Consider the following 61,485-nt stretch of genomic DNA (forward strand, 5'->3'; position numbering starts at 1 on the left):
TAAGTGGTAGCTGGAACCACTCTTGGAGGGCTGCTTTATCATTTTTAATTGTAATTGGGTGTAGGACTGTAGTGTTCTTGGGTGTATTGCATGGGCTGCATTATCTACAGCATTGTACAATAACAACTCTAGAAAAGGCAGTAAACTTCACTGGCGCTTGTCTGGTAATATCACTTCTGTGTTATAATGGAAGGTTTTTTGTGATGTATGAAACTTGTGTTTTTTTATATAAGCAAGTACGGTTTAGACTAGTGTTGTGGTAATGCCTGTTGTCATCTGTAAATAGCTATGTATGTACACAAGGCGCTACTTCTGATTTTTTCTGCAGTGTTCAGTCTTAGTTTTTACTTCACTATTAAAAGCATCATGTTTTTGCTTTAACTTTGTTCTCTCAATTGAGTTATTAGATATGCAAACATGTACAGATAGTTCATATTTATGTATTGCACATAATCATGCTACCCAGCAACAATGCTATATTGTATTATGTAAATAATAAAAATCATGTACAGAGGGGAATACTTCCTTTTGTGATAGTTCATTGGTTTTAGTTATTGCTGTAACTTGAAGTTGGCCTTGTGAGATTGGGCTGCAGAGCTAAGCACTAGTTTTGCATAGATGTTGTCTTTTTGCTTCAACCTGCCTGTTTCTCGTCTTTGTTTCTTGTTGTGACATACCATCTTGTCTAAGGTGGCCTGTTGAGGTCAGAGAAGCATGAACAGCTGGAATACAGATATCCACTTGATGACCAGACAAAAAGGTCAGGAGCAACAACATGTTCAGAGGGAATACAGGAAAGCACGAGCAGTGGACTTTAAAAGGCTTTTTTTTTCCTCCTTTTGYCTACAAACGTTGTTTCCAGAGGATCTGTTATGATAGAGTGACTGCGTTGCTCTGTGCAGATCTTCATCAGCAGATGGCCAGAGTTCTTGTTGGGGTCTGTATCTAAATTTGGATGTTAAATATGCCAGACCTACCTTCCCAATGGCAAAGAAAAGTACAGAGCACACAGCGTATGTTCACTTGGAAGAAGCTATCTTCACTGCTGGATAAAATATCCATTTCTGGTAAAAGAGGCTTTTATGAAGTGCATCCCACCAGTCAGCTGAAACGAATACTCAAGTAGTAATTTACTGCTCCTACTGCTACATATACTTCCAATAAAGGGAAGAAGGGATGCTCTGGGCCTTCATTTGACAGAATAAATTTTATGACTTTTAAGAGGGACTGCTTCGAAGCACTGTGTCTTTTCACGCTTAGTGCTAAAGCAAGATGAACTGCTCAACTGCAGGATAAAAGGCTTTTCTCTTTTGGATCTGAGAATGCTTTGGACCAGGATATTTAAGGAAATGTTTCCATATTCATGATATTGTTACGGCTAGTGTACTTGAGGAGCTCTGCTGGTACCAGTGATTCTGATGTGCTCTTTTGTTAATCTGCTTTTGCATCTAAAAGTCTGTTCTTGAGAAACCTTGTTGAAGCAGCTGAACTCAGTAGATCTGTGGAGGAGAACGTGGAATGAGAAATTCCTGCTTGGTCTGTGTGACCCTAAGTTTTGTCTCATGTGCGAGTTGCTCACAGCTGGGATATGAGCTTGTAGCCCCAACCAGGTGTCTAAGCTCTGCTGTGCTCTGTGTTTGTGATTCGGGTAGGCTGTGCAGCCATTCAGGAGCCCTACSTGGGGCTCATTGAGAATTCAAGGAGAAAGGAGGATTTTTGATAAGAGCAGGAAATGAAAACATGTGATAAATGATGTGATAAATTAACCCTGGTGCAAACACTGCAGTGCATCTTTGTTGGCAAAGGGGGTAAGAATATAGGTGCAGAGCTCTTAATTCTCTCCACCGCTACCTAATTATAACCTTGGAGGTGGATATAGACTCTTAAATGACTGATGCCCACTGTACTGCCAGTCACAGTCAGTCTGGGTGCATTATCAGAAGTAGCATTGAAATGCTCTGAGGAAAAGAGGATTACAAAGTTTGTCTTCTGTAACGTTTAAGCACAAGCCATTCATAAAGCTGCTGTGGAGGGGCTGTCCTTGGCCTCTTGATGTGAAGTGACAAATGGCTCCAGACAGTATGCTGTTTTCTTTTCCAGGAAAGAAACGTGATCACTTCACATGACACTAAGCCCTTATTTAACATTTGGCTGTTACACTGAGATGATATTAACTTATACATAAACATGCTATTTTGGAAAGTTTCTTCCTATGCCCTAGGGCAAGTTCATCAGATGATAGGGGCTCTTTTTCAGTGAGAGAATTTAAAAATAACAAATAAGTGAAAGCAGCTTTGGTCAGTCTTTAGTTTTCTAGATGCTTAACTTAGTGTTACAGTTGTACAGTAGGATAGTTCATAGCATTCTGTGCAAACTGATTCCTAGCTGTTAGGCCCCAATTCTGGAGGATGAATGACAAGCTTCCTATGGTGTTTCCAACCTGTCACTGTAAGGTTGATGAATTGCCAGATGACTTGGCTGGTTGTCGTAAAGCTGAGAATGTGACGGGGTTGAGAAGTCCTGTGATCCTGCTGTTATTTGGCCCATTTGATATTTGTGATGATCTGTTATTCTGAACTTAAATATCACAGATTCATAGGCATGTGTTTTTTCAGCCATAATGCCTCGTTTGTGTTTAAAATGACTCAGAATCAGGTTTGTCATCCTAGACCAACATACAAAGCACTTTTTTGTCTTTATGGGGATAATGGATGAATTTTCTTCCAGTATTTCATGTATCTGCTATCCAACTGGGGATATATTTAACATTAAATCAATTAAATAACAGGATAGCTGATTTAAACCTTTATTCTTTCTTAATGCAACCGCATGACACATTATGGAATAGCATAATAAAGTATAAGTTGTTGTGTTTCTTTACATGGATCTCTTAAAATAAAGATAATGCATAATAATAGCTTTTAAATGTTGTTCACTTTCTGTTAATTGTTTTTGATGACAATTCTTGATTTGGAGTTAACACGCTAACTGTAACTGATTATCTCCTTAATGTTATAATTGATTTGCTTAACAAATATAATCAGACTTTTGCTTGCATGTGTGATGTTTCATATTTTATAAGAAAAAATGCAGAAGATTAAAAATTTTCAGTATAACATATTTGTGAGGTGCTGGCAAGTCCTCCAAAGTTTCTCTCTTCAGTGTCACTATCTCCTATTGCATTGGGATACCATTTTTTATTTATTTATTTATTTTTTATTTTTATTTTATTTTATTTTATTTTTTTTTTAGGATGGCTTTTGATGTCCTGAAACAATTAAGGAATGATTTTAAACTATCAGGTGTTCTAGTTTTTTTGCTTTTTTTTGAAATTTGTATCTGTCTTACTTTATTGCCCTCACCCTTCTTTCCATAATAGAGGGGGAAAAAAACGTAAAGTGAGGTAGGCAGGAAACTTTCCAGGGTAGCTGGAGAATTTACTGGTGCTCCTTATTATTCAGTACTGTAGGTACAGCCAGAGACGCAGTTGAATGTGGGACCTTGTGTTGCTGAAGCCAAGGTCCTGTAAGGATACTGGGAAGGCACAAGCCCTCCCTGACTATTAATAACTGTTATTTGGGATAAGTATTTCCACACGGTCTTTCTTCTTCCCTCTTCCTTCCACCTTCCAATAGCTGCCTTAATAAAAGGATTATTGTTGATGCAGGTACAGCTAAGAAACGTTTTTCTCTAATACATACATATATTTTTACATCCTGTACTCACTCTCCTGAATAGTATGAGCATGCTTGCTCTACAGTAGTTCCCCTGCACGAAACACCAGCAGTAGAGCTCTGTAGAATTCACACAAATTCACGTGGCGCAGGTCTGAGGTAATGGTTTTCAAAGTCAGGGAGAGTTATCAGTAGGCTCTAGTCCAGCTGCATCCCATGGTGTTGTGCAGGAGGTTGTTTAAAGCAGCTTGTCCTCCCCTGATGGTTGCATCTCACTTTGAGCTGAATGGCACATCAAAACTGAAAAGTCCGTTTTTCTGCCCCTTTCCCAAGAATTAGGCTATCTTAATTCCTATGATGAAATAAGAATACTTCCAGAGTTTACTAACGCAACCAGTGATCACCAGTGACACAAACTAATCTGTATGGAAATATGCTGATGGAGTCTTGCTGAAATCAGCAGAGCTGCACAAGCTGGTCTGAAGGAATGAGGCCATATGCTCACCTTCCTTCCACTAGCACCTTCCTCAACTATTTTAGCTGGAGATTTTCATTTGTGATGCCACATCATAGAGATAGTATCATATGTTTTATATTCTGCTACTTCTGCTAGGGRATTTTTTTTGAGGGTGTAGCAGGGCAAAAGATCATATTGGAGAACTCAAAATCCAGGCATAAAGGATGTTTCTAACTATTTGGAAAGCTGGTACACAGCAGACTATCCAAACTGAGTACTCCAAGATTCTCTTCATGTGTTACGTAGCAGACTGATGCCATGTAATGCCAAACCTAATGACTTTTCARTCATATTTGAGATGAAACTTGCCCACTTAAGATGATTTTAATAATACTATACARTCCTTGCTCCAAAATCTATTTTCCTGTTACTCGATGCTACAAAACATTACTAGACAGTACTACTAGACTCAACTTTTACTGTTCATTTGAGAGATTTCAATTTCAGAAGGTTATTTTTTCACAAGTGTAACGACCTGTTTGACACACCTGCCTGTATTTGTCATGTCTGTTAGTCTGCATCAGTCCAAGCTTAATATGAATTGGACTTTTATCCTTTGTCATTAATGAGCAAAACATGGAAGTTGTTCAGCATTCCCTAGCAGCTCTGCCATGACAACCTGCTATATGCGCTAGAGGAAGGAGGTAACATGTACCAATTACGGAAATTGATTTGTTTCAAGTATCCAAATGTGTTAAGAAACAATGTAAAGCTACAGGAAAAAAAAAGTTTTGAAGTCCGTATAGATGTGATTTTAATATTAGCTGTCACAGACCTGCTGTAATCCCTGACAATTAGCTTATATTAATTCTAGTTTCACAGCCAACCAAATGGTGTATTTTCCCACAAATAACCTTTGCAACTCTATGTTCTTTGTATGTAAAGGCTCTGGACTGTGCTCTCAGCCTCATTGCACGGATTTACTTCTGAAAGCACATGAATAATACTGGTATTCATAAATGTCAAATCTGAACAGAAGGAACCAGCCTATAAGAAAATCTGAGCTGGAGAAAGAGAAACTGCATGCAGAAATGCTAAACCATAGTCCAAGAGCAAAGTTTGCCCTGTGAGGGCAGTAAGAAGTAGTTATTGCCACAGTGAGATCAATGACCAAGAGAAGACGACCCTTACAGTATACCATAAATACCCAGCAAGATATACCTTAGCTTTTAAATTACCCATGCTAGCATTAACTTAGCAATGGACAAGTAAGAAACAGGTTTTATTTGCTGTATCAGAAGAAATTTGCTGAAGCACAGAAGTGCYGAAGTACTTGTGTATCAGAAGTATTTGCTGAAGAAAATACTGAGACAGTTTGCACTTAAAGTTGAGAGCAAAGCTATCAAAGGGCACATCAACATGGGGAAACAGAACCAAGCACCAGATTCTTAACTCTRATAAAGAACTGAATATGATAGAAGACGCAAGCACTGGCATTTAGATGCTTTGGATTGGCACTGGATGCTAAACAGCAGAAAAAAAGCAGCAATTTTTAATTCAAATGAAACAAAAACAGAAGTGTAAAACTARTATGTCACTTTTAAAATAAAAGCAAGAATCAACACCTATCAAACCATTATGGTTTACATACTTATTTGCGATAGATACAAATCTGTACCAGTTAAATATATATATTAATAGCACACAGATGAAATAGAAAATAACATTTAAATGCTATTTTCTTTTCAATGCATATTTATCTATTCCTTATTGGCTTGTGGCTGGTATTTCAGTAACGCTCATTGTTAGGCTCCTCATATCAAGGCTCCTTTTAGCCCGGGTCCTGCACGAAAGACACCTTTTTGAAGTTTCTTTGTACCCCCAGTTAGTTTCTCCTTGTCTCTAAAATCAGCATTAATTCTGGAGTATCATTAAGCCACATTATCACAAATAGGGGTTTATTTAATTTAGAGGGAAAATTGGGGCTAAGTGGTGTAGTTGCCCGCGGGCTRCTGTGTGAGCAGGGCCGGCAGGGCTGGGCTGTGCAGTCAGCGCTAACCYGAGGGAGATCAAATCCTGCATTAACAGCACTTATGGCACTCGAGAACAGGCCGGTGTCCCTTCCTCTCGGCTTGCGTCCTGTGGCAAGGTGAACCACAACCTGGGCCAATGCAAAGCACTTCGACATCTTCTCTCATTAAAGCATGGCTCGTAGGCTCTGGATGTCCAAGTGTTCTCATATTAAATGAATTAAATGACTATCCTTGGTCTGCAATGTCGTTATTAATGCATATGTAGATGACAGTATTTCACACTGCCCAAGCTTTTACTTTGTCTGCTCTCTGTATGCTTTTGTAACTGTCACACGTATTGTTTTGTTTTGTTTTGAATCTGTATGTGTGTGTGTGCGTATGTGCTTGTAAATTACTATTTTAGAACTTATTTTATTTGGTGGTTTGTTATTTTTGGGGGGAAGGAAAGGGTAGGAGGGTTTTACTGTTGTTTTACAAGGCTATCAGAGCTCTTCACAGTAGAGTTCTTCACAGAACTCTTCACTCTTCTCTCCTGATGGTTCACTCTCCTGTTGTTTTCAGGCTCTTCATATAACTCTTTTTATTGTCTCAATAATAAAAGCAATATAAATGAAGGCCCATGTAACTTGTAGGGTAAAATGAGGTCAGAAGTTCAGAATGGGGCTGCTTTCTTGGCATATAATTCCCCTTTTTTCAGATTCATTTTCCCACTGTAACAAYAGAAATGATGAGACCTGTTATCAAAAGTATAGCCAGCTCCTGAAAGGTGTAAAATGCAGAACACACATTTTTATATGCATATTATTCTCCTTTTTATTAGTTGATTTTACTTTTCTATTTTCTTGATACTTGTTTGTGCATGTACAAACAATTGAGGAAACTTCATTTCCTCACAGCATTTTGGTGGTGGTGTGATTAGCTTGTTGGTGAACCCTTTTGTGAAATAGACATTTTAAGCATGAACTGAGCTGCTGCAGGACACACATAAGTGGAAAGAGGCTTTTCATAGCCCAAACTACTCAAATTCTGGGACTTGCAGCACCTCCTTTTATTTTTTTGACAGATAATTCAGTGATTTTGTAGTATCGAGAAACAGGATGATGCCCCACTGTGAATTTTCCCGTGAATTTTCCCGTGCAATATCCCTGAGGTCAGAACATGGCTCTGAGTAGAAGAAAGAAAAGCGATTTCATTCATTGTCCATAATCCCCACTTATCCACTCTTTACTGTGACCATGTTGTCTTTATATTAGCACTGCTTAAAAAAATGCTAAGTCCACTCAACCTGCCTGTGCACTTCTAGCATCAACCCTTCTCACAGACTCACAGATGGAAATGACCCCTAGGGATCATCCAGTCCAACCCCCCTGCTCCAGCAGGGACACCCGGAGCACGGGGCACAGGGCGGCATCCAGACGGGTTGGGAAGATCTCCACAGAAGGAGACTCCACAGCCTCCCTGGGCAGCCTGTGCCAGGGCTCTGTGTGTATATCCTAGATGGATAGCATTTACATTAGCCAGTCAGCAGGACGTTCTGCACCTTAGGAACACGTAAGAAGTTACCAGAAGGGCCTGTCAGACAGTTTGTACCCAGATCTCTGATAATACTTCTTGGAGTACTTCTTGGAGCTCCAACCAGGGTGCAACAGGACTAGGTCAAAGTAGCTTTTCTTTAGTTGTATTTAAAGTATTGTAACTTGGAAAGCTGTCTTTTTTTTTTTTTTTTTCAATGAGCCAAAGGAGGGGGTTATGCCACAAAAATTTATTTACAGAACTTATTAGTACTGAAGAAAAAAAGCTAATACACATGCAGACAGTTTCTGCATATGAGTAATATGCTGGTTTGGGCTGAAAACTGAGGGTTATTTTTAAAAACAGCTGACACCAGGATATTGTTATTGACTGCAAATTCGAAGTGGTCAGGGCAACTTCCTCCCTTTTTCTGCTAAGTATGCCTTTCTTAAGGCTTGTTTCACTATCCTAAGTTAAGCTACAGAGTTGCATTTATTTTTTGAGCAAATGCAATTTTGGTAAAGCACAACACAAGCAGAAGGGTTGTATAAAATCACTGTGTTTTAGCTTTTTTTTTTTTTCAGTTTTAGGAGTCTGGTAGGCACTTGGAGCCTCCGCTGTTCAAGCACATCTTTCTTTACTCGTGCCTGTGTCCTAGCTGAGTCAGGCCCTGAAAATCCCTTCCTTTCCTCTCCCACTTGAGCCAAGTCCTGCATCAAGAACCAGATCCTTGTGTTTATCTGTTGTTATTTTGGGAGGTTTTGTTTGTTTGTTTGTTTGCTTRTTTTCCTGGGATCAAATGCTTGATGCTTTTGCATTTCTAAAACCTTCCCTGTTGCCTGTGTCGTGGCCACAAACGCGTACAGCRGTGAGCGAATTACCCCCCTCTGCCAGGCCGAGCACCGAGCTGCTCCGTGTGTTTATTTAAAGAAGCCCTGGGCAACATCAGCTCTCCTCGGAGCAGAGTTTCAAGGCCGAGCAAACACTTGGGCAGGCGGATTTATTGTGTCTGTGTGGCAGCGCAGCGCTCCGGCATCGCAGTGTCTGAACATCTCCRCCGTATCTGCCGCCCCGCCGGCACAGACTGCTCCAAGGACAGCGTTATTCAAGGTGCCCACAGTCTGTTTGCCCCTCTGTTTGTTTGCTTTGTTTCACTGTATTATGGTTTTGTTGAGTTTGCAACCTTCAGTTATGTGCCAGGCTATGGGGTCTGACATGCAAGAAACCTTAAATAATAGCATTTGTTCTGTTTTTATAATAACAGAGAGAAAATGTTAAAACAAGAGGCTCAAAATTCAGAGGGCAGACATCTTAATCCCAGGCCTTATGCTCCCTGGTGAGTTTAGCACCAAACAGGTGCCTGGATCCAACATGTGCAAGGACCCTCTGCCAGGCACCGTGCCACGGAGAGGCAGAGGGCAGCAGAGGAGATGCTTATCCAGGAGGGACACACACAAATCACACTTGTGCTTAATTTTGCCTCATTATTAGTATGTGGGCAGCAGAGGAATCCACCCATTAAATGTCTCCTGGAAATCCTCTAGCTCAGCCCCAGCTTTCAGAGCTAAGCATGCAGAGCCCAGCGTGAAATCCCCAAGTGCCATCAGGTGCAGCACCCTGGCTGAACATCAAAATTTCCTTATAAACAYCTCTCAGCTGAAAGTGGACTGATTTTGCAGCAGATCACAGTTGCAAAAAGCCTCATCCATGATGCACTGATGTGCATCATGATGTCTTCTAGAAAAGTGGGCTGCAATATTACCATTTGCAGCCACGTGGCCCAAGAAGGTCAAGGACAGAGAGTGATCTTRTGTGTGAGCTTCAGGGTAAAAGGACATCTACATCCTTAGCAAAGTGCTGCAGTGGTTACTGCAAAGTAGTTCAGATATTACCCACCACCTTATTTTGCAGCCTCTTTCCGCAAGAAAACTCCATCTGAAATCTTCAGATTCTTCAGGGGTCTCTGAGGGCACATGGGAAGTTCAAGGTCACACTGCAAGGCTAGTCGAGAGCTCCCATCTCTGCTGGATACCATCCCAATACTTGCCTACCCATCCATCCACCCATGCGTCCCACGCTTCCCACCTCAGYGTCTGTGTTTTCACCCGGTCACCCTGTGAGGACAGGGGAGACTAAAAAGCACAACCTGTCTGGGGGCTCCAAGCAGGCAATGGCAGCGAGCTTGAACAGCTGTGAAAAAAGCACTTTGCACTTTGTGTGTGTGTTTGTGATCCAGCCTCAGTACCTCTCAAGCTCAGGGGCTCATRTCTCCAGCACTGCCTGGGCTTTGTGCCTGTTCCTGAGCTGCTCCCAGAACATGAAGTTCTGGTGCTGCACAGGACTTCCGAGAACAGCTACAGGAGCACTTGTGAGGAGCAAAATAATGAATTACAAAATAAATGAATGAAAACACACCTTTTTTTTCCCAGTGAATCCAAACCCAAACAGTGATCAGGCGCCTCTGAGGGYCACAGGCCACAGGAGGACACTCTCACCGCGCCAGCCAAGGCACGCRCAGAGGCAGACACCATCAACAGCTCTTGGGTTACTGAGCTGCCTCCCCTTTGCCATAGTTTCCTTAGGACACGGTGTTTTTTTTTCTTTTAAATGGACGATTGTTTACTGCCCTGGGGATGGACGGGCCACAGCAGGAGGAAGCTACCTCCACTTGCAACGGGTGGCTTTTATTTATTTTGGGGATCCACTTTCCTTTTTCTGTTTGTTTGTATTTGGGCTAGCGGAGGCTGCCAAAGAGCCAGTTGCTTGCAGGAGCACTTTTGCTGGCCAACTAAGCTGGATTTAGCTGATACTGTCAGAGTGACAGGCCCTGTTCTAATTATAGCAACAGCTGTTTCCAGCATCCTGGAAAAGTGATCCCAGACAGGCCCCTGGATACCGGAAACCACTGCTCCTGTGATCCCTGAGCTGAGTGCCTGCCTCACTTCTTGCTCAAAATAGGAATTATTTCCTTTGAAGCCCATGCTGGATGCATTTTGATCTTGAAAGAATGAGATAATACTGATTCAGGCAAGCACATCTGATAGAAATCGGCTTTAAATCAAACCAAAAAAGTAAGCAATATATTAACAGATTTTTTCAGCTTTCCTACCTTGTCCTGTTGTTGCATTGCCCATAAAACTGGGCCGCTGCAGGGCACAGGGTGCTGCAGAGGGGAGGATGCGGGTGCACAAGGGGCTAATGTAGGAATTGTCCAGGGTGTCCAAGGAGGCACCGTGAGCAAGAGGTGTACCATCCGCTGCTTCTGTCTCTGGGCCTTGGGATGCCCAGGGATTAAAATACATCACTAACCAGGGATTAAATATGCTTGTGAAAGCACATGTAAATAAATGTCATTGTAAAACACTCTTTCCTTTGGACTTTCCTGCTGGGGTTAAAAGGGGTGTCAACACAGGACTCGCTGCTGCAAGGGCATTCCTGCATGGAGGTGCGGGGATGAGGATCGTGTAGGACGCAGGGGCTGTGGTAGGACCAGCTCTGACCCGACACTGCCTGACTTTGGTTTTAACAGTAATTAATGCATAAAGCACTTCAAGGTAAATTTTATGCCTGGTAGTGTCTCCACACTCTTGTGCRGAAAAGAAAAATCAAGAATAACTCGAACCTGGGTTGAGCTCACTCTTGGTTTCCTCTTTGACATCAGTTGCCTCGATGATTCCAGCAATGGGCCTCACTGAGCTCACCAGACATGACTAAGCAGTTTACTGTGAGAAAAATAATCCGCAATTAAAAAAATCCCAAGGCTGTTTGAAAGGCAGACTGCACTCATGGTGTATACAGATAAAAGGGAGGAGGCAGAAAGGCAGAAATGGGCTCTGCTAGCCTTTCTCCCACTCCTCAGGCTCTTGCTCATTTGCTCCTCTTTCTATCAACTTAAAATCACATCTACTTTCTCCTTGCCCAGCAGAATCTCTCTCCATGGGAAACGATCAATATCACCAAACTAGTTCAAAGACATCATGATATTWTTGGAGGAAATATACAGAAAATCATAGAGAGGGTCAGCATAAGGCACAGACACACCTGAGAGCTCTGCTAAGTGTCCTACGCAGAAGCCCAGCACTCAAATGTAGCACCAGGRCACATATATGAGCAGCGCACCGAAGTCTGCATACTCACCAGTTCAGCTCATCCTAGCTTGGACCAGCACTACTGCCCTGGAGCGTTTGCTTTTTGCACCCTTTTTTTTTCTCTATTTTTTTCTTTTTAATTCTTTCCCCCCCCCCCTTTTTTTTTAATATAAATGTAGTTTTCAGGGCCTAAAGTGATGTTTTCTTTGAGCATTTGCAGCATCTTCTACAATGCAGAGCACTGTATGAAGACTGTTCAAAGCAGCACAGCAATTTTTTATCAATACAATTCCTAAAATCACAGAATCACAGAGCCACAGAATCACAGAATGGTTAAGGTTGGAAGGGASCTCTAGCGATCATCTAGCCCAACCATCCTGCTCAAGCAGGGACACCTAGAGCATGTCCTTACACTTTTCCTACCCTGAGTTATAGTTATTACTCCAGCTGTAACTAACCTGCAGCTGAGATTTTTAATAGAATGTCTTGAGGGGAAAAAAAAAAAAAAAAAAAAAAAAAAAGGACATTAAATGGTGGTAAAAGTGCAGAGCAGTAGCTGAGCAAGCATTGCTTGCAAGCATTTTACCTTTCTTTTCCCTTCCCTTTCCCTTCTTATTCCTTCCTTCATCTTCTTTTTCCTTTCTTCCCTTCTCTCCCTACCCCACTTTCCTTTCTCTTCCCTTTTTTTCTCTCTTCTGTTTGCCTTGCCTTTCCCACTGYCTCTCCTCTCCCTGCTTACTTGCTSTATTTCTTTCTCCCTCTCTCTTCCACGGCCTCCCTCCACGCTCCCTGCAGCCATGGCCCAGTCCAGCTCCCACAGCGGKAGCAGCCCCACAGCAGCATTCAGTGCACCTGGTGTTCGTTTTATGAAATTACTACTTTTATAAAATTATTATTAGGGCTGTGATAAATGGGGCCAAGTCCAGYTGGAGGCCTGTGGCCAGTGGTGTCCCCCAGGGGTCAGTACTGGGCCCGGTGCTRTTCAATTTGTTCATCAATGACCTGGACGMGGGCACTGAGGCACCCTGAGCAGCTTGCAGACACCAAGCTGGGTGGAGYGGCCGACACTCCGGAGGGCTGTGCTGCCATCCAGAGGAACCTGGACAGGCTGGAGAGTTGGGCAGAGAGGAACCTCCTGAGGTTCAATAAGGACAAGTGCAKGGTCCTGCCCCTGGGCAGGAATAACCCCAGGCACCAGSACAGATTAGGGGCTGACCTGCTGGARAGCAGCTCYRCAGAGAGGGACCTGGGAGTCCTGGTGGACACCAAGTTAKCCATGMGGCAGCAGKRCCCTCGTGGCCAAGAAGGCCAATGGGCTCCTGGCTGCATGAGGAGGATGTTGGCAGCAGGGGCAGGGAGGGGATCCTGCCCCTCTGCTCAGCTCTGGGGAGGCCAAACCTGGAGCACTGGGGRCAGCTCTGGGCTCCCCWGGACAAGAGGGACGTGGAGCTTCTAGAGAGGGTCCAGCGGAGAGCGACAAAGATGATTAAGAGACTGAATATCTGTTATATCTATGGTATAAAGTAATACGAAGCGAGCTGGGCCTGGTTWGCCTGGAGAAGACTGAGGGGGGATCTGATTAATATGTCTRAGTACCTGAGGGGAGAGCTGCYACCACYGCCAGAGGGAAAACATAAATTGTGTGCCAGGGGGAGTGGCAGAAGTGCTGTTAATTTGTCCAAACTAAAAAGCTGCTTACGTGTTTCTCGTTTATTTTTGCAGTTTATTTTTATGGCTTTTCAGCTGCACCGCTGTCATGTAARTGTGGCCAGGCAGCCATCCCCCCCGCAGTGCTATGGGGGCTATTGGGGTCAGTGTCCCTGATCATCTGCGCTGGGGCAGACCCTGACCCTACAAACTCTGTGTCTTCTTCATATAAACTCAGAGGAACCTGAGCGAGTCCACGAAATACAACAGTTACTTACAGTGCACATTATTTTTTTCATATCTGAGGAACAGTCCATTGATCAAGACCAGCAGGAGAGAGGAATTTTTGTCTTAATACTGTGGTTCTCAACTCTGCTGGCTAAAATATAAAAATGAAGTTGCTAATGCATTAAACAGAAAACTGGGAAATGAATTCTTTGCAGGAGTCAGGAATTAATTCTGTCTTTTCATGAAAATCTAGTAATATTTGCCACCCTTTCCCTGAAAGCAGTGGTTAGGTGCTGGGGTTTTTTTTTTTTTTTTTTTTTTTTTTTTCCTGCTTAAACACTCCTATGTACATAAAAGAAAGGAAAACATATGTGGCAAAATTTTCAGAGATTCTTGTTAGAACCTTCAAAATGGAAGCACACCTCCCCATGACAGGACAGTAAGTGCTATTTCTTGAATATGGAGTGGACTTTTCACGAAGTCTCCATAGAGACAATGGGCTCTACACTAGCAATGAGGAAAAATGGACAAGCCTTTTCCATTTTCCTTTCCCTTAGCTTATCTTACCTTTTCCTTAGCTTTTCATTTCCCGATGGGTTCAACCTGAGCAAAAGCAAAGCTCTTCTTGGAGTTATATAGGAAATCACAGTCAAAGGCTTGRCCAAGCAGTGGGACAACACACCAGACCCCATAAAACAGGGCTAAACTTGGAGTGCCCTTTTGAAAATAAATGTGCTCATCGTAAATCTTGTTTCTACAGCACCTGCAAATTTGTCACTAAGGAATGAGCTTGGTGTCCTAGGGTGCTTGTTCCCAGAGCAAAGTGAGAAGRGATGGGTACCAGGGGTTGTCCTGCCAGGGTTGGAATGTGTGGGCAGCAAGAGGTTTAGCCTGCRCTCTTGGGCAGGATTAGTGATAAGAGTCACCTCTTATCGTGTACATCTCCACGACTGCACTTATTGGTAGATGTTTGGGAAGAGTGCCAGATTTAATTTTTTTTTTAATTAAGCTATTTGTACTGGATATATCTCTTGAGGGACCTTTAATAAGTCAAAAGAGTCTGACTTCCTTCATGCCATGAAATATCAAGTGCAGAACAGCCAAACTTGAGCACAAAACACCTGCTCTGTGAACTGCCCCTCAGCTAAGAGCAAGGGACAGCTCTGCCATTCCAGCGAACCCACTTGCCAGTTAAATGTCTCTGGCCATAGTTAATCGTAGGCTCACTGGGCCATCTAGTGTAATTAGTGTATGAGATACAGAGCTGGGGAATCCTCTACTGCTCTGCTGCACTAAGGGATCATTATGGACACCTCTTTTTCATGTACAAGAGTGAGTAAAGGAGTGCAGGCCTTGCTCCAGAGCCTGGTATCTATTGTTTAGTCTATGGTGAAGAGAGCACACTGTCCTGAGCTTCTCTTTCCTTTAGTTTATGCAGTGCTTTATCTCCACTCTCAGGGACAGTCTTTAACTAAACCTCTACAACATCTGCTCTGCCAGTAACTTCTCAGTTTTCCAGATCACGAAGAATTTACTGCTTAGAARAATGTCAAGGAGGAATCAGCATGTTATCTTTTTAAGGAGAACAAGAACATAAACCAAAATGCAATAACAAATTGCTACAAGAGAACTGATTGAAGGAACAGGCTTTATAATTCAGCAATTACAAGCATTTATGCTACATTCAAGCTTTCTAACAAAAATGCATTTTGGCAGCACTACATTAAAAAGTTGTAGAGTACAGAGGGAGGTACAGTTGAACAGATGGTGTTGAGGACTAGACCTTCACATTACCCATTTTGGATATTTCTTATGGACTAGTTCTGGTCCCAAGGATCCACTGCATGTCGTAGGTGCATAACATAAACACATATTCCTTCCCACTTAGAAGCAGTGCATGTGTGCACTCCTACCTACTCCATGATGCAAAGCAAAACACGGAAAGCAGAGATGACTTGGAGACTCCAATGCTCTCATCTAAAATGCAAATGTAAATGCACCCGCTGGCTTTTAAAATAGAGCATTTATTAAAAGACATCTTTGTATACACACAGGTAGGTCTGTTTGAGGACTCCTCCTGAATTAATCAATTCAGAGCAATATGAAAAGAAGTCTTGAATAATGTCACAATATTTTCACAAGCTTACTTATTCAAACACCTTTGTATGTATTTTGTATATTTAAATCATCAAATTAACCAGCAGAGCATTCTGGTACATATTCTCACACAAAAGCATTTATCCAAAGTTTTGTAATGTATATATTTGAAACATTGATGGTGCAGAAACCAAGACCTGTAATCTGTGCACACATAAGGTGACAGTCAAAAACTGAATGCACGGGTATTCACATGTATGCATGATCCACATATTCATCAGAAGAAGAGTATTACTGAGAAGAATTTTACACAGAAAAACAACCTCAGCAAATCTAATGGCAGAATTCTGCAAGGTCCAGTCTTTACAGCCGGTTGTCCTATTGTTTTTCATTCCTCCTCAAAAATAAAAGCTCTGAGAACAATTTCTCAAGAACTGTAGTGTACTACAAGAGTTATTACCACCTGCAGCTGGCTAAAATTGATATTCTCAGTATCAGAGGATTTGTGGTACTAGCAATTGTGAATTTTGGCCAGTATGGTGCTAGGTCTTAATATGTTCTAACCGGAGGCTGAGATCAGATTCTAGCAACCATTGTAATACTTCCATCTTCTAGGAACAGAACACTCATTGCATTTTAAAACAGTACTTTCAGGACAAAATATTAGAGGAAGAGCTGCCAATGATATTTTCACTTGTATTTTATGGGATTTCTAGATATATGTTTAGGCAATTCCTACAGGACCTTTTTCATCAGAATTAAAAGCAAGAATGCAGTCATAAGCTCACTCTTTTGGAAGTAGGACAGCTAATTACAGAGGAAAAGTGTAGGGCAAGCTTCTTTCTGCATTTTAAGTGTGGTCTTTACTCATAAGCTATAAACCTATTAAGTAAATTTATAAATAATTCAGTAACTGATCCCAAACCAACATGAGCCTTTGTATTCTCTTTAATAGCCATGGGAGGAGACTGATGAAAATTACACTGGTAATGCGCTTATGATTATTCAGTAGGGTTTTTTAAGCTTGCAGATTCTGTGTTCACTTGTGCACATTGTGCCTGCATCTACACATGCAGGGAAACAGCTAATTGTAGCTTGAGATTTACTATTACCCAAAGGCTCTCTAATTTTCCAGCCAGGTTTACATACCCTTTATAGCCCAACAATTGCACTCATATCTGGAGCTTGCACTGCTTTAAATGGACAAGTCTTGGACAAATTTTGACATAGCATTCAAGTAAAATGTAAGAAAGACACTTCTCACTGCTGTTTTCCAAGATAAAATGTTAAGTAGCAGAATTCCTATGCTGAGCAGTTTAAATGTACCCTTCTATTAAGTACAGTAATTTATAAAGAAGTTTTGTTTCTATTGTTTTCTCTCTAGTTTGCTTGACTTCTGCTGCTGAGTTCGTTGATGAAAATACAAAACAGCTTTATTTCATGTGCACATAATTTTGCATAATTTGGTAATAACTTGCACATAATTCTCAAAACCGCAGCGTACAATTCCTCAGTGTGTAATTACTGGTTCTCCTGTAGGAGTTTTTGTTTTAAGAAACACATTTCTGGTGTGTTTTAGAGATGCTTAGACAGGGGACATTTTCATGCCTAAGCTTTGAAAAATTAAAAAGCGAAGAAAAACATACTGAAAGAGATGTGACTCTGCGTACTTGCTGCCAAGCACAAGAAGTAAGCAGTTCAGGGTAGTCTACTTAAGCACAAAATAATAAAATATCACTGAAGCAGCTGCTTTGTTTTATCAAGCCGGTAAATCTTGCAATAAAGTTACATGACATGCTCTAAGAATTATCAATCTGGAGAATTATGCCTAAAATAATGCCAAACATACTAGGCAGTGCCAAACATACTAGGCAGTGTTTGAAAAACTTCAAGCATGGATGCCCCCAAATCCCTGAGGAACGGGAAAGTTCTGTGCATTTCTAGCACCTTGCTGTGTACTGTGGTGTTCACTGTACATCTTCCTTAGCCAGCTTGCCATGTTTTCCCTTCTTCCTCCGAAGTCACACACAGAAAAAGATGTGGTTAGTGTAAACACAAGGCCTCTTTATTTTGCTCCAACAGTACATGAGCTCCCATTTAGCACAATCAAAAACAAGCAGAACAGAGCGAATCACACATACACTGCTATTTCCAATATATTGCTGCTGCTTAGAAATATACATGAGTACAACACGAAAGAGGAACTCCACAATTTATTCCCAGTTAGGTATTTTTCACAAAAGAAAGAACTGGAGCCTACACACAACAGGTGATAAGCAGACAACCAAGGACCAGAACCGGTAAAGCTCACTCCAGGGATATGCCTATTAATCCCCTGGGGAAAAAAAAGCTGTCTCAAAGCAAGGGTGGACAGAGTTCCTGCCACAACCTCCCTCAACTTGGCTGTATGTGCAGCCACTTTTAAAATGCCGCATCAGTGCAAGCCTTTAAAGGAAGGTCTAATGCAGCTCAGAGTCACGAGGCTGGGTAGGACACGGAGGCTGAAGCCCTCAGCACTCATCCCGCCACTGACGGCTCCTCTCCAGGGAGCTGGTCTATCTGTCTGACTTGGCTAAGCAAAGCCTTGGGTGACTGCAGTGCACACCAAGATATATCACTTTTACATTCATGTCAGCTACTCACTGTCTGCATCCTGGTTTTGCCCGAATTTAATTGTTTCTGGCTGACTCAAGTCACTAACCCACAGCACTGCATGCAAGAGCCGTGCAAACACAGCGGCGCTTTCCTGATGCAGACAAATCCCCTGTGTTGAACATTAGGTGAATGGATGTAATATCCCGCTTAAGGTTACACACGAGCATAAGGTATACATATATCGGTATAAGATAACTTAGGTTTATCTTTCTCCCTGCAGTACTTATTCAGAATTGTAATTTTCAAATTAAAATGAACAACATGAGAAATCAAGAACTGAACACAGAATTAAATTGACACAAGCCTGAATTCTGCCCGAGGAGTCTAGGTATGACTGTTACATTCACTCTTGTACAGGATGCTAACCCTGCCAAAGCCAGAGGGGATCCCACTGGTCAGTGCAGGCTCCAATTCAGTGCATTTTCCAAGAAAAATCTTCCACTGCAATTTCCAGGAAATTTCACCYGAAGAAAACTGCTCATTTTTTTGGGGAAAACTAACTTACCCTTTAACTTCAAACAACAGATGATGGTCTTTTTGTTGTCCAGTATTTGTTTTTGTGCTATTTAAGTTCCCAGTTCCCAAAATTTCCGAATTAGACATATGTCCATGTAATTTAAAATGAGTTCTCTGCAGTGTTGTGAGGTTAGAACAATCTGCTTTTTAACACCACCTATCTTCATGAACTCCAGCCACCCTAGATACCTGTGCTCCTGTGCTGGACTCAGTCACCACTGCACCTCAGGGAACAGAACAGAACAGGGAAAGGGGATTTCACACATAAATGACTGTTTCTCTTCAGAAATCTTCTCAGTTCCCGGGCCTCAAAGATTTGGAGAAGAAATGATGTCTCTGATTTAACTGACTGTTCTTTGAAAAAGTATTATTTTTCTCAACATTTTATTACCTACTTAAAATTTCAATTTCTTTTTCATATGAGCTCCTCTGATCTAGCTTCTATTTTGCATTATTTTGCATTCTGCTGCCACCCTTTTCTCATCTACCTCTTTCTTTTAAACTCTTTCCAGATACATTTTTTTTACCAGGATGTTCTCAAATTTTCAAAATACCTTGACATTTTTGAAGTGTCTTCTAGCAGTGCACCATCATTTTAAAGATGCATTGGCCACTACTACACACAAAGCCGCAGATAAGGCGGGACCAAGTATCATATTAAACACCATTTACCTGGTCATCTGTTATGGATTATTTCTGGAACTGCTTAAAACAACATTTTAAACAACTTGTTTGAGCAGTGTTTTTAATATCTTATTTTGAAAGCTGGGATACTCTTTGGAAAAACTTCTTATTTTTCAAAATAGCATGTGTATTCTTGTTTAGTGTATGAACAAGAACAGTTATATTCTTGTTTGCTCAGTAGGAACAGTAGATGTTTAGCAAGAATGATTTGGTTTTTGTTAATCTGCATTGCATAACCATGATTAAAGTAAAAACCTATCTCTAAGTATTTTTTAATTAAAACATTACTATTCGTGTCAGTTTTCATAAAACCATTATGCTTTTCATCCAYAAGTGTATAATCAGGCACAGACTTTTAAGAAGGATCATTTTAACATTTCTTTTTCTGGCAGAAATTCCATTTATAATAATGAGAATGTTCAGTACAGTGAACAAATACACGTTTTTCCCTACAAAGCTTTGTGTTTGAAAACAAAACAAAAATAGAATAAACACAAACATTAGGCCAAGACAACATTTTACAGTACAGAACTCCACTTGCCACATATGAATAATTCAAATAACACTGCATAATACATAAGCGATACTTAGTAGCATTTCATTAATAATCAAAAACTAAAGTGACACAATGAGAACAACATATAAAAATAATTCAAATAGATTCCATTTACAACAAATAAGTGCTGGTCTGTTCACACTGCACATTAAGTATATTGTCCCAACAACCAAGCTTCCCAAACTACCCTCTTCTTCCTCGCTATCTGAACGCCGTGCTGACACTGAACACAAGAACACATTAAAAAAAMAAAGATCCTATCCACAATCTGGCAAGAGAACTAATGGGGAGTGACATCTGGAAACAGTTGGGTGTACATTTTTCCAGAGGTTTTATCTTACCCTGATATTTTGAAGGCCAGATGCTTAGCTAAAGTCAATGCTGCTATGTGGATTTTCACTGACTGCAAACAAGCCTTATCTTTTCTTCTGCTTACTCAACTTCTCTTAGTCTTTTGTTGCCTTATTTTCATTTTTTCTTTTTTTCCTATTTTTTTGAAAGAAAAAGGAAGAAAAGAACAGATTGCTTTGATTTGTCTTCTGCTGGTCATTTTTGTGTCACTGAGGATGGCAGGGAAAGAGTGGAAGGCCTAACCTCCTCCATTAGCTTTTGATTCAAAAAATGCACTCCAGCCTGACATTAAGAGTCTACACCAATTACTTGTCCTGCTTCAAACCACACATACAGTGTGTGGGGAACTACATCCAGGGATTGGGACTAATGTAGTCAGAAGCCAGGCAGAGGGCAGGTGTACGAGTGACAGCAGTGACTTCTTTCACCTCCTGACCCACTCCTGCTGCACCAAGTAACTTGACAGTGACACACAGCCAGAGAGTCCAAAGGATTAATACTTCCAGGTRGGATCCTCAGTGACTTTCCCAAAACTGTTTCTGAGATTTCTGGCTATTATATCCTTGGCATCACAAAGAATCCCTTTTCTACCTTAACATTCTGGGCAGAAGCATCTTCCAGCACTTTGAGGAGCTCCACCTTGCTTGCGGGAGCACCTCGRCAGCCCCCTTTCTGGCATTATACTCTTGGTCCATTCAATTCTATTTAAGATGCAGCTGCTGAAATWACCTTCCAGTTTATTTCTTACATGGCTACACTGATTCCTCCACTGGCCTAGACTGATTTGCCCGATTGCACTGAGGTTTAGTGGGATGCTGCTCAACTTAGTCCTTGCTCTCCCTTTCTCCGGCATAGAGCGGTGCTCTGTAAGGCACCCAATACTACCTGCAGGCAGAGCTACTCCTCCAGCTGGTGTTCTGGAAAAGGTGATTCCCCAGCTCTACGTGTGGGAAACAACAGACACTATTATAGGTAAAATCAAATACCTCAGTTACTACCTTGTGGCTGAATTTAATGAGAATCAAACTGCTCATTACACAGCCAATATTAAAATACAAAACTCTTTGGCAGCTGTTATTCTAGGGAGTCCCTTTGTATCCTGGCCAGCAGGAGACAGCATTGAGCTTGTTAAAGTCTCTTTTTATATTCACAGTTTGCAAAAAAGTAATCCCTCCTCCCAAACCTTTTCCAAAAAGTTAGATCTCATTCTTAAAAAAAAAAAACCCAACGGGGAGGGGAACAATAAAAATCAGGCACAATTTGGAMCACCACTAAAATAAAAATTTTGATTCAGTTTCATAACTCTGGAAAAAGAAGTGTAGCACAAACATAAAGAGCACACAGGGCCATGCAATCTTTCTCCACCCCAGAATATGCTCCTGCAGGAATGTCAAAGCTGAAAACYATGTAACTTCCTAAAAACAGTTTCAAACAGTAACTGGGAGGATTAAAAGAGGTGTCTAGCAGATCTCTGGTTTTAGAATGTGAAATATGGTCAGTTAAATCCATGTCAAAAATTTCTACAAAAAATGCCTGTAAGTCAGGAAACAAAGGAAACAAAGATAAAAACTTAGGATTGTATTTTCCTATAAATTTTGTCACTTGGAGGAGACTGGAACATATGAAATCAAGTACCTTGATCAAATGTGAAAATCTTAATCCTTAAGCCTTTTCTCCTATGAGGTTAAGAGTGATTATCCATAATGGACACAAAGACCAGAGCTGGGCACGCGTACAGCACCATGCAGTGAGAGCTGAAGGGATCTCAGGTAGGTCTGAGCGAGCAAGCAGTGTTGCTGCATTAGAGTGGTGTCTGCAAGCCAACGTATCACCACCTTCAGGAGGGCGCCTCAGCTTAGGCAAACACTGCACAGGAAAGCCTGGACTGCCTTTAGTGCGTAAGCCGGCCCACATTCTTCTGCATGGTTCTAGACTGTCCCTCTAAAGATCCTTTTAAAAGAAGATCAAGTTTTTAGAGATAGTGAGCAAGCCATTCTCTGGGAATGGTTTGATGATGGGCAAATCTGGGATTCTGTGAATTACCTCCCCTATTCAATCACACGAGGAAGTCTTGTGTCTTCACACCATCAGGCAGAGAAGCGACAGTATGAAACAAAGCTCAATGCAGGCAAATTTGAAGCACACCTTAGAATTAAGCTCACTACCTGATTATAGTAACTGCKTGCAGCACTGTCTCTATTGACACTGAAATTTGAGCTTATACCCTTTGTGTTGCATAACAATAAAAGAGCAACAGGAAGAAGCCTTCAATCCAGCTGAGCAAAAAAAAAAGTCTCAGAGAACAAATAGGGAAGTAAGTTTTTTTTGTTGTTGTTGTTGGTTTTTTTTTAAGAAAGGAAGCCACATACACTTTGAAAATACATTTTTTTTTCTAATCTGGAATTGAATACTGAAATAGCTGAAACACAAGAAGTTCCATCTCCAGGTGAGGAGCAACTTCTTTACTGTKAGGGTGACAGAGCAGTGGAACAGGCTGCCCAGGGAGGTTGTGGAGTCTCCTACTCTGGAGGTCTTCMAAACCYRCCTGGATGCCRCYCTGTGCCACATGCTSTRGKTGTGCCTGCTTGAGCAGGAAGGTTGGACTAGATGATCTGTAGAGGTCCCTTCCAACCTTAAATATTCTGTGAATCTGTGAATAGGGCTGCAGTTATGATTCCTTCAGCCCTGAAAGGCAGAAAAGCTATCTGCTGCTTTCTCTAATAAGAAATTCCACCTCAAGTCAAAAGCCGTAGCAGCCAAGGCTAATCCATTTCTAGTGATTTCTTTTTAATGTACTAATGTCCCTTATGGAAAGGGGAAAGGTCATCATGGTCCATACTATTAATATTTAGGAGCAAAATAACTTGGGAGCTTCTGTAGGAGGTAAATTAAACAAAATAGTCTCTCTGGCCAAAGAAAACTCTATTTGTTTATTTACCACAGAGTAACCCACACAGATGTCCTAGTTCTTGCTTCTGACTTAACACAAGTTTCATTTAGCTGTCATTCCACCAAAGGTAACTCGGTTCAGTGGAACAAAACCAGTACAAGATCAGGTTGACTGCTTCTSGACTTTAGAACAAAACTGAGGAGATAACAGAGTTCCAGTGACAGAACCAAAAACAACACAGCTCTCCTAGGCTGAGCCAGTTTGACCAGTCAAACATTTTCTATATGGCTCATCCATCAGTGCTCTACTTAAGACAGGTCTTAATTTTTTGAGAATAAGGACTCTTACCTATTTATAAATACATATCTCTAATTTTATTTCTATTAAAAATATAATGTTTTAAATGAAATTGTTATTTTAAAAATTAAGCACTTAAAATTGATTTTTTTTAAATGCCCCCAAATGCCACTGAGTTACACTATCCCAGGCTCAGTGATATTAAGGCAACTGCACTATTTCATGACATTCAGTGTTTGGAAAATAGATTTAGTGGTAGTGGGGAATTTGGTGGGGTTTTTTTTGAATTGAAATACTTTAGAGACAAGGAATGTTTCATTGCCCATCTTAATACTTCCTACATTATTATTAAAAGGAACAGTAGTTGTCCTATTTAAAAAAGATATTTACCATATCTCTTTATCAGTGCACACATGCTATTTTCATAGAGAAATTTATATGCCTTCTTCCTCTTTCAACTGTGACAGCTTTGGTAAAGTAGTTCTTTGAAGGTTTAACAAACTTTCTAACATTTGCAAGTTTTRAAACATAAACAGGAAAAGTAATGTCATTCCTGGTAATCAGGCACGGTKTTTAATGAATCTTTTCCAAATCAGCTGTAGAACAATCAGCAGAAYGCTTTGCAGAAGTGAAATGGATTTATACTGAACTTGAAAAAGGAACCACTTGCTTTCCGGACACATATACTTCAGAAATGTTCCGATCATCACCTGAAATAACACAGTCAAAAGAAGTTTGCACATAAATCTATGCACCAATCTATTTCCTGAAGTGATGTAATCCTCAGTTTTTGAATAAATCATTTTCACAGACCATTTCCTACGTTTCCTAAGAGGAATAATCATRACCTCCACAAAGATCCATAAATATTATAATAGCCATACTTTTTTATAAAGAAATAAAGGGTCTGCGTTCAGCTTTTGCAATAAAGGCATGCATTTTCTATATATTTAGAAGACTCAAAACCTGAAATTATGTCTGTACAGAAGATGCACTGCTGCACAGATGTACCTGAACTAACCAAGGAACCAGCCTCTAGTAAAGATGTGTTGGGATATTGCTTTGCCTGAACTAACTTCTGAAAGCACAAAAGCCTCAGGAGAGATCCACACAGCTGTGGCCAGAGTTGACTCCAGAATATCTGCTGAGCACTATGATATGCAGCAAAGCTCTTGCTCCAGAGAATGCCACAGGAAGAATATATAATCTCTTAGAGGTTTTGGTTTTGATTTTTTAGGCYTAGACAGCAATTGGTCGGCAAAAGTACTTTGTTCTAAAAATAAATTTGACAGTGCATCTGATAATGTTAAACAAAGTATTTTACTAGGTCCCAAAGGACAAAACTTGCACTGTTTAATTCTTACTCAATACTTATAAATAAATGTAATTTCCATATCATGTTAGAAGATCTTTAACATACAAAACAAAAAGTGAATTTTTTATCAGGCAAGGATCAAAACATACCTAGATAGAGGAACTTCTGGAGAGTATCCTGCAAAAAGGAGAAAAACATTCAAAATGCAGTAACTGTTATGCCAAATAAATTATTTAAAGTGTGAAATTGTGCATAACAATAGCTTTCCTAAAAAATGATTAATAACTGTAAAAATCAAAAGTTAATGTGCAGGTTTTAATTTATTTTCAGTTTGGTAATATGTCTCAGAATGAAAATACTACACATTTGGACAGTCATTAAAAAATACATGCGTAAAACATAACACTTCCCCTTCCTCATGTTTAGAGTTCTCAAATAAACSTACTGCTATTGAAAAATGTCACAAAGTTGTAAAGACTTTTATAGTCCCAAGAATTTGGCTTACTCTCCTTTGGCTGATGTTGTAAATTCTTTTTTCTTCCAGAACAACTTCATTTAGAAAAAAAAAAATATATATAATTCAAGAGTTTAATCTAAATTTAATCTAATGCAGATTACTGTGATTGAATGAAGTTAAGGAACAATTAAGTTATGCCACTGTTTCTAAGTCAATGATGGCCTTCACAACACAAGCAATAATAAGCATCAGTGAATTCAAATAACTGTCTTTCCTTACATTTTTTTAATCACAGAAAGACTTGGTTTCAGAAAGTGTCCCTACTGAATAATACCAGTAGTGGTTATATTTTTACAAAAACCTGTGCTTTTAATTCAAATTAGCTATACTGAGTTTTTGTTGAGCTTACAATATCAATATAAAGGCCACCTGGAATTTGACGGAATTCAAAACGTTAAATTCGCTTTCTTGGCTGCTATTTGTCATTGTAATTAGCTGGCTCCAGTTGCCAACTTGAGCTAATAAAACACACATTAAAATGTTATATGCATTTTTTGCTCATAGGGAAATATGACTGTCGTTGTGGCTAATTCAATTCTGAGTGTAGTTCTGTATTGCTTGAGTTGCAACACAGAGAGCAGTAGTGCAATAACATCCCGTTCCTGTCACTAAGACTAAGACTAATACAACCAGAATTACSACAGCCTCATCAGGACTATCACAGCCCCTTACCAGGTTATTTTCAACAATTTATTGGATCATTACCCCTGCTTTGATTACCTCAAAAGCATCAGAAGAGAACAAGTCAAAAGGACTGTCTGAAGCCTTTGTGTTTATCAGCAGTGCATCAAATTCTTTGCCAACTTCAAAGTTTCCAATCACATCTTCTAATCCTAGAACTGAGAACCAAAACAAGTTTACAAACAGGTCTTCAGTGAAAGCCTGGCAACTTGCTTGAGAAASTCATAAGAAAATACGACAAGAGTTTAGACTGCAATAAGGAAAAGTCTGAAAATAACTGTAATAGTAAATATGCCAACATCTGAGTTCTTAAGCAATTTTTCAGTAAAAATATATATCTTTAGGTRAAATGATGAAGGACAGCTGCTATGCATAAGGGAAATCTGAATAAAAATTAAACCCCTTTTTTAGTTTTTGTTCTTTGAATGTTCTCCCCTAGTTCTGTTATGTACAGATCAAATGCATAAACCACTATTTTTTGCAGGTAAATAGTAATTCCTCACAGTGCAAAATCCYAGAAGTTCCACAGGGTCAATAAAATAAAGTCAGATCAATAGTCAGCTATACAGTAATGCTCACCTTAGCAGCCTAAGGCATGCTACATTGTTGCTTGCAGGGTAACATATAATAAGAATTAAYATAATTTATTATTATTTGAGAGCATAATTAAGGCTCATCAATAAGCAAAAGTCATCTCCAGACCTGAAGCCCCCATGGCTAATTGTAACGCTTCTCTTATGGTAGAAAACTGCATTATTTACACTGCAAATGAAACATAATGATGAACTGTATGGTTCATTATGACCTCAATATCTTAGGTCTCTAAACACTGGAAACTCAAARTTTCATCATAGATGACTGATCCTTCCAAGAGCTTGTAACAGCTAAAGAGATGCCTTTGCATCTCCTTTRAAATAACTTGGCATGTTTTTATGTTACAAAGTATCTAAACATGAAATCAAAATCTCCCATTGAATTAAATTATCAAAGGAGAAACTAACAATAATAACCACATAATTTGTTCCTTTATTTTTAGATAGCACCTGTTTGMAAAACAAACTTCAGTCTTTAACAAACTGTGTGTGAGACAGAAACTTCACAATTCCATGTATTTACACTCCTCAGAATGGTGAAATACCAGCTCTGATTACTTAGCAGTTCAACTAAAAAGATCTCATATTCTTCTGGGCTGTGAGCAGAATGCAGTTTTTAGATTAAACACAAGAGGGTGACAAACGCCCAGGAGACTCAGCAAAGCAAATTATCCCAACAAAAATGCGGTCACATTTAAACTTCTCATAACTCTACGCATCCAGGCTACTTACAGGATATACCAATGATTTTATTTTAATCCCTTTCAGAAAGTAATTCAGTAAGGATGAAATAGTTCAAAACCACTACATAAAATAAATACATGACAGTACTGTGAATTCCAGAACACRGATAAATGAGACACAAGAGCTGCAGAGAGGGGAAGAAGCCACAAGAAAGTTAGCAATTTTTGAACTTTTTCCTTTCTGTATCTGAATATACTTATTCTTGCCTTTAATTAGCACAGTATTTATTCTGGGAAATTATTTCCTGCTTTGTGTCCCCTGCTCATTTTCTTTCTTTCTTCTCTGTCCCAAATTACACCCTGCTGTTCAACTGCACGCCTGAGAACTTGATGAAATTTTCATTACAACTTTCAAATTTTCATAAATGCTTTCAGTTTCAACTACCTGTGTTTTTTGAAATCAGCAACAGAAAAAGCTGAGGAATAGTAGTGGACACATTTCAGCTAACCAAAGCAATTAGGAATTTTTAATTATGTGTAAWTTTTTACCTATGTGTAGACTTTTTTTTTCCTGTTATTTACTTCAAAATCATACAAACTCCAATAAAATTTTGTTAATTGTATAAAAATCGACTATTAGTGAATACTGATCGTGTCAGATATGATGAGTATATTTAAGATGCACCTGCATCTTAAATGATCGTGATGCATGTGCTGCTTAAGCWTAAGGCTTTTGTTTGAGGGGTGATTTGCATCATATTTTGTCCTGCTGAAAAGACAGTCACAAGTCAACCAAGGCTGCAAAAGAAGAAAAAAACGAACAGCAGGTGACAAACATGAGGCATAATTTTGTTGTAATTTCACAGTTTTTCTTTTACAGTTTGTTGTTCAGCAAAGAACAAAACAACTGGTGTGACATGAGAGAACAAAAGATCCAGGACTTTTTCAAATAAGATGTAATATCTTGAAAAATCATTAAGGCTCTATTATTAAAATTGTCACACTATGTCACTGTCACAGAATGCTTTTCTGAAATCAATCTGCTATTGTTGAAAGACTAAAAGAAATCTCTTCTATCCAGCATATGCATTACTGATCTTAATTCTAGCATGAGAATATCTGTGAGTTCAGCCACCTTTGAAGAAAAAATAAGAAAGACAAAGACAGGGAAACAATACAAAAAAGAGCTATAGTTCCTATGCACACTCTAGAGAAATTTCTTCTTACCTTGGCTTCCTCCTAGGGTTGCTAGTCGAAAAGCTTCTTCAAGAGTTAGTCCTCTTTCATTCACTTTACTAAGCAGAAGGGCATTAGATGCCATCATTGTTTTCCTGATAGCATCAAGCATGGAAGCTGAATATCCACCAGCAACATCTAGGAGAAATCAGAATCTTAGAAAAAAAATTTGGGAATAATTCTCTGGATTAAAGTATTACAAGCTTTAGTGAAATGTTACAAAGGAGCAGATGCAGTGAATATGAAAAGTTTTATTGCTAACCAATATGGCAACATGTAATTCCTAATAAATCACAGAACAACAGAACGGTTGAGGCTGGAAGGGACCTCTAGAGATCATCTAGTCCAACCCCCCTGCTCAAGCAGAGACACCTAGAGCAGGGGGCACATGGTTGCATGTGCTCCTACATACAAAGTCATGCAAAAAAAAAGGCAACATAGCCTAAAAGAAATTTGTGAAAAATTATAGTTCAGGCTCTGCTTATTTTCATGACCGAAATACTAGTTTCTTCATTCATTCTTGTATTTTTTTAACTTTTTTCATTGATTGGAATCATGCTGACTTTAAAATACAAACATGCGGTATGTTTTTGTATCTTTGAATTGTTTTCAAAAAGAKAACTGTTTCTATAGCAAACTACAAACCTGTGCCAAGGCCAAGCTTCACATTGTGTTTCAGAACCTTCTGTACATTTAAGATACCACTGCACAACCTGGATTGGAATAAGAAACATATCTTGTATGATACATATAGTGGAAAGTTTATTCCTACAATTGAATAAGAGTAGGGCTTTAGAGCAGCTCTCAGAATACATGGCAAATTAAGCAACAGTSCTGTTTTCATAAGCCTAAATTCTGTTTCTTAATTACTGAACATAAAGGAAAAATTCTTAATATAAAAACCTGATAGGTTTATAGGTATCTACTGAAAAACAGAGCTTAATACTTTAGGGAAGAAAATGCATATATAATGTAAAGTATACCTATGAGATGGGAGCTCATTTCATGAATCCTTTAAGCTCTGGTATGTCATCACTAACAGATACTGATTACATTAAAGGCAAAACCATTGCAAACATTTAGCACACTATCACAGCTGGCCTCACATCTGCCTAACAGCATTCTTGAAATGTATCCAGTCATGTCATAAAAATGTCATAAGTCTACAAAAATTCCCAACACAAGCATACTTTTAAGATCACAAGTGTACTTTTAGGAGAACAGGAGACAAACAGAATCTGTCACTGATGGAAGAGTCATAAAAGAATACAGTTCAGAGGAAGAAATATTCCTGTATGTAATATTGCACTCACTAGTCAGTCTGAAGCATACCACGCAGAAGTGCTACTACTTCTGGTGGAATGAGCTGCCCTATACCTAGACCTGTGATTACAGGCTAGACTGACAGCACTACGTGAACAATAGCTTTACCTAACAGTACTCTCTTTTTTTTTTTTTTTAAACTTACGAAGAATTAGAAGTGGGACAATGTGAAATTGAAGCTCCGCGAAGATTAAAAAGTTTCAGTTCTTCTTCAGAAAGATAGCAGGCATGGGCCATCACTGTCTAAAAAGAAACAGAATCRCTGATTTACTCGATACTGGATTGCTTCAGTGCTGTGAATTTTTGCTGCATTGCTCTGAATAGCCCAAAAGACACCTGTCTCCTTCAAGAGAAAATTAATACAATAGTAATTTCTTGGAGTGAGATGAGAAAAAAACTACCATTAGTTTCAGTATACTTCACACCRTATCTTAAAAGACCTCAGTCCCCTTGCTTTCTTTTTTCCATTTCTGCRTATAAAAAGATGCTAGATCTTGACTGATTTTTAAGAGTTGCAAGGAACAACAGGAAGAGTGCTGCAATTAACACTGCACTGTTGTAATCTTATCATGTGCATTTTACAGCTACAATAGAAGATGCCTACACCCTTATCCTGTGTCCTAGATTTTCTCTAAAAGTTCTACACGAGGCAGATCTCCTCTGGAATATTATCTGATCCATGAAGGTTAACTTGTTATGGAAATGATTAACAACTCTTCCCTCGCGGCTTACTTTGTTGATTTAAAGGTAGGTTCACAAGCAGTACTCACAAAGCACAAGAGATTAAGATAGTATCTACTTTGATATCTACTTTTGAAATCTRTTTTGAATTACGTAACATGCTGAATGCCTACTCAAAGGATATGACAGGGAGACAGCTCTATTAGGCAATCTGGTGATATGTATCAGAASTGCTCAAGGACTGTTCTCACTGAATATATCCTGATCACATTGTATCTTTGCGCTCTCAAGTTCAAATGCAGCTCAAAATCCAATGACAGCCATAGGCAATGACATATTAAGTTAAGCAATTCTGTATGTTATCTGCTGATCTCTCTAGAGCTCATGGGGTTTTGTTTGTTCATTTGTGTGTTTTTGTAAGGGAAGTATTTCAGCATTAAAATGAATTTCCATATTAAAAAAAATTAATTTGATGTCTTACATTTTGGGAAGAGTCCTGTTATTTTGTTATGCTTCTCTCTAAAACAATGCTTCCTCAAAGAGCCAAGTAGCCTGGCACCAAAATGCACCAGTCATAATTTTAATCATAATTGTTAGTGCTATAAAGTGATACAAAAGTTTTGACAGAACTGGAAACTGTGTTTTAGCAGCACTGGTGTTCTCTCTACTATATTTATGCAACAACTTAGCATGTACAATACTGTTCAATAAAAGAGAACTTAGTAACATTAACCTAGTTAAGTAGCTTGTATTGACTTTTCCAATTAAAAAAAAAAAAAAGTTCTATAAATATGTGATTTATGGGACTAGATTTTCAAAGGCAGAAATGGGAATTCAATGTTGAATTCTCATGAAGTTTCTGTGTTTCTGAAAATTTTCTCCCAGATTTTTAAAYCACTATAAGCAATCTGACTGTAGTTAGGTGTTTATAAAATATCTCCTGCCTGGACTTTCTGAAATCTAATACGATCTGACTTTATACTCCAACTACTACGCAGAGTGGGGAGGCATTATATCTGTCTGCTTTTAGACAAATTAAAACTTAAATTAATTTCAAATTTTCAGGCCAGTACRCCTCTGTCAGTATTTATGCACTTGAAACTGCATCAGGGATCATAACCTGTCTTTATTKTTCCTCTTTATTAAAATGCTTAGGAAAAGCATTGGCTTATCTAAAGCTGCAATATCTTTCCAATACCAACACCTTTGTAATGGAAAACCTAAGTCTGGTTTCTTTCCATTAGATATATCTACAAGTCCTGAACTAGACAAAGAATACTTTTCTCAGGCAACTACAATTCATCAACATATTCTGCACATGGATAGACCTGTTGAAGGTTCTATGAAATTACCTTGCTGGTAAGCAGTTTGTTTCTATCATACACTTCAGTGTAATTCTGATAGTCWGGAAACAGGTTCTTCACAATTTTAAGTTCTTCTTCATTCTCACTTATATGGCTCTGCAATAGGAAAACTGCATGATAAGTATAATTATATTCAGCTTGTGTTCAAATATAGCTAGATTGTTAGTCTTAGAACTAAGCAGACATTGAGATCCAGTCCTTGAATGTTTCTACTCCCACTAGAGGATCCAAAAGACTAGCTGTTTTATTCTGTTAAAAATGATATGGAAAGGAATGTTTAGACAGGACATCCCAGAATTATGGTGACACAAGGACACTACCATACTGCCACTGCTGGGCACCTTTTGACTTTGGCTGCATGACATTGATTGCCCCATTTATGTCACACTCACCTTTCCATTTCTTCCCTAGTTTAAAGCCCTCCTAATGAGGTTGGCCAGCCTTTTGACAAAGACATGTGTACCCCTCTTGCTGAGGTGGCTCTTATCATTCCCCGCTAGCTGGTGGTCCTCCAGCAGAGCCCCTTAGTCATGGAAGGTTGAATCCATTCTCCTCATTGTCAGGATAGAGAATACCACTTGGACTCCCAGACCTTTGATGTCCCTTCCTATGGCTCTGAAATCCCATTTTATGTTGCTCAGTCTCCCCATGACGTCACTACTGTCCACATGAAATAGTAATAAGGGATAGCAGACTCCTGGACAAGCCTTGGTAGTCTCTCTGCAACATCSCTTATTCAAGCCCCTGGCAGACAACAGACCTCTCTAGATAAGGTGCCTCCATGCCCTGCAGATCGGTGCCTCCATGCCCTGCAGCAAGGAGTCACCCACGATGATYGCTCGCCATTTCTTCCGGATGTTCCTTTTCTCCYTAGGGGCAGCAGCTCTAAGGTGCACACTTGACTGCCTTTCTGCAGACAACCTCCAACATGCACCTTGGTCTGTGACCTCATTTGTCTGGTCTTCAACATCCAGGGCCTCGTCCCTCTTGAACATGTCACTCGGGGKCAAGGTGGGTCGGGGAAGGGTTCTCCTGTCACCTCCAACAGGGACCTGTTTCCGTGGTGGTTCATCATTTGATACTGTTAATTCTACCCCCTCCACTCTAGTGGATTCCCAGATAGAACTGGGGGATTCTCTGGGTGCCTTTCCTGGGACGACTGCAAAATGCAGCTCCACCAGCCTATCTCTCTCTCTCATTCCCTGACGGCCCTCAGTCTTTCCRCCTCCTCCTTCAGCTCCACCACCAGGTCTTCCACCCGCTCACACCTAAAAGGCAGATGTCATTTTCACTGTTCCCTGACAACACAGCCAGGGACCTGGACTGCCGGAGTCTCACAGCCAGAGACCTGGACTGCCACGTGTTTCCATGGTGGCTCAGTCTGTGATGTTACKGTCTTCCTGATGGAAGCTCTCTGAGGAGTAGAGACCATGGCATGAACTGATTTCCCACCAGCGGGAGAGATTGTGGCGGGAGCTCTCTTCCTGAGCCGGGATGAGGCTCCCTGCACGCTGCCTGCTGCTCCTGCCTGCCTCCAGAGCGTGCTACGCTCTGGTCACTTGTGCTCCCCAGAGGTGCAATTCAGGTTCCTGCCTTTCCTGCTGGCTCCGCACATGCTGAAGTCAGAGCCCACTGCAGCCCGGGGCCTGGCGCAGCTCGCACGGAGTCGGCGCTGGGGCTGCCTCTCGCTCCCTGTGCTTCCTCGCTCAGTGGCTCTGGACACAGTTGTTCATCCCTAGACAACGTGCTCCAGAGCGGGYGTCCACTCCAGAGCCTTTCCCTTCGAGATGTTATCTTCAAGATAAAAGGTATCAGCCTACGAAACATGCAGCCTTGGAACTGGGCAAAATAACAGGTAACTGTTCCACATCTCTTCACATAGGTTGAGTAATTCCTGGTCTGAGCTAAAAATATGGCTCATCCTGAACTGTCAGTGGAGTATGTACCTCCTGTATTCTGAAAATGACCTGCCTTGTAATGATAAATGATCTTAACAYAGGGCAGGTTAAGGATTATAACCTAGAATTATTTAACTAAAAAAAAAAAAAACTCAAAAGCTTTAATTAGCTTTTTGTTAACCAGAGAAACTTTATCACACAATAAATTCTCCATCTATGATAATGATGTTACACATGATAGAAAGGTACCTAATTCTTTTATCCACTGAAACGTGCTTTGCGTAGAAACAGTAGGAGGCAGCAAGACACAGATGAGCAAGCTTGGAAAGTTTGAAATAAGAGAGAAATCTATAGCAAACTAAAGGTTGCTTTAACCTCCAATCCTTGCTTTTGGTCTCCTAGTAACCACATGTTGGAGGCTGCTGAAATTCTAGCTACAGCTGTCTCATTCGCAGTGTAGGTCACAGTGATCTAGCAGAGGACTATCAATAATTTCAGAGGAATTTAAAATACAGAAATTCRGAAGTAACACAAGTAAAGAGGTTTGCTGAAAATATGAACAATTGTCTGGTCTGTGCACAACACCGAAATTATACAGAAAACACAGAATTTACCTGTACATGGAGATCATGAGTCTGTGCTAAATTGCCAAGTGCTTGCAGCAGATCTTCTGTGCAGGAAGGGGCAAAGCGAGGTGTTACTATGGGCTGTACCCTTGGATACTGAAAATACCAAAGAGACATGCTTAAGATTGTACATATGTATCACTAACCACAATAAAGAGCAGAATGAATGACAAGCATTTACACAACAACATGATTTTGTTTGTATGGCTCAGTCCTTGCTGCATCCTTTGTCAACATGAACAAATAATTCACACAATCATTTTCTGACTTTTACTAAAGACGCCATCATAGGAAGAGAATTAAAGCTTTTTAGCAAAATCATTAAAACTGTTTTTAGAAAACAAGCCTTTCTATTAGAACTTCCTTCTTCATTCACTGAGATTTTATCCGACCTCAACAAAAGCACTGAATGCTTTCTCAATTTGCTGAGGAATTAAGTAGGCACTGAGAGAGATGAGCAGACTTTCTTCTCCATGCCTCATATGCCTCACTTTTGCCTCCATGAGCCTCAAAACAAGTCTAAGGGCAAGAAAGAATGCAAAACTGCATATTCTGTAAAAATAAAAATGTCTCCTCCTTTCTTGCTCTTATCTACCAATAACAGCAATCCATCCTGTCACTCCAAAGACAGGAAGATTAGTGATAGGACCAGAAATGCTATGCAACTATAAGACAGTGGAAAAGATACCTGRACTATACCTGCAGTTAAACAGTTAAACTTTTCACTTCTGGATTAAAGTTTTCATTAAAAAATAGACAAATAGACAACTGCATTATYTGCCCTCACATACAGGCAATACTTCTTGTCACTATGCACCTGGCACTACTAGAGGAAAATACATGATAACGTGGTTTGCAGTTTCTTATCCTATCTCTCAGATACAGAATTTGGGGAAATTACTTCACTTACTTTTGCAGCTTAGGCACTAGACTCTAGACATCTGTTCTTGAAAACCTTGAGATACAACCGCTGACAAGCTAAGCTATAGAAAACTGAAGGCTGMTGAGAAAAGAATCCCTGTGTGTAAAGAGTCATACTATATCTGCAGAATTTCTTCAAACACACTTGAATATATGTRTTGATCAAAATAGTATTTTGGTAATAAATTAGTAATTTAATTGAACCATAAGGACATCTTTTTTTTTTTTGGTGGTAAGATCTACTTTTGTTAGAGTACTTAGATACACCACAGAGCAATATTTCACCTTTCTTTAACAGAAAAGCATCCTTTGTAGGAAGCAGAGCGTTTTAAAGGGAATAAAAAATATTCACAGAACATTATTTTGCAGTGGTCTGACCACACAAAACTGACTTTATATGGCTACAAAGCGATTTCTCAACGATTTGGCTAGCAGAAAAGTACGTGCAGATTGAGAATTGATTGGCTTATTTTTACTGATTTGCCTTTAGGACAAAGTTTATCMGTGGGATTGGTTACTCCATATATTCATATGAATCCGTAAGGATAATCCAGATAATTCATAAGTCATTCATAAGTATATCCACATATCCATGAATACATAAGTGAATASAAGGGAGAAATCTACTTACCTTCTTTTCTAGTAGTTCTTTAACAAACCTAAGAAAARGACAGAAAAAAAAACTTTAAATTTTCATGTATTTTATAAATTAAGAAAAACATAGAAAATATTTACTTGGGCACTTTACTGAGCATTTCATACATACATCAACTATATACAGAAAGCTGGGCCAGATTCTCAGGTGAAATACAAACAAGAAGCACAGCAAATATGCCAGCTGTGAATTTGACCCTAAATAAATATTTCTTTTTTTTATTTTTAATAATTAACTCTAGACATGTGTCTTTAAGTTCTCAGCAGGAAATAAACACACCTTACACTAAATTTGCTGAAAACGAAATTGTATGCTACAGCAGCAACATTAGAGAAAAGCACTTAAATTTGTCTGTACTTTAAATCAGATCGTTAAACGTATTCTATCATTTCCCATCCTATTTTTAAAAAATGCTGCAATATTTCTTATCTCCTTTGCAGTAGTTGCATATGTTGAGATTTAAATTTATTGATCTCCTTCTATCGCTTAAAACATTTATGCTTAAAGCATAAGGAGTGTTTATATTATTGTTACTGCATAAACTACCTACTTCATGGAAAGTACAATATAGTTTCACAAACTTCGTGGAACAACATGATCTACATGGGAATCTCTATAAAAACTCTTTAAACAGTCTATATGGGTAATATATATGAATGAGTAAAACATTCTCTGACTTTGAAGAGAAGGAATGCCCTGAAAACTTGCATGTGCCATTTACACAAAGAACCCTCAAAAGCTGTCACGAAACCCTGAGGACAGGATTCCTGTGATTTTTTTCAGATTGACCGAGAATCCAGATTCACAGTATTGTACCCAGCACCCAATGACCTCCTGGAAATGACAGGCCTGTTTCTGCCTATGACCAACGGCATTTGAACCCACCACTGCCTAACTCTGAAAGCCAAATGGCAATGWGAATTAGGTTTTTGTCCATCTGTCTCTGTTCTAATGATTCACTTCGTATAATAATTAATTCTGTTCACTGAGACAGAAGCTAGATGGTAAGCACTGCTCTCTCAGATCCAAGACTTCAGCACAGTTATTTTCATTAAAAGTATCAACATAATTTTCATACCAGAAGAGTCTCCTCTCTTTCCCTCTCTCTGTATACACATAAGTAATGTATGTGTGTATATATATGTATATATTTACACATATATACATATARTTATATATGTACACATACACACACAGGTGTGTACTCTACCCTTGTTGGTTCATACAAAGAAAGAAGGATGCTTTGGTTCAAAACACTGCAATTTGTAGGCGAAGAATTGATTTTAATATGGGTTCATGGCTTCCTCTTTTTAGATGACTGCTCTTACAAGCTGAATATAATGTATTTTAAATTTCAATTATCCAACTGTATATTGATCTTCCTCTCAGAAAGGAAGCAGATTCATATCCTTAGTCTGAATTTAGATTAAATATAAAAAGTACTTGAAGTTGTGTACTATCTCCATACGTAAGTTATAAATATTTCTATAGATTGACTGTGAACTACTGAAATCAATTTTATGACACTGCTAGATCACATTCACTAGGTTCTTGGGAGAAAAAAAAGAAAAAAAAGGAAAAGAAATGGCTTTTTGTGGAAAAGAAAGAGCTTCTTCTTCCCCAACATACTGGCAAGGTTCAGATGTGACGGAAATGAATTCTCCTGTCTAAATGCAACAGCTCTCCAGTGTAGGACAGCCACTGAGCACCTGTATCACCCTCTTCCAAAGCTGTGAAACACTTGTTGTGCACATAATACAGAATGTATGTTGTACACATACAGAAGGATGGAGCGGTGACACAGACAGGCATTTAAAGGAAATGTTCACATCATTCTCCAGCTTTTTTTTTTTTTTCAAATAAAAAGATCATAAGTAGAAATTCTGATGCTTTCAGGACTATTCAGCAGAGCTGACTGTACTAATTAGGCAAGGAAAAACAAAAATTGACAYCATATAAACAATATAAATATTTTAAAATAGGTGTAAAAATAAACACTACTAATCCATGACACTTTGCAACTTTAAATATGTTTTACTGGCATTCTTCTAACATTACTTGCAAAAATAATGTCACAACTTCACATAGGTAATGGTAATGTAAATATTTGGTGGCATATTTACTTTTTGAGCTTTATAGCTGAAAAACTTTAAAAAGTATGTAAATATTCCTCTAAGCATTTTTGTTGGTCTGCCTAAGCATTTTCCAAGCACAGACAAGAAAGATGAAACTTAAGACAGCAGATTTCTATACCSAAATCACAGCTTCTTCTCTAGCCTACAATAAATCCACAGGGCATATTGTCTCAGTTTGGTTTTCGTTCATTCACTTAGTTGGATGTTGCATTAATTTCACAGATGTTATGTGAAAAGACATAAGAACTGGAGCATGTTTAAAATGGGATATATAAGGGTTGACTCTTACAGCTTGAATAATGCCTAAATGGTGAAAGGAACAAGCTCAATGATTAACGGGGGCAGAGGAGCTGCTTCCCCCCCATACCAGGTCACATACCCACTACAAACAGAGCTGTGCAGGAAAAGGTGAGACCACAACAAATACAACAAATACAACAAATACAAGTTCTGAAGGCAGCACTATCAATTTAATCATCTTACCTCTCCGTCTCTTGGATGGAATGAACAGTAGTCTCTTTGTATTGTGGAACACTGTCATTCAGATCCATACAAACTTTGCCAACAAAAGCTCTTTGACCAAATTTATCTGTTGCGTAAGAAAACAACATTCGTCATTCACTCATTCTCAAAACCTCCTGACAGAGTTGGTATTGAAATCAACATAGCAAATTCTGTCCCAGGTAGTTCATTAAGAACTGACAGATAGACCGTCTTTTCTTCAAGTAGGGACCATCCATGTGACTTATAGARCCAAAAGGGAAAAGAAAAAAAAAAGAAAAAACACATACCATCATGAACAAAAACATTTAAATAGGAACTCTCCTCTTCCACATTAGCATTCAGTTTTATAAGCATTATAATTAGCAATATAATTGAGAATTGGACTACTGTTATTTAAACACAACCAGAATCCATAACTGTAATATCTGCAGGAAATCACTGAGAAGCAGAGGATGAGAAATGTCTCCTCGTACAGAAAAGTGCAGGCATTAAAGTACAGTAAGTTTAGCAGCTGAGCACCCTGTGCTGAGAAAACACATGAAGACATCTGGAAAGTCCTTCTCCCTAAGCTAGAAGGAGGATTGTAACATGCTTCTCACGTGACTTTGGCTGGAGAATATAATCAGAGTTACTTCTAACTCATTTCTTGAGATCTGTAATTGTTATGAATCAAAATTCATATGTAAAATTTAAAAAGAAGGCAAGTAATATTATTTTTTATGCACTTAAACATGTTTGTACAGTAGATCCCCTTCAATGTCCAAGATGTTGAATACACTACAAAACCAGGCAAGCTACAAAACTACTGATGGAAACTGAGATTCCCATTAATTCACCTTCCTTCAGAAGCAAATAAAAAAAAGAAAAGAAACGGCAGGTGTTTTTAATAGTGGAAAAGTGGAAGAAATAAGATTTGATGCAACTCCCATTGTTCTGATTTTGAAGGGTGTGCGCAGATTTTTGATGCTGATTCCCAACTGAAGCTTGAGGGATGCAGGTGCCTCCTGCTATTTAGCCCTTTGCACCTAAAACTGTGAAAGGGTGGAAGAAGAGCAGCTCCTTTAGCCCTAATTTCAGTTCAGTTTGCAGCTGATTACAAACAAGGAATAGCAGACACAGAAAGAGAGAGCTAATAACAGAAGGAGAAACATAAACAAATGAATGGGGGTAGCTGGATTGGATTTTGGGGACAAACAGTGAAAGAGAAAATGAATAAAAAGAATGAATAAAGATTCACAGTTAATCTAAAATGCCTAAGCTTTRTTTGCTTCACGTAATAATAGTCTATACAACATCCTTCAAAATTCATTCTTGCAGTCTTACCTATAATTTCAGCGAGGAGAAGGGAAGTATCTGTATGAATTGTTGCGAAGTAGCAAGCTGTAGTGGTGCCATTCTTCAGAGTTCGTCTCTATAAAAAGAAACCAATTTCAACTGTCTGGGGAAAAAAAAGTAGCCAAGCTGCTGAAATACAGAACTGGCTGTCAGTGACTTCAAACTGCAAGAACATTTAGTTATTCAACAGAAGTTGCAGTGAAGTGGAAAAGTAAAATATAGTTTTTTAATTTTATAGTAGCTTTTTAAAATGTGAATACTAATAAATAGAAAAAGTCCTCTTTGAACCCTAAATAGGTTTATAGCAATGGTGAGACACACAGAAATGAGTCTTTAGCTTCCTCGGTCAAACTGGTCAAATTCTGACTTATGTCTAAATCAAATTAAATTTAGAAATACCAATGACTSGTCATCTAAGTAACTCCATTTAAAAAGATTGTCTGATTTTCACAGTGAAGCAGTATAGATCTAACACTAGCAGAACAAAGTTTCTGGGAAAAAGTAATGACTTTGATTTGCCCACTTGAATAACGGGGTGTTCTGAATAGGACATACTGGTTTGCAAGTTGACAAACCCTTCTTCACTCCTGAATGCAATTTAACAAGATTCAAGGTACAGCTAAGCTGAGAACAGAGAGGAGAAACGGAGGGTGGAGTGGAGTCAAKACACCATGGCCAAACTCTGTGGTACTCCCCAAGCTGAGCCACTGACAAACCGCACGGTAGCTGCCCAGTGGGAGATAAGTGATGAGATGTCCAGTACTGAGCCAGCATGGGTGGCAAATCACTCCTTTTGGAAGAATTTTGCTTGAACTTTGCTCATTATAAGCTCCTTATAATATTAAAACACATCCCCATCCCAAAAGTTACCCGCTCCAAGGGATGACCCCTCCTCACTGAGTGCATGCTCCAGGTTTTCCATTGACTATACCTCTAAATGAAAGCCATTTAGAGGTATAGTGGCCAAGAAGGCCAACGGGATCCTGGGGTGCATTAAGAAGAGCGTCTCCAGCAGGTCGAGGGAAGTGATCATCCCCCTCAGCCCTGGTGAGGCCACATCTGGAGTACTGTGTCCAGTTCTGGGCTCCCCAGTACAAGAGGGATGTGGAGCTGCTGGAGAGAGTCCAGCGCAGGGCTACCAGGATGATCAGGGGCCTGGAACATCTGCCCTRTGAGCAAAGGCTGAGAGAGCTGGGCCTGTTCAGCCTGGAGAAGAGGAGGCTGAGGGGGGACCTGATCAGCGTGTATAAATACCTCAAGGGAGGCAGTGAGGAGGAGGGGGGCGGCCTCTTTTCAGTGGTGGACAGGGATAGGACTAGAGGAAATGGCTTCAAACTGAAGCATCGGAAGTTCCACAGGAACTTAAGGAAGCATTTCTTCACTGTAAGGGTGACAAAGCACTGGAACASGCTGCCCAGAGAGGTTGTGGAGTCTCCTTCTTTGGAGATCTTTAAAACCCGCTTGGATGCAGCCCTGTGCCACGTGCTCTAGGTGACCCTGCRTGAGCAGGGGGGTTGGACTCGATGACCTCTGAGGTCCCTTCCAACCTTCAGCATTCTATGATTCTATGATTCTATGACTTTTTCACCAATCTATAACAACAGTAAGTATGATTACAGTCACTCAACTCCACCTGAATGTAAAGAAAAGGTATAACAGGYGAACTAAGGAGGAAAGAAGAGGGAAGATTCCATCACAAATTTTTCATTGTTTGATGGGCTGATCCCTCTTTCCTCCTCTGSGGACAGAACACCACTTGAGGAGACTTAGAAGTCAGAGGGAAGATTCCATTGTAACTTCTGGGATCAGTCAATGGGCTGAAGTCCCTATCTTCCCCTCAGGACAGGACACTGCCTGAGGAGACTTGAGACCAAGAGCTCTCTCCCATCTTCTTGGGGTGACTGATAACTGCACATTTGTACATCAGAGCTAGCTAAAAAAACCCACACTGCAGTAGAGAATTTCCTGTAACGACATCCGAAACCTGGTTTGTAAATGTTTCATTTAAATAAATCACGTTATTCATGAAATCAACTACTTGTTTGGAAGGCGACTGGACCTACGGTCAACAGACTGCTGGTGAATCCAACACAGCCAGAGTTGAGCTTGTAGCTGATCATACTATTGGGGAACTTGATTCACTCCTAGGGAGGCGATCAGACCTAAAGTCAACCGACTGCTGGTGAATCTGATACTGCCAGAGTCAGGCCTATAGCTTTCATTATGTCTAATGAAACCTAAAAACATTTTATTCCATTTGTTAGCATAGAGAATTGTCTTTTCCAAAACTTGAGGGGCCACAGGAGATTTCAGTCAATATTCTGCCAAGTTTCAATTGATTCTTTACTTTTAGTAGGCATAGAAAGTTTGCCGGAAACACAGGATCAATTTGAAAAAAATCACTGTTTTATTTTCAATATGAGGATATTTTTCACAGTAATKCAATTCTTTAATTCTCATTCAATTTTGGTCTCAATTTGTGAAAACAAGATTCACAGTTCTATTCCAAATTTTGTGAAAGGTTACTTCTACTTATGCTTTTTTTAATTCACTGCCCATTTCCTTGTTCCTGTATCACAAGTCTCATGGTGTAACTTCTGGCCTACATTACCCAGGTCATTTGTTCTATATACTTTTATCTTATTCCTCATCTGTCACCATCTGCTAAACACATCTGCTCTTTCCAGCCACTCTTCCTAGATTTTTCCTACCTCTAATCTTCACCCTTTTCCAATACCAATCCTTTCTGAGCTCCTCCTGACTTTTTTGACTCTGCAGGCAATGTTCATTGCAAGACTTTGGCACTAATTTATAAAAATTCTTCACATTTTCAAAGTCTTTTATCTTTCAGGACCATAGTTGCACACCTTTATGGCAATTAAGTCACATGCAAAGTCATTCAGTTTTCTGGCTTGATTAAGGCTAAAGAAACTTGACTAGGTAGTTTTCTGAATATTTTTTACCAATGAGCTGGGCTGAAAACACTAGCTATCTAGACAGCTACAACTAATTTTGATACACTTGACCATAAGATTAGTATTAGTAATCTGCAATAACAGGGGATGAAGACACTTTCCTGACACTGTGCTATTTGATACCCATAGGCAAGTAGCTAACCATTGCATTCAAGCTCCTCCGATTAATTTCCATTTTTCACTCATTCTTTTCCTGGTGATATTACTAAATATGTGTCACAGTGAACACTGACATCATCTGAACTGATGGAAACTGAATGCTAGAGTATACTTCTGGAAGGTGAGTTAATCTGTTTCACATCACTCAAGTYCTATATGTTGGGTTGCTAAACTCATGACCCAGATGTTCGTAACGGTTCTTACTATATTAGACTGCAGAAGGACATTTTTTTTTTAAGTCTGTGTGGCAAGGAGATTGTAACTAGCTATTTGAGACTCAGAATGTAGTGACTTTCACAACACATACACTCACAGTATTAGACAAATGAAAGAAAGCTTATCTTGGCCACGTCAATCTGCTGGAGATGTATGAGGCTACTTAYTAAAGGATATTTTTCAGTTACAGGACAGAATCAGTACTCAGCAACCTGRCCTACCTGTTATTTGCACTTCAAGTGGAATTTGACCTTTAAGTCTTTATGTTGCTTAGAACCCGTGCAGTTTAAAACAGTCCTTCTCCACTTAACACCACAAATACTATCCAAAGACTTCAGCTAAAGACACTGTGGTGAAAAGAATTCCTGCTACAGTTCCCTCAGCTGCTTCCTCAACTTGTTCAGAACACCCCAAATCTGTTAAAAGGGAAAAGCCTCTCCTCATGCCATACAGTTTTTGCCAAAGATGTGTTCACAACTGGTCTTTTGCTTATTAAAGGTATTRCTTCTCTCAATTATTTCTGAATTGAGTTTATCAGCACCAGCCAGTACTAGCAGCTCTGACAGCAATCTTAAATATTTGTGCACGTACCTGGATAACAGAAGAAAAAAAAAAACTGTAAACAAGATGATGTGACTAACCTGTCCTATCAGCAATCAGCAAGAGAACAAGATGGGAACTAGTAAGGGAGAGTCATAGCCGGCAATTAGAACAGTGGCTATATGGTATTAAAACATATATTCTCCTATTCCAATATTCTCCTATTTCTCCCAAACTTCTGAAAACATATATAAATGCCAAATCAAATAAATAAAAAAAAAAATTACATTTGCAATACTTACAACAACTCTGGTGTACACTTCTTCTGCAAAATCCTTATCTTTGAATTTGTCTTCTGTTGGAAATGTGTAGGTAGTTAACCACTGCAGAAGAGGTAGATCTATTCTTGTACCAGCAAACGAATACTGAGGTGCATGAATGTGTGTATCAACCAATCCCGGCATGAAGAATTCACTAGGCAAAAAAAAAAAAAAACAACATAATAGTCCAAAATTTCAAACATTTTTTCTAAAGTAAAGATTCTGCTTTTGACAGCAATTTGTGAATGAGAATCACCAGAGAAACAGCCAGGACTGAGAAAACTCATTCTTTCATAATTACTGGGTCAATCCCAATTTACTCCTAGATTTTAGCTGCATGAAGCAGTTGACTTCATATAAGCTTCATATAAGCAGTTGACTTTATTATATAGACTTACATGTAAGTAATAGAGAGGAAAACAACGAGGGACTAGAAGTTAGTAGAGGAGCATGATGAATCCAATTAACGGCAACATTTACCAAGGGTAGATACCAATAAGCCATGCCAGGCTGACTTCATAATAATTAAAATTACTCCACAATAGAATATTCCTGAACAAGAGAAGAATTGGCCCACTCTTGCTTTCTGGTATACATTTGAATACATTTAGGTGACAGATAAGTATATTTACAATACAGTAACTTTCTACATCCCATATTTTTCTATACATTATATATGTGTCTACACATGTAATCCATCAGTGAGGTACAAAGTTTAATGGAAGAAGATTTACATGTCTACACATGCAGATGAAGATGTTGACAAAATAATGTATTCGGTCCTTTGATAGTAAAGATATTGTTACTGTGAAACTGTAATACAGTTCACTATGCATTATACGTGTACTAACAGGAGTGAGAATAACATTATCGGGAAATCACTGTAATCAGTTAGTTGTGTGCTGGAACTCCATATATATTATATTTCTCTCACTTAGCCTGCTTTCTCCCTGACTACTGAGATAACAGTGATTTCTTCTTTTTATAAATACTCCTCTTCCTATATGCTAAAAATGCTGAAAGATCATTCTCAGTCTGATGCACATTCACAGTGCCTTGCATTTCCCCAAGCTATTTCAAATGCAGAAGAAAACATCTCATGATTCATATATTCTGTATGATTAGGGTTCCATGAAAGCCTACAAACTTTAACTACTGAGCACTCAAATGATGTATCATCTCTAGACTTTAAGCCACTAGGTGCTTACAGTTGTGCTACTGAATTTAAAGCACAGCAGATACAGTCCAGAAACATTTAATTTCACCTGAAGAGTGGGGGATTTCTTTGGCTCAAGAAAAAGGAAATACAATTGCTGCAGTACAAGTTGAAATGCAAGGTTCTCTTTGTAGGTTTTAAATCTTCTATATTTTTTAACTAGTTTTAGTTAGTTTTTATTAGAGAGGTTATCAAGGCCCAAACTCTTCAGTTCTGCAATATTTACCCCACTCACATTTTTAAGTGTAGAGTTTCCAACTAGAACCTATTGTAACAGCCCACTGCTAGAACACAGACATACAACACGCACTAAAGCAAGAACGTTCACTTTTGCATGAACAGAAAAGGTCATATTTGAAAACTAAATATAGCATTTTGCTCTGTACAGTATGAATCAGCCAGCAAAATTCACTCGTGGTTGTGTTCTCAATCCAAGAAAAGCCAAAAGCCTATGTGCCATTCATATTCCATGCCTAATCCAAAACACTTGCATCTCGGATTAAGTCTTCTCACAGAACTGAAAGGGAGTTTTACCCATAAAATCAGACTTACAGTTCGTTCTACGACCAAATTTGTTCACATACACTCACATTAATTTCATCAAATGCAATTTGTTCCCTAAGAGAAGTAATCTAAATCAAACACATACTGATTACTCAGTTCTCTTATGTCAGATGCTTTGAATCCCCACTTCTTAGCCAGTTGCTCTTGCTGATCACTTTGCTCCAAAAACACAATCTAAAAGAAAGAAAACAAATAGTTATAGACTTCAAGTATCTCACATTAGTTTCACATGAAAGCAAAATAACAGTCATTATCTTACAACAAAGATTACACATGTCCTAGAAAAAAACGATTTTGCATTGAAATAGTTGTTCTATCTGACTATCAAGCATAATTACAAAATATCTACTCATAAATCAGTGACTAACCCAAACCACTTTTGAATTTCTTGTTTAAAAAAACCCCCTCACTCTGAACTGATACATTGGTGGACCTGCATGGGGAAGCCCCAGTATCCACTACTTCTGTAAGTACCATGTTGTGCTACTCCCTAACAGTAAGGGAGTTCTTGATGAAAGTATATGATAGCCTTAATGGAACATAATTACAGTATTTAAAAACATAAGGGTCAGGTTAATTGCTTTGCCTATGACTGTCTAGTACTGAACTACGTATTTTCTGATTTTCTATTCATGTCATTAACATAGCTTTCTGTTTCTGTAACTGTCCAGAAGGATGAAATAAATTAAGAAAATGCAAATAATCTTTTAATTTTACTAAATGCACTAGAAGCATGCCTATGATTTTTGTTTACTTCAGAAACCTTCAATACTAAAGCCTCATTTGTCCCCATGTGACTTCAAGAGAACATAAATTCTATGGCTGCTAAATGCCTTTGACAGCTCACAATTCTAGCATACTTGTTCTTTTGTAAATTTCATAATGTTTTTATCCACATCGTGACTCTCAGCAGATGAATTCTAAACTTTTTATTTTCTCTCCTACATAGCAACACTAGGCATGACAATTCACCAAGAAACAAAGATCGGTGAGTTTAAAAACGGGAGAATAAGCATTAGAAACCAGAAAAATAATCAAACAATTATGATTTTCATTCATTTCTATCAGAATGTTTGCCAGAGACTGTCAGGATCATATTTTCATTACACTTCATGCAGTAGATGAAGACTCCCTGACCAAAGACTTCATATTCTGGGCTTTAGAAACATTAAGTTCTTGCCAAACCATAATTTTTGCCTGAAACCATCTTAGAGCCTTCTAACTCCTTTAGTATGGTCGTGAGGACCTTGTTCTTCTGTTTCCAGATAGAGGATCTGTTCCACCTTCATGACCGTAGCTTTTAAGGCAGCAATTAAAAAATAAAAAAAAAAGGAAGAATTCGGATAAAGGTGAAAAATAGAAGAGACTATCATATTTAGCTACTATTTACACTGCTGTTTTGTTATATATGTATTATACTACTTTTTCTCCTTTCGACATTTTTAGATAAGAGAACATAAATAAAGGCTGATTACTAAACTGTAGACAATAAAAAAAAACTGCCTAGTTTTTTTAAGTTTAGGTATGACTTTTTTGATTGTAAAGCATTAAGAGTAGATATTATAAAATTTTCAGTCAGAAAAAGACATATATTAAAACCATGCCATGCAAGTGAATACGTATTAGAAATAATTGCAAAAAAAAATGTAGCCCATTAATGTTTCACATCAAGCTGTACACTTGTTCTTTTCAAGAGAAATATTTAGACTCTTCAGCCAGTTCAATTAGTTACATATCTGCAAAAGGATAACAATGCAGACCTGATGAAATTTCTGATGAGCAATAAAGAAAATGTCACTCAGATACTGATGTCAAAATGGGTGCAGAATGACTAATGCTAGAGCTGCTGGGAAAAAAAAAAAAAAAAAAGTGAAAGAGAGACAGAGAGGGAGATACATGAAATACCAGATGGCAAAAGCTGAAAACAGACGTTGCCATGGAAAGGAAAGTGGATATGATAYACTCTTACAGCTCAAATAAATGAAACATTTAAATCATAAAGGAGTTATGAAAATATGTTTCAGGGGAGCTGAACACATGGAACAAATCCTTAATCTGACACCTATTCCATTATTATTAAATGCATYTGTGAGTGAATCAGGTAGACATCTGCATTCTTTTCAGACATAACAAGCTTTGTGGTGTTTATTCTTAACCACTGCCCAACAGAACGGCTTCATCATCCAAAACACAATCCTCACCGTTCTAGGACGCCTCTGTCATGACCATTTTCTAAATCTTGAGTGCTTTAAGGTCTTTGAGGTTCCAGACTTGGACATTTTCCTGGGTGATTGCTTGTACATTCAAGGATAACTGCTTTGCTACTCTAGCAGTATACTAGACCTTCAAACGAGTTCTGGCCCATAGCAGCACAAAGACAAGGGAAACTCTGACAGAATCACTGAAGACTCAACTGACGGAGGAAGCCAAGGGGGAAACTATCACTTGGAGTTAGGCACATCACAAACAGCAGGTAGATCGATGGGTGCTGACACCAATGCCCAACCGACACTTTGCTCAGTTCTGATGTGGACTTCAGAGGCACCTACGCAATAGGGCTAAAGGTTACAAATGCAAATAGTTGAGGTCTCCATATCCCAGCCCCTAGCTCAGCTCTTCGCACCACCAAGCCACCAAGAGATGCTAAACCCTCCACAACCTGTTACTTCTCTAGTCCAGCAAGTGTGCGCTACAGTGAAACCTTAGTGCCTTCAGTCTTCACTTTGTAAATAACCTGGCTACCTTAAGAGGRGAAAGTGAATGATATTGACCAAAGAAAACTCTCCTGAATCTAGCAGTGCCAGTTGTATCCAGATGTTGTGTCTCATTGTAAAGTCCCTCAATGAACATGAGTAAATGCTTCATCCTTCTCTCACCTCCCACACGCTTCTCGTCCTTTTCTAACCCCACAACTGTTAACTGCCAGCAGAAACATGAAGGCCTCTTCTGTCACTTACCATGAGAGATACTGTATTTTTTGACCTCACTATGTCAATGTGAGCTAATGAAGCTAATATGTTTAGGAATATTGCTATTAAAGACACGATCTCCCAGACTGAAATATGAGTCTAGATGGAAGACAGGATCACTTATTAGACTTGCCTACCAAATGATCAGCCCAACAACCAGCTGAGAAGGACCAAGCAATGACCACGAGGATGCTGGTGCCTCACTGCCCCTCTCTGAAGAGCCGCAACTGCAACCAAGTGCAACATGCCTCACTGGCTGTTCTAGCTGGTGTAAGGCCTATTGGCTATGCTTGGCAATACTTAACAAAATGAACTCTTACTCTAYACTTCTTGCTCTTCCCAATCCTTCAGCAAGTCATCACCAAGAAATTCTTCAACAAAAGAAGCTTTTATCTTAATACTGGTTCCATTTTCATGGTATTTATATTTGCAGTACCCTCCTAATATGTCAACATTTAAATGACAATTCRTATTTTGAATTTGACTCTACTTTCTTTACCCTGAAGAATAATATTTTTTTCTAAAATTCCTCAAGAACCGTACCACACTGCAAGTGTTCAGTAAAACCCTGGGTTTGTTTACTTAAAATAATTTGGGTCTCGTACCTGACAAAAATGTTTCCTTTCCTAAAATTGCCCTTTCAACCACCAGCAAAGCACAGAGAACCATCACTTTGGTCTTGGGCTTTTACCAGACAAGTATGCCCATGCTGGATGGTGCTGTGTTGCCATACRGTAATTACATGCTCCTGATATTTTGAGGAGAAAGCAAAGCACATAGTAAGGAACGCTATCTGCCTGTTCACAAAAGCTCGCTGTTCACCCTATGAAAGACCATGCAGTATTTCCCCACGCTGGAATCAGCAACGTGGGGTGCTAGAATGATACTTGTCTAGTTAAATTTAGCTCTTTGGGAGTAATATTGAAATAGTCTGGGTGTATGTTTTGACAATAAAGCTATTTTCTAKCCATCATGTCCCTATAGCACCAGCTCTTCAGTGGCTCCAATGGAAGTTCCACRTGAGGTAAAGCTACAGAGACCAAATAGGTTAAAATTCACTGCATTGRAGCAGTAAAATCATGAGAATTTGCACTAAAAAGAGAAAAAATTCCCTGTTACTCCCTCTGGTAGGAATTTTATTTTTTGCCAAGTGTCTTACTGATAAACCACTCAGTGGGCGCATGCCAATTTAAGCAGAGAAAAGAGTTCCCAGCAAATCCTGCTCACTAGGAGACAAGGAGAGGGGATGATGGAGAGCAGAAATCACTCGCCTGCAGCCTCCTATGATGTTTGCTTTTCAAGAAGACCTTCTAAACGTCTTGATTTCCCAAGGGCACACAGCAGCAATTCTCTCCCAGAAAATCACATTAAAGCCCTGCACAGGGTGAGTTTCTGACGCCTGCGCTTGAATTACAGAATCCAAACCCTTTATGCATTCTGCCCTGTCGCATTTTAGTTACAAAAACAGCCAATTACATAGGTGTGTAAGCTTTTATTCACCCCTCGTAAGCCAAGATACAGCTTTCCACAGGCTTTGCATCGCCTTGTACACAGCTCCCCGCGCGCCACGGGAGCCGTGTGGAAACGGGAGCCCACTGACCTGCAGGGACCGTGAAGGAAGAACTTCAAGTGGAGCCCAAAGCCAGCCTTCATTGCTCCTTGCAGCCTTATACGTACTTTTATTTTTGCGGGGCGGGGTGTTGAGCGGGTAAAAAAGAGGAAGCACAGAAGGCAGTACAGGAATGCGGAGTAGATCCGGCAGTCACAGCCTTTTGTGCGACTTCTGGCATTTATTAACGAGGCTGAACAAAAAGAGCAGCCACCTGCACGGCGGGGAGGAGGAACCCCCGCGGCCCCACCGCTCCGTGTTTCGGGGTCACCTCCCCGGCCCCAGCGCCCGCACGGAGCCCCCAGGAGCTGCATGGGGAGGCAGGAGGGGACCCCGGCCACCGGCATGGGCGATTTGCGGCAAAAAACCCGCTCCTCGTGACCGGCGCCTCCGCGCTGCTCCTCGCCGTGGGGCAGCCCCGCAGCGCCCGCGCGCCCCGTCCCGTGCCGTGCCGTTCCGTGCTGTCCCGTCCCGTCTCACCTTGCCGCCGTGGTCCACCCCCAGCAGGTGCGCGGGCAGCACCTCCAGGGGCGCCTCGCGGCGGGAGTGCACGAAGGTGCCCCTGAAGAGCAGCGCGAGCGGCGGCGACCGCGGGCAGCCCATGGCGGCGGCGGCGGCGCTCGGCTGCCACGCGGCGGGGCGGCCGCCGCTCCGCACCGGCAGCCGCTTCCTGGAGCTGTCACCATTTCCCCTCCCTCCTCCGGCCCCTCTCCGCGCGGGGTGGCGCCCGCCGCCCCAGGGCTCCTCCCGCCGCTCGCCCGCGCGCGCGGGGCCTGACGGCGGAGAGTGCCGCGAAACGGGGGGAACGGGGCAGAGCGGCCGGGACACGGGGACAGCGGGGGCAGCGGCAGCGTGACAGGGACAGCGGCGGCGACGGGGCTCGGCCCCCGCCCGCAGCCCCCGCGGACCCCCTGCCCGGCCCGCGTCCCCCGTCCACTACGGCCGAGTGCCCAGGGAGGTTTTGGGTTCACAATTACCGGCGACTTTACTTATTACAGATGTGTCCCGGCCTGTTACTTTGTCTGTCTGTCAGTCTGTCTGTCTGTCTGTCTGTATCTATCTATCTATCTATCTGTCTGTCTGTCTGTCTATTAATTACAGACTTCCCTGCCCCATCAGGAAGCAAAACAAGCCCACAAGTGCCCTGGAAACCCCAAAATCCCAAATAAAGAGACATCCAAGTTTTACCATGTCTCATTTAACACCTGATTTTCCCGGGGCGAAACGTTCCTGCAGTGAAATCTAAGTAATACCAGACACTGTTTTTACCACAGCTTGTTCAGCATGTGATTTCCCTGGAGCAAAACGTTTTGTTCTTGCCAGTTCCAAGAATTGCCAGTGTGACTGTAATTTATCAGGTACCAAGGGGTAAGGGAAAAACAAGTCTCTTCGTGAGCAGGAATTCTTCAATTCATATTTTCTTCTGGGGAAATGTGTGTTCCCACATTAATGTGCCATGGTCACAGAGGTGTGGATTGGAATGTTTTTCGTGATGGAAGATAGCTCACCTCAAACCTTGTCAAGCTATGATAAATCCTTAATAAGTTTGCCTCACTTGCAAAATAAGGAGTTGCAGGTTTGCAAAAGATCAGTCCTGTGAAGTTCCTGCAAAGACTGACAGCTACAGAAACACTACGTGTAGTGCCTCGTCACTTTGGATTGTGTATTTTGTATTTTTCTGGGACGTTCTCAGAGACCCCACCTGATGACTCACAATAGTTAGCATTTCCTGTGGCTGATTTTTGCAACTAAGCAAAACCAGCTTGTAACCAGCTTCAAAACTTAATTTTGCCATGTCTTTGGTTAGGCTTGTAACTGCAGTTTTTGCCACGTACCATAGACATTACTGGACAATTTCAGAAGGGCAGACCTAGCTTTAAAATACTGTAATCTTTAAATGTGCCTTTTGGGATGTATTTCCTGCTCCATTTAACTATTATGCTGTACTCAGTACTTAAATCTCTCTTCACCGCAGAACATCTCCTGGTCCTCAGCTTCCCTTGTGTACATTAGTAGGAGGTAGGAGCAAAAAATCAATGCCAGCTGACATGCCTCAGCTACAGGAAGAAAGCAGCCGCCATTCAGTGCAGACAAGAAAGGGGAAAAAAGGGTTTCAGGAAAAAGGAGAGAAAAATGTATTTTTTAATTCAGAGAATCACTCCAAAAGCCTAAGCCAATGTGTACTATATGTGCAATATTTATTTATAATTATGTTATTTACATAACATATGTACATATTTACATAATATATGAAYGTGGGCTGAGGCAGCTTCTAGGGGAGAATACTGGTCATAGCAGGGATGGTTTTCTTACTGGGAGAAAGCCAGAAGCAGGGGTGACACTGAAAGTCACCTTRCTTTATCAGGTAGAAAAATGAAGAATAAATTTGACAACCAAAGCCACTGTCCTTCTCAAAGGTGGATTACCAAGTTTTTTATTACATAGCTTATCATTAAAGACTTTTGCTGTCCTTTCCAGTGTGCTGACATTGTACAAACATATAGCAAGAGATAATCTTTGAGTTTTCCAGGTCAGTGGTGGGAGGAGAGAAAAGCACAATGAGAAAGCACAGAACAAAGGTCATCTTAATCTGCCCTCTTCACCTCACCTTTATCCTTGTCATTATGTCTTTTAATGAGAATACCYCCAGGTTCATGTGAAGTAAGTTTAAAGGAAACGTGGCCATACTGAGTCAGCTGAAGGTTCCTGTCTTGATTTCAGTTCAGTCGAGTTATAAAGAATGTCTGGAATAAAACGGATAGGTGAAAGTGGCTCTAGCAGGCTGAGATTGTCCTTCGGAGAAGGAATTAGCATGGAGATCTTTCTTACAATTCATTTGGCTTATAAGATTATAATACTTCCTKCTTCCTTGAAGACCAGATTACTCTTTTACTCAGATTGTTACTCTACTTTTGTTACCAAAAGAACAGTGGATATTTTCATAAAAGAGCTTCTTTTAAATTAGCATTTTTAAGCCCTCCTCCCTAGATGTTTCTCAGGATGATACTATTGTATTTATTAAAGTGACAGCTGAAACTGCTTTTTATCCGCACTCCAGCTTGTGATCCCAGGCAACTGAAGTGGTATTATTGCTGCTTTAAGGATAAGGAGTAAAAGGCTGACTGTTTTAGTCATAGACTAAAGAAAGGAAGAAAGAGCGGAGCTGGGTAATCGTCAAATGGAGCATCATGGGGAGGTGAACTCACTGCTCTTCCTGTTGACCTATATGTGAGGGCTTCCTTCCTTGGCAATAACTGTTTCTCTATACGCTGCTTGGCTCTACTCATGTTGTGCTAGCTCCTTAAAGGAGGGTGCCAGTAAAATAATCTAGAGGAGTAACCACCACTGGATTTCAATTAGCTGATTTTATTCACCAATACAAAATCTTTGTGATAACAACATCCATCATTATCTGGTGTGATTGTTATAGGAATGGGCTTACCCATTAGTACTCATTAGTAATTAGCAACTGGCAATTAGTGCAACTCAATGGAATACACTGCTTGTCCCAGAAAACTRAACTAAACTAAACTAATTTTATTCCCTTTGTCTTGTATTCCCTTAGGAAAAGAGTATATGACTGTGCTATAGTCATCCTTGCAAGGTGGTCCTTCCAGTGCCTTCAGGCAAGTTTTGGTCCATTGTTAAGGGTTTTGCAAGTGAATCAGTTCTTTAGTGAGTTAGGTATTTCTTTGCCAATGTAAGTGGGACCCTCCTGTCTCCACAAGACTTCCTGCTTCCTCGCGTTGTTGGGAAAAGCACCCAGAGCCTCATCATCACTTCTCTGTCATAGATCATGATGGCTGAACACTGGCAGAGTTCCTGCACTTCTGCTGTTCGGGTTGTTGACTCTTCACTCATCCATCAAGCAGCAGCCAGCCTGAAGTCCCAGGGCCAGGCAGGTAGCCTTGGTTTGCAGGTATCTTTGCCTTATGCACTCCCACAGGTGGCTCCTTGCTTCTCTGAGTTATCTTCCCAGCTTCCTAGACCCACATACCCGGATGGCCAAAGCCATCTGCACTATTTAGCAAAACTTTACACTCAAGGTAATTCAATATTCCTGAGAAGCTTTGCATTTGTGGTAGACGGATGTGTGGTGCTTCTGAGAATATCAATCTCAACCCTTTTYCTCCATTAGGAATCTCAGGGATTTCTTCCAACTGTCTTACAAAAAAATTCAACAATTTCTGAGAGATTTAATCCAGACATTTTTTATACATGAGACAAAATCAAGAAATACTTACAGTTTCTTTATTTAGAACTTTTCACCAAAAAAAAAAAAAAACTGTTAATTGTCATTGTGTTACTGTGGGCTCCAGGCACTCCGAAGACACAGCATTTAACTGTTAAAAGAACTAAAGTGTTCTTCTGGTTTTCCCAACTGTAGGAGAGCATATCAGTCTCTTAGAGGGATGATTAAAAACTCTTTCTGTCCTCCCTCACAGCAGCATGCCTGAAATACTGAATGGCTTACGATGAGTCCTCAGACAGCTGTGATAAACTGAGTCATTCTTCTAAGACCATGTAAGTGCTTGTGTACAAGCAGAAGTATGCTTGATTTGGCTGGGGTAGAAATACAACGGTTTGTTATGACTGTTGTTTACTAGTTAAGAGTAGTTGCAATAGCTTGCTCATGATTTCTGTAAATTGTAAAGAGTCGATAGTGAAAGATTTAGTTTCTTTCAAATTACGTAAGAAAGTTCTGTTTAACTAACAACTTAAATCTCAGCTTTGGAAACTCTTTGAAACCATTACACCTGGAATAACATGTTCATATTAAAGTACACGATCACTGAACTTTGACCTACTGCTGTTCAGAAACAACAACAAAAAATCCACCATTCAGTCTTTTTTTGTCTTTTAAATCACTATCTTTTGACTCAGTTTTAGAAATTAAGTGAAAAAATGAGAAACAAGTTTTGGCTGAGTTCTAAAGCTGAGCAAGAGCAGAAAGTTTGAAGTATTTTTAGAGCATTAGAATAAATATTTGCAGGATTAGAATGCCGYCCTGAATTTACTAGTACCTCCCACATTTTGATCTTTCCTTTCACTTTCCTTTCTTGTTTTTACAAAACAAGATTTCAGTGCCTTGTTTACAAAGTTTTGGAGCAGCTCTAATGATCCAACAATACATGAAGAATATAAGATAAAGAAACTTCTTTTTAATCCTCTRTTTTCAAAAAGTTGTCAATATGCATATGCTATCAAACAGAAGCTTCTGTATTAAAAACACTGCTAGAATACATACCTTCAGAGCTTGAACATCAGGGCTCAATAATTATTGATCTGATAGAGTAATTAATATTGTTATTTACATTTGATTATCATAGTGCATCCTGGGCATATTTCCTAACATGGCAACTAAGTCAATGGAAGAAAAAAAATAAAATTGATTTATCTTTTCTTGATTGATTTTTGTCTGAAAATGAAAGCCCGAAATACACAGCAGATACTTGAGACTGTTCTGGGAACGAAAGGACGTGTAGCATGGTAAATATCTACTCACAGAGAAAAGCAGAATAAATTGGGAGTTAGGACTAATCCAGTATTGTCTAATTCAAGCTCTTTGTGTTCCTTGGTAGGTTTGTTTCACCAGGTCTGTTTCTAATGCTGTATTTTTCTACTTACAATTAAAATTGGAACTTAATCCACTTGAAAAGGGTGAGAAATAAAGGTCACATAGACAAGCTCCCTTTCATTTCCCACCATTGAAATTCATGTGCAGGTGTGGGATAGAACTATCAGTCTTTGATATCCAATCTACAAAATAGTTCCAGCACCTGCTTGAGATGGAAGCACCTCAAGATAATCCAGAGGTGCCTTCTGATCTTTCTAGATCCAAAAGGAGCCAGTACTGGAGCTGGTCATGCTGGTTGGTAAGTTGTAATCCTTAAGACATTAAGGATCTGCTTATCTCTAAAGATGCCAGCCCTTTTTCTTTCCCAAGGCAATAGTAGTGTTCACAATTATACAAGCTGTTATTTCTCAATAATCTTAAATTAACATCCAGGAAGCACAAACAGAGGCCCCATGCCATCTCTGGCATCTCCAGAAGGGAACCCTAACATAATTGCCAAATTCATTGCAAGACATCTGCAAGACCAACAGCAAGGCAAAATAGCCATAATGGAAATGCACCTGGAAAAGCTCCAGGGAAACTATACTGACTGGTACATTATAAACACACACACACGGAGCAAACTGCCCTGGAGCACAATATCATAATGTGGAGACATGTCATGGAAGGCAAGTATCGTTGTTAAGAAGCATTTAATCAGTAATCTTTTTAGCCAAACACTGTCCTATATTGTCAAGAGCATGCTTTTGTCGTGCTTGACACTCTTTTGTTCTTCATCTTCATTTATAGACTAGCATAGTAACTAGCAGCTTTCTTGTAGTTCTATTTTTACATACCTCCAATTTTATGCTGCAGATTTTTTACTGCTTATGAGCACTGAAGACTCAGATTTCTTTCCTAAGCTGCTTTTTTTGGCTTGTATTAAGGGATTTCTATAGCTTGAGCGAAGTTTTCTTCAGGCATTTTTAAAACCCTTACCTACATTTTTCACGTTTTCAAAGAAGTTTGCTTTTAAATTCATCACATTTGTGGTATAAAGAGATTTCATTTTTCTTTCAGATTTTAGGCTGAAGCACAATGAATATAAGCTTTTTTTAACATTGTTATGTTTTTTTTTTTTTTTAACATTACTGCACTTCCATATTGTTCCCTTCACTTGTAGCTAAATTCACAGCGCTTAGCTGTGTCTAATTATCTATCTAATATGCACCATTGTCTCTCCCTGAGTTTCGATATATGTCTAGAAAGGTTTTGATGTATAAATTTTTGATATATAATAATGGGGGATTCATTATGATCCTTAATACCAAATGTTATTATTGCCAATTATCTGTCCCAGAAAGAGCGAAGGAAGGGAGGCAAGGAGGAAAGTAAGAAAGAAAGGAGTGAGGAAAGAAGGAAGGAAGAAAGGAACCATTTTACGCATAGTTTAAATCTGTTTACCTTGAGTTTTCAGGAACTGAAAACTTTTACACCAAATAGGTACACCTATTTATTACCAATAGGTATAAATTTGAATAGAAAAAAATAGAAGAAATCATTATGAAAGCTATGCCTATAGTTAGATTGTGATCGAGCAGATTCATCCTTTGACTCTCACTGTGACAAGATAAATTGATTGTATTGCACTCTATAGCTTGTTTTCCCATCCTTAGATGTTTGTAATTGGTCTTTTCTTGATTCTTTCTAATTTCAGTGTCTTTCATGGACACTGAGAACTGGACACAAAATGCCAGAAGCAATCATGCTAATGCCAAATGCAGAGGTTATATAATGTTCYTATTTATATATCCAAAGATAGTGTATTAGCTATTTAGCTTTTTCTGCTGCACTGAGAAGTCATATTCTCTTGATTATTGGTCACAGTTCATCCTRTGGCACACTGAATAAATATATAAAACCTACATTATCTTTATTGTTTATATTGAAATATGCATTGTTTCTTTGAGGCAAGTCAGTTAAGCTGTCAAGGTCAGAGAGTTATACTCTTCCTTATTTATTGTTTCTTTTGCCTTCTGTCCTTTGCAGATTTTAGTGGTGATTTTTTTTTCATCCAAATGGATGATAAAAATAGCATGGAGCCATGCACTGGCAGCTTCACAATTGTACTTGGAAAACACCACAATATACTTCATCCTTTATGGTATACTTTCTAAAGTGAGTCGGTGGTCAACAACAGACTGTGAATGATACCCCATCTTGTGTTTTATCTGATAAAACAGATTTGCTAATCATTCAGTGTAATTTTTTTTTAATTTTCAATATTTTGAAAAGTTATTGTTTTTTCCTTTTTTCTTAGTATATTTCATCATTTCACTATAGAAGAAAAATCTGTATTCGAAATAAGTAATCAAAAGACACTGAGGAATTAGGACTTTTTTTTTCCCTGTCTCTCATTGTGTGTTTTGATGCTTGTAGAGAACAGGAGTAGTATCTCCAGTACAAAACATCTGACTGCATCAATCTGCACGTAAGTAAATGTCAACTCAGAAATGCCTTTAGAATCTGTTAAAAAACGTGGAACTACTTGACAAACTGTCACAGAAGAGACAGAGTAAATGACAGCCCATGTTGAATCTGGATACTAGGGTTTATTGAAAAATCTGTGGGATAAAGACTCTTACACTACTATTTCATGCACTCGTTCCATGCACTCCATGTCAAGATTATCCCAGCTGGTCCAGGGAGGTTGGGGAGAAAGTCATGCTGGTTCCTGCTGCACCACAGCCTGGAGGTACCCAACTTGAGCATCACCACCCAAAGTCCTGAAACACTCCCTGGTAATCATCTCCACACAGCTCCCTGATCTCCATATCTTCCCCCTGTTCCAGGATGGAAGRACCTTCCAGCCAGGACCTTGATCTTCTTTCTTCTGGTCTTCCAAATGCCGAGCTCTCCCAATCTCAGTGGTCTACATGAGAAGCGTAGCACAYTGTTAGCCTCTTAAATGGTGGTTGTCTATCTCTCTATTATTTCAAAAATCCAGGACAAGACAGACCGCTTTTGTTTAATCTGGATGTTATCAAAATTTACTGGTGATATTGGTTGCAGCTAGCAAAGAACAGGCTTCTGCATGAGAGCATAAATTTTARATTTCAGACATCTACCCCTACATATACACATACACAGTTATTTACTGCCTGATAGCATTCATAATTTAAGCCATTTTTTTAATCCATTACACTAGCAAGGGTGTTTTTGTGATTCAGAAGTATTGATGTGACTCATAGGCCCTTTTGATATGTAAGTACAGGGCTCTAAATAGCAAGCTGTGACAGAAAGATGGAACAGGAAAACTAGCTTGTTTTCTTTCAGAATCTTGTTTCCTGATAATCACCATTGGAACACTTCAGGTGTTAAAATGCTGTGGTTTTGTAGTTTTTCAGTCAGAAACAGAGAATTCATGGAGAAAAAAAATCTAAACCTTTGCAAAAGGCAGGCAGTTTTTGCAAGTAGAATGATTCCCCATCCTCCAGATAGTCTGAGAAACACAGCACAGGTGCCCTCATGGATTCACTGCAGGTACTTCATAATTCAGAGGAAGACTAGTTTTATCTTATTGCGTTGGCTGTGCAAGAGAAATGGACCTCTGCAATAGCATGCAAGCACCAAGGAAAAATGTATTTTCTATATTGGGTGGGTCATTTAAGAAGTGCTCACTGCTACGCTGTTTTTGTTGTTCCCCTGTTCTACAGCTCCCAAGGCAGACTCTGTGTGCAGCAGAATGATGTCCTGGATTGAAGGAGAAGAAAGAAAATCCCATAAATTCCCACCGTGGGTTCTATAACTCCCACGATATCCAGACCAACTTCTACTTCTGGTCTTAAAATGAATGCTAGAGAAAATCCGTAACACTGCTTTTGCTTTTTATCTGGTTTGTTTTCTAGAGATTTAGGTAAACCACTACCTGCTAAAAAGATGAAGAGCAAGGCAAACATCTCCGAGTTGTTCATGTACCAATTATGTGCTTTCCAAGGCTGATAAACGAGAATTCATGTAGGTATCAGAATCTTTAGTGGAGGCTCAGGTTGAGGAACGAGAGGATAAATTTGGGGAGATTTTGAAAATGTAATATAGCTGGACTCTAGTATTGCAGCAATGATTCATGAAACTGAGGGTGAGCTTTAGCATGCAGAAGTAGGAAGTAGTAAGTGGGAAACAACTCTCAAGGGTCTGTTTTACAAAATAAAAGCTTGAATGCTGGCCTGTTCAGGGAACTTGCATCAGATATTTCATCTCAAAAGTCAGATTTGATCTGAAAGAAGCAGGCTACTTGGTCACAAAAAATTGCAAAATGAAAGCAAATGCTGAGTTTCAGTGTGCTCATTTAATACTTATTCATGTCAATTTTAATGTTTTTAGTCATAAAAAGAAAACAGAAAATGTTCCTGGTAATCCTGATAACTCATGATAGATACACTGTTGGCATGGGTAGTGGTATATCTAGCATAGAGATATGAAGATTGTAAATATGTTAAATCTATCTGCCATTACTCACAGAAAACTCTTTGTTTCTCCAGGAAAAAGACTCATGATGAATGGTTGTGTCATGAAATGTTGATGTATAGTATTGCAGATAAACAAAAGAGCCAACTTGTATTTCACTTGCTAAGTAGGTCAATTGAATTGGTTTAAGATTTGGCAAATGTCATTTTAACAATCAGTAGTGGTTAAAGATCAAGCAACTCACCAGTTGAGAATTGTATTAACAGTCAAGGCAATCTCAGTTCACCTGCATTAACAAACAAGGGCTACACATATAGCAAACAAGCAAACAAGTATAACTCCTCACTTCCAAATACTTTCATTCACTTCTCACATGTAGCCACCCACATTGTTCATAACTTCCTTTAAGTCATGCTCAGATGCAACAGCATAAATACAGTCTTGAGTTCTTTTAAAGAGTGATAATACATTATACTTTTACAGTGGAAGTCTGTCTGCTAGCTAGCTATCCTGAAATTAGGTGTTTCACTTAGCAAAAGATCTTTTTATTGAGCCTGTCCAAGAGAGGAAGACAGAAGGAGAAGAGAGGAAGAGGGGAGAAAAAGAGAGAGAGAAAAACGAAGAGAAAGAGAGGAAGAGAAGAAGAGGGGAGAAAAAGAAAGAGAGAAAGAAAGAAAGAAAGAGAGAGAGAAAGAAAGAAAGAAAGAGAGAAAGAAAGAGAGAGAGAGAGAGAGAGAGAGA

General features: G+C 39.6%; 2 protein-coding genes across 3 annotated transcripts in view; one reads left to right on the forward strand and one right to left on the reverse strand.

Moving 5' to 3' along the window:
- The window catches only part of ZFAND5 (zinc finger AN1-type containing 5), a 16,061-nt gene extending 13,940 nt beyond the window's left edge, over positions 1-2,121 (forward strand). For both annotated transcript variants that reach the window (XM_026035813.1, XM_026035814.1), the window contains exon 6: positions 1-2,121. This exon is cut by the window's left edge and continues 1,119 nt beyond it. The gene's annotated coding sequence lies outside the window, so the exon portion shown is untranslated.
- Positions 2,122-23,846: 21,725 nt separating this feature from the next.
- On the reverse strand, positions 23,847-51,312 carry GDA (guanine deaminase). Its single transcript, XM_026035826.1, has 14 exons — positions 51,201-51,312; positions 46,228-46,316; positions 44,345-44,516; positions 40,141-40,228; positions 38,797-38,902; positions 36,155-36,182; positions 34,591-34,698; positions 32,067-32,174; positions 30,179-30,276; positions 29,356-29,423; positions 28,702-28,848; positions 26,238-26,356; positions 25,150-25,177; positions 23,847-24,395 (listed from the first exon to the last, which is right to left on the reverse strand). Exons 3-14 carry the CDS (start codon positions 44,504-44,506, stop codon positions 24,325-24,327), a joined length of 1,131 nt encoding a protein of 376 aa, XP_025891611.1. The 5' UTR covers positions 44,507-44,516; positions 46,228-46,316; positions 51,201-51,312; the 3' UTR covers positions 23,847-24,324.
- Positions 51,313-61,485: the final 10,173 nt, after the last annotated feature.

Source organism: Nothoprocta perdicaria, unplaced genomic scaffold (genome assembly GCF_003342845.1).
Source record: "Nothoprocta perdicaria isolate Ctin4 unplaced genomic scaffold, notPer1 scaffold_168, whole genome shotgun sequence".
Lineage (NCBI taxonomy): Eukaryota > Metazoa > Chordata > Aves > Tinamiformes > Tinamidae > Nothoprocta > Nothoprocta perdicaria.